Source organism: Rutidosis leptorrhynchoides, unplaced genomic scaffold (genome assembly GCF_046630445.1).
Source record: "Rutidosis leptorrhynchoides isolate AG116_Rl617_1_P2 unplaced genomic scaffold, CSIRO_AGI_Rlap_v1 contig140, whole genome shotgun sequence".
Lineage (NCBI taxonomy): Eukaryota > Viridiplantae > Streptophyta > Magnoliopsida > Asterales > Asteraceae > Rutidosis > Rutidosis leptorrhynchoides.
In genome coordinates this window covers 1,365-73,453 of record NW_027266393.1, presented here as the reverse complement: position 1 = coordinate 73,453, position 72,089 = coordinate 1,365, and the positions used below count along the sequence as shown (strand labels likewise).

Genomic DNA, 72,089 nt, shown 5'->3' with positions numbered 1-72,089 from the left:
TACCGCTCTATCTGAACCAAGTTTCGACCAAAATATTATTCAAGAATTAAAGAAAACAAACTTGAAACTGAAAAAAGAAGAAATGATTAAAGGTTACCGAAATGATGGGAGGTCTACCATGCTCTCCATAAGCAATTAAGCTTTAGTGGATTTATAAGCTTTCTCTTCTTGCTAAAATAAGCTCACAACAATCCTTTCTTAGTTTCTCCCATCCTCAAAGATAATTTTAACCATCCAAAACTTCACAATTAAGAAATCAAGGTAGCATGAGTCTTACTTTTAATTACTTTATCACTGCTTACTAAGCTCCAATTCCAATGGTTGGTCTCTTAAATCTGTCGAAAAATACTTCCATCTGTCCAGACCCTAATCTCTATACTTAAATGGCAAAATAACAAGTATAGAACCTACCAAGCAAACTATTCATTAAAAGCTTTCAAAACTATAATAGGCCGATGTCACGACGGTATGGAGGTGGTGATTAGTGGACAACTTCACAAGAATGGAGAAAGGATGAAGGGGGATGGAGAGCAGATGTTTATCGGATTTTCTACTCAATAAAGTGATAAGGATTGAAATATACGATTAGCAGAAAGAAAAATAATGTGAGTGATGTGAGAATTAGTAGAAAAAACGTTATTATAGGATATAGTAAGGGAACGTACCAACGATTGATCAATGATTATGAGTGCTAATTTGCTCATCTTCCTAAATGTGATATGATATCGTAATAAATTGAGATAAAGAGACATTGATCGAGAAGTAACAGAAGAAACTGACGTGACTTTTGAAGTACATATTAAAAGAATAACAACCCATATATATTTAATACTAAATATTATTCCCTCCGTATCGCAATACTTGCAGTTTTTTACTTGTTTTTTTGTATCAAAATCCATGACATTTCCTATATTTTCATATATTTTTTCCTATTTTGTCCTCATATCAAACCACAACATCAAATCTATTTTTTTAAAATCAAACCCATTTTTTTACATATACAACCACCAAACACACATCACCACAACCCACCATCACCAACCACCATTGACCACCACCGTCGGCCGTTGACCAGTCCCGACCACCGCCAGCAGCCACCACAAACCAGTCTTATGTGTTGTTAAATTATATTGTAATTGTTTATGTTTTAGTAGGGATTTTTTAGTAAAATATACATTTTTCTTATTTTTTGTAAAATTTCCCAAAACAACATGTATTATGATACGGCGGGAGTATTAAGTTATAGGGTGGACTAGATAATCATTAAATTAGCCTCATATAGAAACGTGAAAAGAATGATGATGTTGCACATTTAGAATCAACTCTAAAATCCGACGTGTCAAGCTTGGAATGATGTAGTTGGGTGACGTTAAAAGAGACGTTAACTTTTCTGGATTTAGGATTCAAGGTTGGGTTGGATTAGGTAATCCATGGATCCTAAATGGATTTGAGAAAAAAGAAAGCAAGTAAAATTATACGAACGATAATTCCTCCCCTAACAAAATATTATAATAGATCTAAAATGTTATCGTGATAAAGTAGTGCAGCCATGATCTTAGCCTTAACAAAATATCATAATAGATCTAAAATAATATAATTAGTATATATAAAGTATGGCCTTCACAAAATATAATATAATTACTATATATAAAATATGACCTTCACAAAATATAATATAATGGCCTTCACAAAATTCATCAGCATTTCAACTTGGCTACGACAACTTCAACTTAGCCATCATTGGTCAGCTGCCAAAACAATTGGAAATCAACTTAAATAAATGAAGAAATCAAGAAAATAACAAAACACCATCTATATAATTAATCGACATTGCAGTTTCTTATAAGCTAGATAAGGAAAAATAAGATTACTCAATGCGGAATAGGAATTGAAATCTATCAGCCAACAAAATACCACATCAAGACTACAAAACTTTTCATGCAACATAGGTTTAAAATGTCGTTTAGCTTTGGAAACAAAATAAAATCAGAAAAAGCACTGCGTGAATTTGTCCAATTTGTTCCTACTCATTGATGAAGCAACCCAAAAAAGACGCCAAACATAAGCTTGCAGCTGTTCAGATGTTTATGCATAGATCACAATACCATTAATCAGTAACAGATACATAACAAAACAACGATCAACGAACCTGACAATCAAGCTTCATCCTTATCAGTCATCAGGGTCTAGGCAGACTAATCCAAAAACTATAAAGTAAAGATTTAAAGAAGGTTAAATTAATTAAAAGATACAATGAACAAATAAGTTATATATATATTATATACCTGGTTCAACAAGCATCTAAACTTCATCAAGAGCTGATTGTATCACAACTTCTTCTTTCAATGGATTCCTCAACCAATTTTGGGTACAGATTAATGCTTCAACGGTCTCTGGATTCAAGGAACTACGATAGGCATCAAGCACTCGATCCCTTGAGCTAAATGCAGACTCAGATGATACAGTAGACACTGAAATAGCTAAAATGTCTCTAGCCATGGCAGAGAAAACATGATACTTTGATCTATTTACTTTCCACCACTATAATATATCAAAGTCTCTAACTTTCTGTTCAAGAGAATCGAGTTCCATGTACCTATCATACTCTGGCTTGTCATCCTCAATCTTCCTTTTCTTCACACATCTCCAAAATTCAGCATCTTCTTCTTCATCCTCAACATTATATGCATCCAGCTCTGAAAAATCATCTGAACTACCAACATCTATCTTGTAGCTTGTAAATAAATCAATGATAAGGTGTTTTAGTGTACATATAATACCTGTAAACTTCTCAGAATCATTGGCAAACACTTTCTTAATACCATACTCAACAAATTGAAGCTTATAACGAGGATCTAGAAACATTGCCACAAACAAGAGATAATCCACATCACCCTCCCAATACTTCTGAAATTTAACCTTCACGCTTATGGACATATTCTTTAACACTTCATCAGTACCACACGTCCATTTCTCAAGTTGCATCTGAATAGTTTTCCAGTTGTTGAAGAACTTGTTACACGTTACATATAAGGATCCAGAGAAAGATAAAGTAGCCTGATAAAATATCTTTAGAAAATGCACAATTACACGAGCACGAGTCCCATCACTAGCAATAGGTGGCTTCACTCCATCGCTCGTAAGTGATAACTTTTATGTATCATCATCGGCTAGTCTAGTAAATGCTTTTTATAATTTTTCATCAACCTTAACATCTTATACATCGAGTTCCATCAAGTACACATCGAGTATGACAATTGTTTGACTGGTGATGTTTGCTTCCTTTACACATTTCCTAAATGAATCTAGTCTAGCAAGAGATGATATGACATACTTACAAGCTGCCCTTATACTAAAAATGGAAGATTCGTACTCCTTTAACCCATCCTCAATAATCAGATTGAGGATATGAGCAGCACATCTCATGTGCATCCCATTGCCAGCCAAAAAAGTTGTACCATTCCAAAAACTCATGTTTTTAAGCAAGTATGCAATTGCAAGTTTATTGGCACTTGCATTATCAACAATAACACAGTAGAGTTTGGTAATTCCCCAGTCTTTCAAGCATTTCTCTAGAGCTTTTCTTATGGTATCACCTTTATGGTCACTTATCGAACTAAAACTCAGAATCGCCTTTCGTAATTCTCACCCATTATCAACATAATGAGTAGTTATAACCATATAAATTAAATTCTGAATTGAAGTCCATATATCAGTTGTTAATGAGACCATTTGATAATTTTTAGACAAGCAATTTTTCAACCTTTCCTTCTCAGCTCCAAACAACGACATACAATCTAGTTTAATCGAAAAACGAGAAGGAATCCTTCATTCTCAACAAACTTAAAAGGGAGCACATCTATAATAATCATCCTAGCAAGAGCTAACCTGGTATTTCCTTGATTGAAATCAGCAAGTTTGAAAGACACTGTATTATCACCCTCTGTTTGCTTGCCAAAAACAATAGTCTTTTGATTCTTGCTCAGGATTTGGATTCTTTGGACATTTAGGTATATGCTTTGTCAAGTTTGAGGTTCTAAGATTTTTTCCCGTTGGTCCAACATATTGAAATGATACCTTATATTGGTTGCACACAGCTTTGTCACCAACTCGTTTGAAGGTGAGCCAAGCTTCAGAGGTGAGTTTACCCAACCTTGCATCTACCGGAGCTCATCCAACATTAACCGGCTCTGGTTGTGGTTCTTGAACTGGGTCAGCGCCCAAATCCATTTGAAAGATCTAATAAAACATGAACAACAATTAAAAATGGTCAAAGTGCCATTAATATAGCAAATACGAAAACAAAATGGAACTAATAATAGATAATGGTGGATACAACAATATTTTAGATACATGTATGAGCCAAGCAATTATAAAACTGGTGACTCCACTAGCAATGACGGTGAAAAGATTGAGAGGGAGGTAGAAACAAGAAGACCACTGGGAATAAGAATAGAAGACTTTTGACTTTTGATAAAATATAATTATGTTGAATTATGCATTGATGTCTGATGAAACAAAATGAGAATGTGATTTGCTAATAAACTCGTTGAAGTTCAAGTCAAATACAAGTCAAATCGATTTAAACATAAAATTTGTGATTAATACTTAATTATAATAAAATAGTATAAGTAATAAACAATTGACCATAGTTGAAGACTTGAAGTGGAACTTACCAAGTAAAAATCGGTGGTCCCTAGTGAAGAAAGTGCTAAGAATTGGTGATGGAATGGTGGTGGACTCTTTACTGCTATCAATGCTATTTAATTCCAATAGCGGCGTAAAACTAAACTTTTCAAGACGACAAGTTGTTGTTTAAATAGTCGCTCCATTAGGGTTTGACCGTTTGTATGTTAAAACGACAACGTGAATTCCATTGGCCAGCTCCCATAGTGTGACGGGCGCTGTGTACAAGGCCCGGGAACGAATTCACCGCCGGTATGGCTGACCGGCGAGGAATTAAATTATTATTTATTTATTTTAATTTTATTTAACATATAAATTTGGAATTTTAACTTGCATACTATAATATAATATAAATAAATAAATAATAATTTAATTAATAATTACGTGGGTTGATGGGTTGGATTGGATATTTTTTGACAAATCCATTACCTGACCTAACAAAAAAAATGTGGGTTGGGTTGGGTTAGTTTTTTCTTTAAAAAAAATCCAACCCAACAACCCAAATAGTATTGGATTGGGTTGGATTGGTCGATTGAGTCAGACCCATACTCACCTCTAGTTCTCAAGTATATTAGTGTTGCAGCAGCATTATAAGATATTTGCCTATTTCTATTCTAAGCAATGCATGATGAGTCCTTTTTTTTTGAATTGAAGTCATTGAGCGATCATGGAGAGCTTTACTAACAATGAGTATAGCAAAATCTTTGGGAAGGACCATGAAGGAAATTTGCAAAATAGCAGTGTTGTTATTGTATAATGACTTTTTTATAGTGATTTGTTTTTGAAATTGCTATTGTTATTATGTATAGCGACATAGGAGCTATTATATACAAAATTGTTGAAGAAATATCAATGTTTGACCTTGGTACATATAGAAATTACAAATCGCAAGAAATGAAATATTTTAATCCAAGTGGTGAAATTGCAAATAATATGATTTAAGGGTAATTTCGTGTATGTATACCATTTTATCACTTTTCAACATTATCAAATAGGAGTTTTACCAAACATAAAATTCTCTAAAATTACCTTTTCTATAAATGTTACCAAACACTATAATGATTTTATCAATAAAAGTTACTTTTGAGTTTCTTTTCACCACAACCACTTTCGTCCAAAGAACCCAAAAGCAAAAGTAAATCCAAATTCACCCTAAGTGCATAAAATATTTTCCCTCATGAAAATCATCCCATATATTTGACTGACGCTTCATGATATTGCATCGAACATCACTAGTAAAACCATGTAAGAGAAAACCTAGTGAGAAGATGCGTATTACATCATACACAAATGGTTGCCTCGTTAAAATCTTGTCAAGGAAAACCAATTTGAAAGTTCTTTCATCACAAACATCGGGCCTCTTGTTGCGACTTTAGCAAGATGGTGCGCAACCCTATTAAGTTTTGACACTGCTCTTGATACGAGAAGATTTTTATGCTCCAACCCTTCGATTTTTGTTATTTCGTTCCATTTTAAATGAACCCTTTGGCCAAACTCACGGTACTCTGGTGAATCTATCCAATACTTTCCCTTTCATGTGACGTTGTACATGATGCTTTTCAAAGCAACATCATTGTCGATATAGAATACCAACTCTTTTGTTCCAAGAGATGTGTTAGCTTGTTGAGATGCCCGCTCCCGACCCTATTTGCGAGGATCGAGATTGGTGCCCCGTCGGTACCTGTACATGACGTGGACCTGGCATAATAAGGGGAAGCGAACCCTTACTTATGTCTCGTAGCCCGAGCTTATCCTGTTTGCCTAACCTGGAGAAAATATAAATATGTTTTTGGGAAACTGTAAGCTTTCGCTTAGTGAGAGTTATTATAAAAACATTATGTTTTCATACTGAATAAAATTTGGAATGAATTACTGAACTGATATCAGTAAAATCAAATTGATATCATGGAATTATGAAATGTTTATTCAAACATGTTTATGAATAAATCATAAAATAATTTATGATAATTAGTATTAATAGAATATATATTTTATAAATATATAATTTATGTGTTATATAATAATGCTGGAATATATATTTTATGAATATATATTTTACGTGCTGTGTAATCATGATGGAATATATATTTTATGAATATATATATTTTACGTGCTGTATAATCATGCCAGAATATATATTTTATGAATATATATTTTATGTGTTGTATAATCATGCTGGAATATATATATATATATTATGAATATATATTTTACGTGCTGTATAATAATTCTGATATTGAATGAATATATTTATGAACCATTATTTGTGAAAATCATGGAGAAACACTACTATAGTGGCCAGACTACTATAGTGTCTCCTGCCTACCATGTGGTACAAAGCACATACCGATAACCAATAATTAGACATGAAGCCAACATCTAATGATGGTGTACCATCTGTAAGGGTCACCTGGTTGGACCTGGTACTACTGAATATAAAACATGTATAACTGGGGGTTCTTATATAATTTATATATATAATTATTCTGTAATTATATATATAGTATATGGATAACTGAATATTAAACTATAAATCTTATCTGAAACTATAAATGTAATCGTTATTAAAATCTGAGTTTATTTTTGAAGGTCTCCAGGCCATCTACCATGGAAATCGTAAAATCATAAATCATGCATAAATGATATGTGTGACATAGTGGTCTAAAGCATTCATAAAAAAATATACGTGTAACATATTATAATGAAATTATAATAAAACTCTTAGTCGTGGAAGTCGTATATTCGTGTACGTCCTCCATAGAGTAGCTCGTGCGATGCTGTCTGAAATCGATACTAACATTAATAACTATCGATTCTACATGATAAAGTAATTTGTATACTTTATAAGGTTTGACGCTTGTTCGTTGTTGTATAGTACGTTATGTTTCGATTTGCATGAATTATCGATCTAATGACATCGATAATTTGATAACCGTAATTCTAAAGTAATGACGTCGAAATAAAATACTTAATATGATTCCGTACGTCCTACTTGTTAAATCTACTCGCATAATTAAGAAGATAATTATGAATTTTAAATTGATGATTTTTATCCTTTAACCTAGTTGATCACAAGTCGGTTAATTAATTAATCTCCATGAAAATATTTATTTTCAAAATAAATATTCTTAAAATTTTCTAAACATGAAATTTTATTTTAAACATAATTAATTTGATTTTAGTCTAATTCAATTGTACCTTGAATTAATTAAATAAATTCAATTACAAACATAGAATTATTATCTAATTGAACCTATTAGATGATTCATAAAATCCTGAAATCATTTTGACCAAAATTTTACATAATCAAGTTCATATTAATCAAATATAATTACTGTTAAAATTTTATAGGTTCGGAACAACTCTATAAGGCTATATAGGTTCGAAAGATTTAAAATCAAATTTAGGGTTTCCATTTAGGGGTTGGGAGACTGATTCTGCATTGAACCCAATTGATTTGGTTTGAACCGATGGTTAAAACATGAAATGGCAATTATATCCTTGAACTGTTTTCTGATGTGTTGGTAATTCTGTGATTACTTTAAAAACTGAGGGACAAAATAGTCATTTGACAACAAAACAGATTATGAATGGGATTAAGCCGGTTCTGTTCGATCATTCTTTCTTCCTCTTCTTCCTCGCGAGACTCTGTCTCTCTCTCGCCGAGCTCGAGCTTTTCTGGTGGCTTCTTCGGCCGATTGAAGATCAGGGTCGACTTCTCTCGTCACAGTGATCACGTATAAAAGGTTAGTTTATTCTTCGGCTTAGTTTTTCTTTAAAATCGAATTTAGGGTTCGGGTTCAAAAAATCAATTTAGGGGTTTCGGTTAATTCTTACATATGTTATTCTTAGATGAATCCTAAACATTCTAATGTAAATTTACTCTGTTTGGACATAAAATGAAGTCGGAATTTCACCTTGAAGTTTCGGTAACGGTGGCATCGACTTTTATCGGCTCCTTCGTCTCGTTGATGGTCGAGGATGGCTCAGTTCCTCTCCAATCTTACTTCGCGTCGGGTTTCGTCGTTTTCAAGCTTGCCGGTGTTCATCTTGACGGCGACAGAAGGTGTTTTTGATCGAGCGGCCGGAACTCGACCTTGGGAGTGGTGGAAGTGTTGGCAGTGGTTTTTTCCGACGAGATATACTAGTTGGTATGCTATTAATTTCTTGTATTGATTTTGATTTAGGTAGTACATTCTGGGTAACTTTGATCTGGACTTGTATGGTGAATTGGATTGAAACTATGTACTTTGTTTTGGTGATTGAAAACTGGTTATATCAGGCAGAGAAGATGTTTTTATTTTTAAATTGTGTTCTATTCGTGCTGCCACCATAGCTTGGTATTTATGTCGATTTTTGTATGTCTGAATTATTGGTGCATTTAAGAAAATGTAGGGGAAGGTTTCAACAACTTTCAGTGTAGGCTTTTGGACAATTTGGGATAGTGATCTATTGTTCTACTATAAAGTTTGAATTCTTGTTGTTTTGTCCAAGTAAATGTTTAATGAGATAGGATTTGTTAGCCGACAATGATTTGTTTTGATTTGAACTTATACAGCTCAAGTTGAAAATTGTCTATTGTACAAGTGATATGGAGGCATCTCATAGTAGTATTTTTGTAGGTGAAAATGCTGAATTTTATTATGGTATACTATTTTTTTGAATTGTGTAGACTGTATAGCTTTTGACATTTTAAATGCTGATATGAATTTCTTTCTGTTGGGAGTTATAAAAATGGTTTGATTTTCTTTGGCCATACATTAGATTTCTAGTTTGGAGAAGTGAATTGCCTGTAATTTTCACAATGAACTTTAATATTGATTGATATAATAGTTTGTCAAACCAATGGAAAAGAATTAATGAATTGTCGGTAGACATAATTGATCATATGGTTAAATAGAGTAACTTAATTAATCCATTTTAATTAATCACGTCTCAACCGTAGACGAATCGTAATACGAACAACATTCGATTATGCGTAGCTTTTTATATTGAGACAAATTAATTAGTTACTATAAATCGTGTGAAAATTTTCCTCTCAAAATTTCTACTCGAATTTAAGTATAGTGAGATACCGATGTTACACTTGAAAACATTCTTTGAACATTTTCAAAGAGTCATAGATGGCTATGAGCTGCCCTAATTAGTATCTTCCATTTCTAAATATATCCTATCCACATCATGATCATGTTCCTCGAAGTCGACTTTGTCTCTTACGACCTTTGAAAAGCCACAAATCCATGTCTTATCGAATGACCATCTTAGAGCGCCACCGGTGGATAACTCACCATTGTTTAGTTCTCGTATCAGAGGCCATAAATACATCTCCCTCATAATCAATATATTTCAAGTTATTATCCCAATGCTTTCCAAATAAGCTATTGTTATCTTTTCATAATCAACGAGCGGATACTTTTTGACGATCGTTCCATATGTTATCTTATCAATGAGAACCTTTTGCTGCATATACTTTGTGGTAGCCTCTAATTCAAGAGAGAAACAACCAAGTTCCATTAACTCAATTAGAAGATTTCTTCAGTCGTGGATGAGAGTTTTTGGCATGAGAGTTTCTGGTCCTATTTCTTTGGTTTACCTCTATATATATATAAAAGTTTAACTGAAGGATGAACTGAAGGATTGAGAGGAGTAGTACCTGAAGGATGAGGTGCAGTACCCCTGAGAAGAAAAATCATCAAAAGTACCACCATGATGGCGGCCGTTGGGGTAGGAGGGGAGCCAACCAAAAGTACTCTGATTGTTCGTATCTCCCAAATTTCCTTCACCTAATCATATTCGGTCACTACTATCGTCGAGCACTAAGATATGGTACTTGCAGACCAAGGAGTTCTTCATCATCCTCTTGGGGATAAAAATGGTCTTTCTTTATATCGAGCGATCGTACAACCATTGGGGTACTTAGTGGATGTGCCTTATCCAAATAGAATTGTTCTAAGACATTTGTTGGATAAGCAGATTGGTGAACAAAGATTCCATTAGGAAAATATTTGAACTGCATGCCGAGATAAAGCTTTGTTATTCCCAAATCTTTCATTTCAAATTCTTTCTGTAGAATATTTACTGCCTTTTGCAACTCTTCGGGAGTCCCAACAATATTCAATTCATCCACATATATAGTGATTATGAAAAATTCTGATTCGTCGCTTTTTATAAAAACACGAGGACAAATTGGATCATTTTTATAACCCTGTTTCAACTGGTATTTGCTTAGGCGACTGTACCACATACGCCTAGATTGCTTTAGTCCATACAAAGACTTTTACAATCTTATTGAATAATTTTCCTAAGAGTTTTACATGCTTTCAACATTTTAAATCCTTTAAGAATTTTCATGTAAAACTTCGTGTCAAGCGAGCCGTACAGGTTCGCTGTGACAACATCCCTAAGCCGCATACCAAGCTTCTCATGAACTATCAGACTGAGGGTAACTGCATCCACCACAAGAGAATATGTTTCCTCATAATCAATCCGGGTCTTAAGGAAAAACCTTGTGCATCAAGAGGTGCCTTATATCTCAAAATCTCGTTTTTCTCTTCTTCTTTTTTGCACAAGAACCAATTTGTACCCTACTGGTTTAACACTTTTAGGTGTTTCGACTATAGGTCCAAATACTTCAAAATTTGAAAGTGAAGTCAATTCATGTTGAATTGCATCTTTCCATTTTGGCCAGTCCTTTTTTTGTCTACATTCATCAATAGACTTAGGTTCAAGATCCTCATTTTCATTCACGATATCAACAACTGTATTATATGCAAAAAACTCGTCGATGATGGTATCGTTTCGATTCCATCATTTTCCATTATAGACATAATTTATTGAGATCTCTTCATTGACATAATTTATTGATATCTCTTAATTTTCTAGAAATGAAGGGATTCAAACCCCACTTTTGTCGGTGATGGTCTAACAATTAATTTTTCTTGAGAACAAGGACCATATGAAAATTCATTAGCTTGAAGAATATTCTTGTTCTTCAAATTATTCCTTTTGAATTTTCAATTATCTTACGCATCATAATTGACCCAGGATGACCTAGTCGATCATGCCAAATAGTAAAATTGTTAAACCTTGGATTTACTATATTGTTGTTCAAACCTCTAGTTCATAACAACATGTGCTTCAATTACACTAATGCTTGTGTAGTACAAGCCTGATGATAAAGTCGATAGCTTTTCTAAGACATATTTTTCACCATGTATATTTTTTAAAATATTTTGATATTCCCTTTCATTCTCATCAATTGTCTCAACATGATAACCATTCGACAGATATCTTTAAAACTTAACAAGTTTCTTTGAGACTTTGGGGAAAGCAAAGCATCATCGATGATAATCTTTGTTCCTTTAGATAATATTACGATAGCTCTTCCCGAGCCCTCAATAATTTTTCCATTTCCTAAAATTGTAACGACATTAGCATCACACTTTGTCACATGAGAAAAATACTTTACGTTCTTTAGAATCGTGTGCTTTGAAACACTATCAGCAAGACTGAAATCTGATAGCCCTAACTCTTTTCGACTAAGCCACCTAAGAGGCAACTTAACCAGTTACAACTAACACCTAATATGATAATCACTTATATATATCTTTGTTTTATTGAAGTGTTTAATCAGATATACAAAGGATCTACTTAAGAATAAACTCAACATAGATATGAAATCCTATTCCTAAGCTAGATACTAAATGACAACGGATAAACAATCAGTACTATTAAAATAGTTAAACTACTAGAGAAACAATCCAAGTATTATAACTGTAAAAACAATAGTACTACAAAACCTAACACATTTTATAACTAATAACCAATTTGCAAATCACATAACAATAAATAGTAAAAGATAAACAAGTACTTGGTCAATAACAATTGGACCAATACTTATAGATAGCTTACAACCTATTGATAAACTAAGTGATGTGGACAGTGTATAGTGAGTTAGTAGACACTGAGCTAGAACTTACAGTAGACTCCCAAACTCCTGCTGATGCACTTTAGTTGAGTAAGCTGATGACACCTAAGTCCTTCCACTGGATGACAATGATGATCGTGACGTAGCGTTCCTGAGTGTCGAACTAACTCTATCACACTGATTCTAAGTTAGTGCCCTTCAAGTGTAGAACCAACCCAGTCAATTAGAAATTGGATTAGTGCTTGTCTGATCTGATTTAGTTGATCTAAAAGCTTTAAGTGATGGATCTATAGATATGGTGATCTAAAGACCTGATGGATCGCTTGTTCTACGAACTATTTGGATTGAAAGTCTCTCTTAATGTGTTGTGCTTAGAGACTTTTAACCGAGTAGATCAGTCTTAACTATTAGAGTTAACTGACTTAAATAACTAACCTATAAAAGATAAGTGTCTCGAAGACTGATGTTGAGGTTTAGAGCCTTATAAATAAATCAAACAAATAATGCTTTAAGTGATATGCGCTGGTTTGATTTAAATGCAGTAACACCTCAAGGAGTAGGAACTCGACCAGTTATTACGATTGGCGTATACGTATACAATCCTGACACAAATAGAGACTCGTCCAGACTTATAAAACGTGATTAGATGGATAGAACAGTTCTCTCTTAGATTAGATCGACTTGTTAGAGCATATAAACGTTGTTAGGTTTTGGCACAAGATAGATTAAATAAAAACAAGAATAGTAGAGATTATACGCGAGAGATTCAATACGAAACAAATAACAACTTTGTTTAAATTTATTCAATAGTTGATATATCGCGGTTCGGCGTTAAATAGCCAACACCTACATCAAGACTATTATTCGTGATTCGATTATCTCCTATGTAAATTCTAGACCTAAGACCAACCTATTCTAGGACCCTACCAAATTGAGCCAAATGATCGGCTAGTACTCTCAATCTCTACACACCACTCTTTGAATTTCGATAACCTATGACAACAAACAAAGGGCAGAGTAGAATGGACGCCACTCTATCTTCCTCCTTATGTGTTGTTTGTGCAAAAAGTTCTTGCAGTGTGATCGTCTTCTATTTATAGCCTCCTATTCCTTGATCATCACTCACAGTCTTGATGGTGAATTTGGAATGATATGATTTGATTTGCCTTTTAATCTTTGTGATCCTCATATTTTTTTTCCATAGAAGAAGCTTGATCCCCAAGAAACCTAATCGATATTAATTGTTTCCTTTGTTATGTCTGATTTGGTTGCTTTTTTGATTATTTGAGTAACTAGTCAAATCTTAGTTGTTGAGTCTTCCATGTCATTGATCTTGCTTGATGAGGCCTTATCTTGATTAGATGTTTTATTACCTTCCTTAATGGTATCTCCAAGATCCTTAGCATCAAGATGGATTTCAGTATCAAGAATCCATGAGAAATAATTCTTCTCGGTGATATGGAGAGTTTCAAACTCAAGTTTCACCAAATTTGACATGCTGCTATAAATTTAAAAGATAATCAAAATTAGATTAAATCATGGCTATTTCATATTTAAATAAATATTATATTTATCAAAGACATTAAAACTTATGATTTAATTAAGGCATATGTGATCATATATATACCATGAAAGCTTAATATATATATATATTAGATCATTAACTTATACTACTTAAACATGTCATCATAGATAGAGAGAATTGAGACAAAATAAAATACTTCCTCCATCAAGTGATAAACGTGATGTAAAACAAAGAAATTGTAATGCTAGATGTAGATAGTATAAGAGATGATTATCTTATTCACTTGCTATTGTCATCAAAGTACATTGACTATTTATAGTACACGATATTCATAACATACATGTATAGGTTATAAATCAATAAATATAAGAGTTTGTAACTTTTCAATTATGCATGGAGAAACTCTACGATGTTATGCTAACTCTTATGTTATTGAGACATCCATTGATTATCTTCATATGTTTCATAACAGATAAGGATTAGAATTTGGATTGATAACGAGAAACTAAATTTGATCCTTTAATTTTATTTTTGGAGATCAATTATATGTGAGCTGCAATTCAATTAAAATCAATATTAGAAATTTGATCCTTTAATTTTATTTTTGGAGATCAAATTATATGCGAGCTGCAATTCAATTAAAATCAATATTAGAATAAAGCATGAAAATGAATAAAGCTATTATATATAAAAAAAAAAGGAATAAAGCATGAAAATCTATCAATTTATAATTATTTGCTTTGAAAATTATTCATATTTTCTTTTTGAATGATACTCATGTTAGTCAATGTTAAGTCGTTTTAGATTTATCAACATCAACGTGATCGTTGACTAACATTTAGAATTTGTTTTCATCCATACAAACTAAGATGACCATATCAATCTCAAATTATGTTTTGTCCATGACGTTTTGAATTGCTCATTCGATCATTTTTTCTTCCGAAGTTTCCTAAACCATATTATTTTATATAATTAATTAATCTCAAACAATATGGGATTTGATCATGGATATGTAATATACTAGAATTGACCGCATTGGTTTGGTGGAATTCGAGTTCTGAAAATGACATGGAATTTTAGGGTATAGATAACATCAATTGTAGGAATAGAATGAATTAAATTAAAAAGCAATCAAGTGACATAACTACATGCATCATGAAATGAATATATTTTAACATGCTTCATTACTCTCTTTTATAAACCACGTCTACCACTAAAACATTACATTTAAAATAAAATTGCAACGTCCTAACTAATATATAGATGAAAAGACTTATAGTACCATTAAACAACATATCCTACCTCTCACGATTACCCCTCACTCAAGACTACTAATTACAAATACATTATATCCTAATAAATCTAAGAAAAACAGCTATAAATGAATGAAAACACCACTATAAAGGTTACATCAATCAGGACAAAAATAAAATCGGAAACAAACAAGACAAAGAAGCTCAACAATCCAGGATAGATAGTGTGCTCTCTCCCAAATGAGAGGATAATGTAAATCATGAGACTCTTGGTGCTGCAAGATCCACAAAGTTTCGGCAACTTGAAGCAATAGTAACTAGAGTATTAGATCTGCATGCAAACTATTTATCAGTTGCAACAGTTCATGTAAATATATTTGATTTTGTACTACATTTTATTTAATTAATTTGGGAACATGTAGACATTTTTAGCTAAACTCTTGAACCTCCATATTGATTGTAGCTCAAAGAACTCTTCGCAATAGCAAACGACGCATATGGCATGAAGCACGTGGACGTGCATAGGTTGAACATCAAGCTCTCATTGATTGACAAGTACGGTCGGACTTTCTTCAAAGAATAAAGTCCGTTGGAATGAATGAGATTCGTCTACTCCTCGCCATAGATAAATTCTTCATGAGAGGCGAGCGAATACATGGAATCAAGGCCTTGATGAGAGAGAAGAAATATTCAACGGACCTAATAGCGCCATACAACCAGGCAATCATAATGGTGGCAATAAAAAATAAAAGGGTGCAGAGGATGTACAAGAAAATCCTACATCAACTGAACGGTAGGGAGACTCGTGAAGATGCCAGGAAAGAGCTCATGAAATGATCCCATGTTGCTCCATGCGTTTCATCGTCTAATAGCATGAATGGTGCAACTGTTAAAAATGTGCCCCTAGAACCAATGTGTTTGGCTAGAGATTTGTTAGTATCTGGTCATTTTTGTGATCTTATTTTGAATAGTAATGTAAATTAAATATTTGTATTTAATAAAAGCACATCTGATCAATTTACTTGTTATAGATATATGTGATATATTTAAGTAATTTGGATAAGGTCCTAAGATCAATGTGGCTCAGGAACATGGTTATGCATAGTGATGATAATCATGGAATATGTTCCTTATAAGCCATGATCTTAAATATACCTAGTCATAGAATCATTTGAGACGAGATATTAATGATTTGGATAGACTAACACATATGATGCATATTCAATTGGGAAGATATTTATTCCATGGATATCGGTGTGGAGACACTAATGTGCATATGCGGGTGCTAGTTAGAGAACTAGTTCGCTGTATTCACCCGATGAGAAATCCTATGTGAAACTATGAGTCAAAAAAAGGATTCTCACGTTACAATGGTGTGTCATTAATCCTTAGACTTGAGACACCACTGTAATCTTATATATAACAAGTTATGTTTGTAACCACTACCCTGATCATAGCATCACCAAAGGGTGTGACTTCATCATTATTTGTTATATATGAAGATTGGTGTGTGTGTCAACAAAGGATTCATCTATTATCGAAAGATAATGATGCCCTATGTTTTTAAGCTATGACTTAAAATCCTTGGCCAAGGTAATATGGAAATTAGAAAAGGAGTTTTCTAATGACCTAAAGTTATGTGCTTGAATAGATACATAGTAATTGAACTTATAGAGCTTCGACTAATCATTCACGATCTAAGTTCAATCAGAACATAGATTGACGAAAGGATCGTATCACATGGAAATTGTAAACGGAAAGGTTCACATTATATTCACCTATATCTAGGTCTTCATGGCTCGTTGATAGACGATAACCATGACTTATAGAATACGTTTTTATTACTAGCGTATTGGTGAACCTAAAGGGCCACACACTAAAAGAGAAACATATACCTTGGACATGATATTTAATTTAATTAGTCATAAATGTATTGAATTAAATTAAATCATTCTTAGTGTTGGAATCGAAATTGAAATTTTTCGATGATACGAAATAGATTCAATTTCATATTTCAAGAGTTGAAATTAATTTGTAATTCCATTTATGCTTTTAATATATTTTAGTTGTATTAATGTAGTATAACTAAAATATATTATGTCAAATATGGCTAATATATGTTATAACTAATTAGTGTGATTAATTAGTAACATATAATATATTATATTAATTAATGAGGTTAATTAGTTATGAAAGTTGATTAGTATAGGTGGTAGAAATTTTCTGCTTGAGCCTTTTAGTCAAACTTGTTTATCTCATTCTCTTTTCCTATTGGTTAATCATTTGACCAAAATTTCCGCAACGTATATATGTATATATTGATATGCATTATGGGAGAGAGATAAAGAGAAAAGAGGAGAACACATAAAATTTGAAAAGGTTTTGGAAGCTTAAGAGTTTAGAAGAAAAATTGGTGAATTTTTCCTTGCTCATCAAATTGGAAGTTTTAAGTGATCTTGTTGATAAAGGAGCATAAGGAGGAAGAAGAGAGTTGATTCCTAAGGACTTCAAGGGTAATCTCTAGTCTTTCTTTTTATTATTGAATGAAATGTTAAGTTGTTAGCATATGATAATTGGTCAACCGTTAAAAGGAGTTTTGACGATTATATGGAGTTCTATGAATTAGCGTCTCAAAAGGAGTTTTGAGATATCATGTTTGTGAAATTGTGTATATGTGATCTAGCATAGCATATATATGAGTATGAATAGTTTCTCTTATGTGGATATCGTTAGAGGAGTCACACATGAGGCTCTTGAACCTTTCTGTTTGAGAAAAGGAAGTTAAGGTTTGGAACCCTTATTTTGTAGGTTGGAGACTTGAAGGCAAGAAGACTTTATTTTTCATTTGGATGTAATTTTCAAAAGATGTAAATCAATATTGGATTGTATAATTCGGACATTGTATATTTATTCATGTGAATGGTCGTGTCATTTATATGCTTTATGTGATGATGTATTGGTTGCATGTGAAATGCTAGATTGAACTAGAGTAATTCAATTACATGCTTGATATGACAACTCATGGAATTTCCGCTATGTATTTATTGATCATGTAAGAGTTATGTGATAAAATTTCGATTTGAGAAGCAAAATTAAAACTCCACCAATTAACACATTGCCACGTGTTGGCTAAATTCGATGTCCATGTGAATGCGATCTCCAACAACAATAAAGCAGGACATGGATATTAGGACAAAGACTAGACAAATATCATCGGAGACAAAGACGCACATGTGACATGCGTAGATTGCTACATCGACATCGAGATGTTCAAGGTGAGGTCTGGCATTTGGTAGACAGAGACATAAGACACAAGAGTACCACCAACAAGACCAAAAAAAATAAGAAAAATGTAGCTTAACCAATAAGGTGTTGTACTCGATGGAAAAGATCAATGACATTCAAAAATCTATTTGTCCTAATGTTCTGATCAAAATGGAGCTCACTATGTAGTCCAAGATAAACACATGACTAGAATAGTTAAAAAAACACATGACATTAGTTAAATGTATTAAATATTACATATCTTTTTCCAAATAGTCTGGCTTTAGCTTGCCCCATGAAATTCTTCCATTAAGATAGTCATGATGATTTAATGCAACTATAGACCTCACACGACAAGTATAACAATTAACAATTACATTAATGAATTCAAAAGAAATGAAGAATGTCACGATCAATTCATATTTTTTTACTATGAAACAAATAATTGTGAATCAAACCCAATTGCTTTAAACACAGCCTACTATGGATTGGACATGTTCCTATTTTGAGCCTATTTGCTTTTAAATATGGAGAATTTGGATGTTCTTTAGTCCTTGCAAATCCATAGTTTTCTGTAATTATAGATAGAAGTTCAATTCTTTGTATGGCATTAAAGAAAATGAAATGTATTATCTATAAGTTTGAGGTTGAGACTTGGAGGACACATAAGTATTATATATGATACAAATTAAAAGATTTCTTACCCATCTGAGAGTTGGTCAATGCTCAGAAAATTGGAAAATTTTCGGGGAATGCTTTGCATCATGATCGGTTTGGCTTTCAAATGGATCTGGAAACATTTTATCCTCCATTGTGAACAATGATGGCTCAGTTTGCAAAATCATAACATTAATGAAGTTAATATATATAGACGATAAAAGAAGCAAGAAGAAAAACTCACAAGATTTTGTTGTTGGTACCTTATCATGAAATGCATTATTATAAATTTGTTTAGGTGTCTCTTTCAAATGTGTTCCCAATGTACATGCACCATCATGTATGGAATCCTGAAGCAACTGCTCTTTAATATTTATGGATTTTTCTACAAAGAATTAAAAAAATAAATTCCAATATATCTAACTCCAATCATGTCGAAACACATTATACTTCATCAAAGTAGGAAAGAGTGCTAATAAGGATCATACATCTGATACTCTTTCGAGAAACTTGACGATGGCGGTACCAAAGGATTCTTTTGTTTGGTTATCTACTATTTCAATAGTATCATCTCCCTGTCCCATCTTCCTATCACAACCCTTACCATGCTATCATCTACTTAGTGTAAACTTTGCTTAGGTTAACCAACAGCTCCCTTAACTTCACTTACTAACCACCAGATCCTTAAACTTGTATAAAACATAACCACTGAGTCCTTGACGTTAACTCTCCGTTAAAGTTGCTGACATGACAAATGACGTGGCAAAACTTCTACTTTCGATTGGGTCCTTTTTGTTCATGTAAGCATCTAGTCAATAAACACGAACCGATATGAACTAAATTAATTTGAAATGATCAATTGAACCCTTAAATCGGTTCAATCCTAAAATAAATCCATTCCCTTAAGCCTTGTCTTGTTCACAAAGTCCTCGACGGTGGAGATAAAAGTTCCGATTATTTTGACTGTATCTTTATCGGCGTCGACAGTGTCGAAGCTAATACTGTGCACGACATAGCCATGAGAGCTGGCTTGAGAACCTGAATTCCAATTTCAGAATCTATGAAGATTTTCTCGCGCAACCGTTCTTATGGGGCTCCAAATCCAGTTCGGATCGTTAGAAGGAACATGGGTATTTGGTTTGAGATTTCATGCACCCATTTGAAGAGAATGGGATTTCGTGCAAAAATGCTTCAGATTTTTCACATATTTGCAACGACAACTAGCAATTTCGATCTAAAACAAAACGATTGCGTTGGGTCAATGGCTTGATTTGCAAATGACTGTAGATGGGCGAAATTGTATGGGTCCATTTATAAGTGAAGCTCTTTTTTTGTTTGGCATGAGTTCAGGTTCAACACTCATATTTTAATAAAGTGATAAAATCAATATTAAAATATCAGAGAAGATGGTAAAGGAGAGATGGAGGAAGATGGGATTTCGTCGAGTCTTTTGAAGAAGACGAAGGGTTAAGGGGAATGGGTTTAACCGATTTATTTTAGGGTTCATCCGGTTTAATCAAGGTTTAATCGATTCACTTGTTGACTATACGCTCCCGTGGACAAAAGACCTCATAGTTGGTAGAAATTTTTCCATGTCAGTTGCCATGTCAGAAATCTTAACGGAGACTTAACGTCAAGATCCCGGTGGTTGTGTTTTACACAAGTTCAAGGATTCGGTGGTTAGTAAGTGAAGTTAAGAGAGCTGCTGGTTAACCTAAGCAAAGTTAGACACTTTTGGAGTATTTTCCCATAAAAAATACTATAGTTAAAAATAGAGAGAGATGATTAGAAAAGTTAAAAACACATGATACTTTAGTTAAATGTATTAGTTATTTCATACAGTACATTTTACCAACTACTAATGCCTCGCTTGGAACGCCAGATAAGAACTACGGATAAGATAAAATTATCCGTTAGAGGCCTTATCCATCATTTGGACTACAAATAGTGTTGAAGCTATCTGGCCTTCCATCGATTCGATGGATAACGCAATCACATGGGGGATCATCTTTATTTTATCTGTAGCTCGATGGATAGTGTAAAATACGTGTTTTTACCTCTTTGTTCTTATTTCATTAAAACGGATTACATAAAATACCCTTCAGGCTATTATAATATAAAAGCATTTCCTTCCTCTCTTTCATTTCACTGATACTCTATCTCTCTATTCTCGATTCTCTCTCGTCGGTGACTAGAACAAGGACTCCTCCCGACGAGATTTCCAGCACCAGCAAGCCCGAATCACAACAAACTCGATCACTTTCTCTTCAATTGGGTAAGATATATCTATTTCAAGTCTTCGTTCATCAAACTGCAACTATTGAAAAAAAATAAGATTTCTAAAAATTGGGGCTTTTGTGATTCTCTTGATTTTTCGGTATCTAAGATTATATTATGATGTTTAGTTGTTATTTTTGACATATAAACCTCTCAATTTTCGTTATCAAATTGGGTTTTGTAATTTATGATTGATCCTTTCATGGGTTGCTGTTAGAAATAATTTTCTACTTTCGTGAAGTTGATTTATGAAGAAATTTCGATAACAAACAAATGTCACTGTTGTAGAAAGTCTAATTAATGGCTTATTGAATCTGACTGAATTTTTCTTCAATTTGTACTAAAACTAGATTTATCTCGATCATTAGCTAATTAATTAGTCGGATAAGCATGAAAAGTACTTTGCTTTCCGGTTGATAGTGTTAACAAACCTTTTATTCTCCTTGAAGTTGTTCAAGTTCTCACGGATATGAACATATGGTACTCTTTTAAATTGTTTTGTGTCAAAGAGGGCCTTGTATTGTGCAGAAGATGATGAAAAATATTGGTTTTACTTTGAATTCTGTCAACTACAACAATTCATGTGTCTCTACTCAAAAATGGTAGCATGAGAAAATCCAAGACATGCTTGTAGCTTGTGAACATGTAATTTTCTTCGTAGATTGTATCAAATCATTGAATGCAAGTTTTATTGAAATGTATTATGAAATGTATTAATTGAAAAGTCATTTATAAATGTCCAAATGGGTAATTCTGTCACCTGTCCTCCTTATTCGTCAAGTTATACATGCATTCCAAGTGCAACTACGAATAAAATAACTTCATCCGTCGAACTAATCAGTGTCATCCAAATGCTAGATACGGATTGCTTTATAGTTTTCTGTATCTATGCGATAGCCTTATAGCAATTCGTCGATATTTATCCACCATTCCAAATGAGGCATAAGACTTTAGCTTACCCCATGGAAATCTTCCAATAACATAGTCGTGAAGATTTAAAGCAACTATAGCATGTAAGTAAAATAATTAATCTAAAAAAATAGGAAAAAATATCACGATCAATTTATTGTGAAAAGAATAATTGTGGATCAAAGTCAATTGCTTTAATAAACACAACTTGCTAGGAATTGGAACATGATCCCATTTTGAGCCTCTAGTTTTTAAACATGCATCCTTAGGATGATCTTCAGCACCTGTAAATCCAAAAATAATAATAATTATAGATAGAAAATCGATTTTTTCTACAATATTGAAGAAAATGAAATGTATAATCTATAATTCTGAGGATGAGACTTCAGACCTAAACCAGGATCACTCATGCAACGAGTGAGAAACTCACCCTCCTTTAAGCTAAAAATCAAAGTAAATCAGCTGTGAAAGAATGAAATATCAATTACAATCCATAACTACTAAGTACGAAATATGCATCCTTAAAAGAGAGTGCCTTCAAAAGATAATAAAACAACATAATTAAGTTATATTATTTAAGATCTTTTGAAATGGACAAATACACGTCTCACTTTAGAGGTCAAGCATAAAAAAAAACAACTCAAAGCACCAAACCAAATGAAAACAATAATCGAATGCAATCGATTTATGAATAAATAACAACCATGTGCCATGTATTGAATTACTCAAGATTGTAATGTTTAAAGATGGAAACAAACAAACAAGCAAACAAATATATACATATATATAAAAAAGGTCATAGAAGGAATTGTGATTAGATGAAGAACAAAGAGAAAAAAAATCACCATAAAATGCTTTCAGTTTCGTATTATCATTTTTATGTATCGTTATATATATCAAGTTAGGTGAGCCACGTAATAGTGCTACCTAATCTAGAAAGCTTTTACAAGAAATTTAAAGTTGCTTAAATCAATGTGAAATACTTTCACATCGATAAAAGGATTGCCATTTCAGTTTCGTAGGAAACCTTAAACATAATGTATGCACTATGCAAAAGAAGCAGGGAAGAAATATTTAAAATTGATTTTAGGAAATTTTAGATTAAGGCTCAAGAACAGTGTCGACTTTCTCATTTCAACATATTGAATATCACTAGAGAAAGAAAAGAATTCTCGGATATCCCTCCCAGAAACTCCTAATGATATATTGCTAACTTTGATTGTCCTTATCCTTTATAGAAGAAACTCAAAATTAAACACTCGATATTCATAGACACAAAAATTCCAAACATTTTAACTGCATATTGGAAGTATTTAAAAAATTATGAGTAGGCACAATGAAAATATAGTCTCGCCATCGATAAATTGCAAATGGGGTAGCTTTAATAAATATCTCAAGCAATATGTAGAAACCATCACACAGTGAGCCGAGTCACACAACAACTACCAAGTCAAAGCAACAAAATTAGAGAGATAATTGAAACTGGGGAGAGTAAAACTTCGAAGTTTTAAAGTTTGGCTTATAAATAGTTTAAAGCCTACACGGAACTATGTAAACTGAAAATATAGGATTTTAACAATTATAACATTGTCATTATATTAAAAAGATTGAGCCTAAAATTCCAAATGAAAATGGACCACTTACCAAGAAACAATAGCTTACACACCAAAACCCCACCACTATAACTCCTCTTCTCTTTATGGAACCCCAACTCTACAATTTCAAATGACCGAGCTTCATTGGCGGAAGTCGATTAACCGAATTTAGCTCCGGTTGCAGAGGAGGAGTTAAGGAGGGTAGAGGGAGTTTGTGGAGGAGAGAGAGTGAATAGAGCTTGGAGAAAAGGTAATTTGACTCGAAATTGGAATAGGATCCAATTTGGATGGGTTTGACAAATATGAATTCGGTATTGCTTGACGAGGGGGAGGAGGAAAGAGGATGCAAGGCCATTGGAGACGAGGGTGTTGCCGAGACCGCCATTGGACGACATATTTGGTAGCTTGTATGAGAAAGTGGGACTTGAAAATAGTTGTTAACGTTAGCGGTGATGGCTTGGTAATTCAGTTAGTTGATTGGTCGACAAAGTTGGTTTAGGGTGGCGATGGGAGTCGACGGTCAGTGGTGATTACGAATAGGGAACTCGTAAATCAATAATTGTCTCTTTAGTTCTTTTTTTAAGTTACGCATTATTGTATATAGAAAATCTGAATGAAATTTTTGAAATCTTGACTTCTCTGCCTTCTTTAGCCTTTTCAAATTAAATATCGCAATTAAGACAAATAATTGATAATTTTAAGGCCATAGATTTCAGTTTAAACTTCACCAAATCGTGATATCAATTGTTTTTTTCTTTTTTTGAAATGTGATATCAATTGTTGCAATTGGTAGTTCGTCATCTGTAGGTGTTTTGATGGCATAGTCATTGCAAAGTAATATGAAAGTTTAAAAGTTAAATTTAATTAATTTATAATAATGAAAATTTTAAAATTAAATTCAATAAATATATATAATTTATAAATTAATGAATTAATTAAAATTTATAACCTAAATCGGACCATTCAGTGTCGAACCAGTTTGGTTCGATTCTGAACCGGACTGATGCGGTTTCTTCCATGTCTGATGAGGCATTATAAGTGATTTGTGGTAATTTTTTCACGTCATAGTTCATATGTCATGTTTTGATTGGTCCAATATGTCATATAAAATATCTAACGTGCCATGTAAAATATTTAACGAAAATTGATATCATCTGAAAATTTTTAATGGTAGAAAAGTACGACCGTTTAACGTAATCGATTAAGAGAAATATATTCTTTTGATTCAAAAGATGAGGGATGTTTTCATTGCCATAATATTCTAAAAGGAACATAAAATGTAATTTTTCTGAGTTAAAAATATAAGAATGAATTTTTCCACGGCAACTTAACTAGACCGCTTAACATTTTTTGGAACATCAATTAACGATTTCTTAAAAAGGTATACAGGATTCCACTTTTTTAAAAATAACTCGCGTGTGTACGATAACACCAACAGTTATACTATGCGTGTTGTTCTCTCTCCTCAGGTGCAACTGATTTTGTTTATTCTTATTACTTCATGCCTGAAATTATTTTTTTATTTAACTTAATTCCCCCTTCAACAACACAAACAAAACGACTCCGTTTCATTTGATGCCTTCTCCTCTGAAATTCACGACATCAGAAACCTCTCTCCTTCGAATTCTATACACGATCTCCTCCCCACGACGAAGACTACACCATCCATACCTGCTCTCCTCTCCACGATCACCCCCCTATAAATATGGACGTTATTCGAAAAAATACAACTTTTATAAACCCTAAATTGAAGTTTCAAGGATCGAATCAAGGTAAGGCTTGCTGTTCATGATTGGGTTTTTCTTATTTTAACCTCAAAGTGTAATTTATCGTAGGATTGCTACAACGTTGAGGAGGTAGTATGTGGTGCAAGTAGTGGGCAGTGTTAGTGTTGGTGGAGTACGTGACAGTCATGGATAGTGTTGTAGTATATTGCAATTATTTTTGTGTTTGTTAAAACCCAACTATCCATAAACAACGACGCCGTTTTCGATTTGTTATCCATCTCCTTCGAATTTCTTCCTGACAAACCCACGACGATTTGGAACCTCAACCTGCTACTAACCTCTCATGTTCCCCACGATCTCACCCACGATCTAAACCTCCCGCAATTAACGATTATCGGACACTTCTATTTCTATCCAGAGATTTCAATTCTTAAACAAATTGCAAAACTAATGAACAAAAATTACCCCAATGCGTTTGTATGGAACCCTTGAGGCAGAAGTGATGAAGCATTGTCTTCCTCCTTTGCCTCTCAAATTTCATTGTAAGTCTGTATCACTTTCGATATTTGCATTTTGCATTACTGTTTGTTGATTTTTTGGGAATTTGTTAGGAAATAGGCGGTGTTGTTGGATTGCATAAATAAGGAGAATGCTGGAGGATCACGTGTTTGATAAATGCTTATGAGACAACATGGTCACTGGTAAGTTGGTTCTTTATCTATTTCTATTCATAGAATCTAGTTGATTTTGAGATGGGCAAGAATGAACCCTCTAACGCACCGTGAGTAGGAACTCTGTGCTAGAGTAGTGCCGGATAGAATTGATAGTCAAGTAGAGTATGGGGTTTTGTCAAAAGGAGATGGAATTAATGTGTCTCCTAACAATGAATCCATGCACTATTTAAGTGATGAAGTTTGATTGTATATCTTTGTGTATGGTTTTATTGTTTCATACAGATTTAGTTTGTTCCTCAAAGGCAATTTACATTTTTTTTTTAAAAAATTATTGGAATCCTTAAACTTAGTTAGCTCTCATTTTACTTCTGACAATGTATTGCAGAGAGACGGGTCCTGATGTTGTGAAACAGAGGGATACTTTCATGGGACCAATAGATGAAGATTTCATGGAAGCTTCTTATGGTTCTCACCAATGAAAGTCAGAAATACTTTTCCGAAGAAAAATGGTTCTCACCCAATGAAAGTCAGAAAACTGTATCAAATTTTTCCTCTGATTTGAAGGTATTGATCAGCTTCTTCGGCTACAATAGTAAATTGTATTTTAAGGAAAAAACCTAAATATACCAATTCTGTGTTGAATATTTGCAGGATGGGAAAGCATATGCTTACTTGCCTAATGTCCTCGCACCAGAGCACTGCAATCCAGCCACATTGGATATGAAAGATCCTACTGGAAGGGCTAAATTAATACTCATAAATGTAGCTGGAAATGATATGATGTAGTTTAAGGAAACAAGAATACAATATTTTCTTTAACCTTGCTTTCCTTAAAAATCTGTTTTATTACTTATTTTTCCAACTGTTAGAAAAACTTTTTTGATTGTATGGTGGTTTTCTTATGGAAGTTCATGAGGTATAACATTCTTCGAATGAGATCAAAGTCCCAAGGGAAGGAGATGACTGATGCAGACATCTTAAAATGGGCAAACTACAAAGTCAAAACTTCTGGAAGATCTTCTCACATGGAGATCTTCAAGGTTAGACTTTATGCTCATTTGGAATATACATTTATCGTTTAGATGTTGTTGACTAGGAATCGAGTAAGTTAGTCTGTCTTTAAGATAATTCTATAAAGTGTAATCCAAAATTTGCAGTTATCTAATAAGGTAAGCACCGTTTTACTTTAAGGCTGAGTTCACTTTCTCTAATTGAGCATCAAATGCTATTCTTTGCAATATACATGAATGGTGTCAGTTGCAAGAGGATGTAGCAGCTGGTCCAGTTTCTGGTTTTGGGAAGAAGCTGAGTTCAATGCTACATACTTGCCTATCAGAGAGAGTCTAATTTGTTCGGTGTTGATAATTAGCTGCCTTTTTTTATTGTCCATAAATCAACTAAGAGATGCATTCTTCATCAAATGCGACCTATATACACGTGCCCTATAGCTTAATAAATAACGTTTTTCAAATTTGACTTTTAACTTTGTTTCATAATTTTAAATATAGGTACCACTTAGAAGTCATATTTTTTTATGAAGGCGTCGGATCTGCAGAGCGGAAGCATCTCGAAGACAAGCTACTGCAAGTAATACTACAATCTGGCTAATTGTTTTCTAATAAGCTTTTAATAAGTGCTTTCCTAATCCATTTTTATAATCGTTCCTCATTGTTGTACCTTTCTGGATTCGTAGGTTGCCCATCCTGCATTCCGTCTTAGGGCATTTAAGGTCGGAAACCATAGATAAATTCAAGAAGGCATTTGACGAAGCTTTAAGGGAAGGGGAATCGTTTTCCTCTACTGCACTACCCATTTTATGGGTATATTTGATAAACAATCAACAGGTACGGTGAGACCTAAGCGAACCATTTCCATTAAAATACAGGAGGGCAATTCAAAATTCACAAAAAGAAATTGAAAAACTTCTGTTTTTTATTTTTGTTATGTGTCATTAAGATGAAGTTGTTTTACCTGACTTTTAATTACCCCTTTTTTATTTGTGGCAGATGCTGTTATCAAACAAGTTGACTGGGACACATCGAAAGTACGCTACAAGGTTCAGCGTGATATTAATCTACATGTTGCTTCTTTTCGTGCTGCTAAGCTGACAGAACTAACTACATCATCAGGTATGAAAAAACTAATAGTTCTATCATAGGATTTTCATTCGAAAAGTTTGGGTTGTAGTGGTAATTATTTTTCCTCTAGATAATTCTGTTGTGGCACTGTACCGTGAAAGGATTCACCTAGACGAACAGTCTAACATGTTAGAAATTCATATTAGTCTTCCTCACCGCTTATATAATTTTGAATTTATTACCACATAGGATATTACATCATTATATTATTGGGATCCTCCTTGGCTATATCGGCCTATTCTCCAGTTCTTGCAAATCATTGAAATTTTACCTCTGACCTTTTTGATAATGATGTTGATGTTGCAATCAAGGTTGAATGAAGCTTTATCAGGACCTGTTGAAGCTCTCTTAGATGGGGCCAATATTGAGAGTTAGCCCTCAATAAGAAAATTTCTTCGACGTGAGACTGAATCAGCCGTTTCTAGATTTATCATTAGATACTTTCCCCTCATTACATGTTGATGGTTATGACTAACCTAATTTCCTTTTCTCAAATATGAATTTACGATTTACTATAGTAGATGTTGGCAATTCGAAATATGGTTTGGCATGAGAAGATGTAAACAAACAATTTTATTTGTAAGTCTTTATATCTCATAATTCATTATTCAAAATCAACTTAATTTGGTCTTCCATGTTCAAAACTAAATTTTGATGTCCAGGCTAATCCGAGCCCACTGTAAAGACAAGGAATTACGGACTTATGTTATATTTGTTTGTTTTAGAACGAGTGTTTGCAAATAATGACTTATGATAACAAATATCGACTTTTCATATAAATCAAATTATTTTTTTTTTTTAAATATCCAAATTATTTTTTCATATCATAATTTTTGCATAAATGTAAGAAGAACCGCGTTACAATATTATGGCGGATTCAAGTGTCTTTATTGTAAATCCTTATAATAATAATGATACGAATTTAAGTCCTTTTAGGGTACTTTATACATTAAAAGATGATTTCTTGATTTGACCATCAAAGAGTACATTTTTGATAAACTAATCAGTTTTTTAGTAGTTGACATCCCATATGTATTACAGTTTTATACGTATTTGGCCGTCTAAGGATATACGAGACCACATAATATAATAAAATTTTTATTATATTTATATTTGTTGGATTTCGTGTATCGTACAGTACGTGTACTAGTTTTATATTGAAATGACAACCCCGACTTGAAAAAAAAATTGTTTAGGTTTGTAAAAAATTTTCCGATAAATAAATTGTGTATGTATAATTTCATGCACATAAGTAAAATAAGTAACTTTACAGATGGTTATAATTGCACTATCATCTTTCTTTATTTAATTTTTTTCCTCTCCAATTTAATTTCAATCACTCAATCCTTATTTAGACTCTCTTTCATTATTTAACTTTTTTATTTTTATTTTTCCCGCTCTCTAGTTTCAGGGAGAGTAATAATATTATATTAAATTATTTGATATATATCACTGATAAAGAATTTTATTATTTTGATATAAAAGGAATCCGGACGGCCTCATGAATTTTCAACATTTTACATATATAAAAATATTTTATTCATGGAAGAAATAATATATCCCGTCGTATCATAATATATGTAGTTTTGAGTTTGATTTGTTTGTATCAAAATACATGATATTTTTCATATATATTTTTTTTTAATTTGCCCCCATTTCAAGCACCAACACCAAACCCATTTTTTACATATTAAATTCATAAACATCAAACACACCACCCACCAACCAGCCAACATTGACCACTGCTGACCGACCGTTGTCCGTCGGCCGCCAGCCGCCAGCCTCCAGTAGCAGTTGCCCCACCACCATTGATTGTTTTACTTGTTGAAATATATCGTAAATTTTTATGTTTATTAGGTGTATTTTAGTAAAAAATACAAATTTTTATTTTTCATACAAAATTTTAAAAATGCATGTATTTTGATACGAAATGAGTATTTTATAGCATATGTAATATCATATTACATTATTTAAAAAATATATTAATTGAGTTCAATCGACTATTGCCTTCGACATCCCCAATATTTAAGTCTTGGCTCCGTCACTGGACACTGGGAAAAAAAATCTAGATCTAAAGTATTCCTATCTGGAGAATTTGCAGGTTATTATATCAAAGCGATCTTCTGAAGTTGGTCGACAAAAAATCTTCCATCTTTTCTCTAATTTCCAATGCTAATCAAGATGGGCCTCATCTCAATTAGGAAAGGCTCAACTGAGTGAAGAAAGCCCAAATGGACTGGTCGACTGGACCTCTAAGCATGAATAAAAGATTCCTGCTTCTTTTCTTGGAAAAAGATTGAAGATAATTTGGAGATGAAATGTCAGGGTAGCAACAAATTCAGGCCAAACATTAGAGATGATATAAAAGATAATAACCAAATAACAACAAAACAAATATTAATACAATTCTGTCTCTACCACTGTCCATAAAACATTATCTCTCTTCCTCATATCATCATCATATGGTAAAAATCCTTACAAAACCCTAATAATCCTTTCCTTTGAATAAAAACAAATTATTTTCTCTTCATCAAGTCTACCAGGTAGTCAATGTTTTTTACATCTAATTAAGGTAGCACTAAATATTTTCTGATCAATAATTTAATTTCTCTGATCTGATAGATCTTTCCAATCTATTTCATTTCACTGTTACATTCCGTATACATACATACATACATACCAAAAGAAGTAAAAAAGTGAAAAATAAGTAAAAAGCATAATAATATCTTACCAGAATGAGGGCAATTAACGGCATTTAAGGCTATCTTCATAACATCGAAAAGCATATATCTTCTCCACTCGACTCTTCTCCTCTCCTCTCCTGTGTGGTGCTATGCGGCTACGAGAGAGTCTCTATCATCACTGATATAATAATCCAATCTTTCTTCTTTACCTTATCTCAAATCTATACAACAACCACAAAACCCCAAAAACCCTAATATTTTCATTTCTCCCCCAATTATTGAAGAAGAAGAAGAATTCATCTTATCCATCCATGGATTCTAAGCCCACCCTCCCAGAGTTTTCGACCTCTACTCTTCCTTCTCTATCCTCTTCTATTGATAATTCAATGAATGATGCTCAATTCAAGATTAGTAAAACTAGTGCTGTTGGGGTCGAGAAAGACGAGTTCTCGACTGACGATGATGATGAGGAGGAGGAGGAGGAAGAGTTTGAATTGGCATCGGATAGTCCTGTCGTGGCTGACCTAGATGAGGGAAAAGCTTTCGTTAAGGATTTTCCTAAACCCCCTGTTGTGAATTCCTCGGGATTTTCACCTCCGATAGCTAAGCCATCGGCTGATGATGACGACGACGATAACTTCGATGATAGTGAGGTTGATGAGGTATTGAATGGAATTGGTGGTCCAGGATATGAGGATAAGGTTGGGATTAGAGAAGACGACGCTAGTGAAGGAAGTGAAATCTTGGACGAGAACGGTGTGCAGGAGATTGGGAATTCAGCTCAAGTTGTTACTGCTGAAAATGATTCGAAGAGTGAAGAGACTGAAAAGATAAATGAGGTTTTAGATGGTGAGCGAGCAGTCAAAGACGAGGAGAGTAAAATTCCAGCGGATGTCAACGAAGAAGTAGATGGTTTGACTGGCGATGCAGTTGTGGATACCATAAATCTTTATGTCACAAATTCAGGGGTCGCCATTGCTGGGGAAAATAAAGATATAGGCTCCGGTGACGTGGTGGCAGCCGAAGGAAGTGGTTTGAAATTTGACGATGCAGTTGAGGAGACCATGTTTTTTGATATGACAAAGCCGCCAGGGGTTGCTCCTGTTGTGGATGTCAACAAAGAAGTAGGTTCTGCTGACGTGGCAACTGAAGGAGATGGTTTGAAATTCGATGCATTTGTGGAGACCATAAATGTTGATGTCAATGTGGCAAAGCCAGGGGTTGCTGTTGTTGGGGAAAGGAAAGATTTAGGTGTTAACGGAGAGGAATTTTCTCGTGAGGGAAGCTTGAGGTCGGAGAGTCAGGTTTATAGTTCAGATGTGCAAGATGATTTAAAGACTGTCGTACAGGATGCTGAGTTGTCAAAACTTGTCGATTCCGTGGCTCGTGATTACGTTGCACATGCAGACGTGGAGCTAAGTGGAGCCAAACTTGTCGATTCAGGCAATGTTTCTGCGGGAGGTGTACTTGATAGTGAAGATAAAGCAGAGGATAATAATGAGCCAAAAGCTGTTTATGAAGCGAAAGAGAGTGAGAGCAAAATAGAAATGGCAGCTCATGCAGAAGAACTCATCTCTAATGACAAAGAAGATGAAAAGGAGAGAGGTATGGGTTTATTTTTTGAATAGCTTAGCTGAATCTGTTTAGAATCCAATGCTGAAAATTAGGCAAAACTTAATGTGCATGCTGGTTTCTTTGTTAATGCAGATGATGAAACACTGGGAAAATCAAATGCAGCTGACTCTGATCCACTGCAACTTATATCTAATAACAAAGATGATGAAAAGGAGAGATGTATGAGTCTAATTTTGAATAGTTTAGCTGAGTCTGTAGAATTTTATGCAGTAGTTGAGGCATAACCTTATGTGCATGCTAATTCTTTTGTGAATGCAGATGAGGACAAGAATAAGCCAAAAAAAATGGCAGCTGACGCAGTGGAACTTATAACCGATAACAAAGAAGATGTACAGGACAGAGGTATGAATGTATTTTTGAACATTTTAGCCGAGTCTGAAGAATCCAGTGCAGAAAATGAGGGGAAACCTTCTGAGCATGTTAATTCTTTTGTGTATGCAGATCAGGACAAAGTGGAGAAATCTAATGCCACTGACTCTGCCAACACAATTATGTTTCCAAATGAAAAACATGGTCTAGAAGCTGAAAATGAGAAAGAACGTCTTATGGACGAAGAAGGGGAGGAAGAAGAAGGGGATATGGAAGTAGAAGGCTCTGGTACAGATGAAGAGACTGATGGTATGATGTTTGAAAATTCCGAGGCTGCGAAACAGTTTCTAGAGGAGTTGGAGCAAGTTTCTGGCCGTGGTTCTCATTCTGGTGCAGAAAGTTCACAGAGAATTGATGGTCAGATTGTCACTGACTCAGAGGAGGAAGGAGACACTGATGAGGAAGGAGAGGGAAAAGAGCTATTTGATTCTGCTGCTTTGGCAGCTCTCTTGAAAGCAGCAACAGGGGGTGGCTCTGATGGTGACAGTATCACCATAACCTCTCAAGATGGGTCAAAGCTTTTCTCTGTGGAGCGTCCAGCTGGTTTAGGATCCACACTCCGTTCTGTAAGGCCTGCTGCGCGTGCTAACCGTCCTAATCTTTTCAGTCCGTCCAGTATGATAGCAGGGGGAGATGCTGAAACTAATCTAAGTGAAGAAGAGAAAAAGAAATTGGAGAAGTTACAGGATGTAAGAGTTAAATTCTTGAGGCTTGTTCAGAGGCTAGGTTGTTCTCCTGAAGAATCTGTTGCAGCTCAGGTTTTGTACCGGTTAGCTCTTGTTGCTGGAAGGAAAACAGGTCAACTATTCAACATTGATGCTGCCAAGAGGACTGCTTTACAACTTGAAGAGGAAGGTAAAGATGTCTTCGACTTCTCCTTGAATATTCTGGTTCTTGGCAAAAACGGTGTGGGAAAGAGTGCCACAATAAATTCCATATTTGGGGAGGAAGTAGTCCAGATAAATGCATTTCAATCATCCACCACAACCGTTAACGAAATTACAGGAACAGTTGATGGTGTCAAAATCAGGGTTATCGATACACCAGGTCTGAAATCTTCTGCTATTGACCAAGGTGCCAACAACAAGATCTTATCCTCTGTCAAGAAGATCATCAACAAATGTCCCCCAGACATTGTCCTATACGTTGACCGGCTCGATACGCAAACCAGGGATCTTAATGATATGCCACTGTTGAAAACTATTACTAGTTCTCTTGGCGCTTCAATCTGGAGAAACGCCATTGTTACTCTGACCCATTCTGCATCTGCCCCTCCAGATGGACCTTCTGGCTCTCCTTTGAGTTATGAAGTGTTTGTAGCACAACGTTCACATGTTGTTCAGCAGTCCATTGGGCAGGCCGTTGGTGATCTTCGTTTGATGAATCCTAGCTTGATGAATCCTGTTTCTCTCGTCGAGAATCATCCTGCTTGCCGAAAGAATAGAGATGGCCAAAAGGTTCTTCCAAACGGTCAAACTTGGAGGCCTCAGTTATTGCTTTTGTGCTATTCAATGAAGATCTTAGCGGAAGCGAGTTCAATTTCGAAACCTCAAGATCCGGTTGACCACCGCAAACTCTTCGGATTCCGAGTCCGTGCCCCTCCACTTCCATACTTGCTGTCTTGGTTACTGCAGTCTCGAGCACACCCAAAACTCTCTACTGACCAGGGTCTTGACAATGACTCTGATGTTGACTTGGGTGACATGTCTGATTCCGATGATGAAGAGGAAGATGAAGAATATGATCAGCTCCCACCATTCAAGCCTCTCAGGAAAGCTCAACTTGCTAAGCTTAGCAACGAACAAAAGAAGGCCTATTTTGAGGAGTATGATTATCGGGTGAAGCTCCTTCAAAAGAAACAGTGGAAGGAGGAGTTAAAGAGAATGAAGGAGATGAAGGAGATGAAGAAGAAAGGAAATGTTGTTGAAGATGAATTCGGTTATGGAGGAGAGGATGCTGATCAGGACAATGGAACTCCAGCTGCTGTACAAGTTCCACTGCCTGATATGGCTCTGCCACCTTCATTCGATAGCGACAATCCAGCTTACAGGTACAGGTTCTTGGAGCCAACGTCACAGTTTCTGGCGAGACCTGTATTGGACACCCATGGTTGGGACCATGATTGTGGTTATGATGGCGTCAACCTTGAACATAGCTTGGCCATTGTTAATCGCTTTCCAACATCAGTCGTTGTTCAAGTCACAAAGGACAAGAAGGAATTCAATATTCATTTGGATTCCTCGGTCGCTGCCAAGCATGGAGAGAACGGATCAAGCATGGCAGGTTTCGACATCCAAAACGTCGGGAAGCAACTTGCTTATATTGTTAGAGGGGAGACCAAATTCAAAAACTTCAAGAAGAATAAGACTACAGCTGGGTTTTCTTGTACCTTTTTAGGTGAAAATGTGATTACTGGACTGAAAGTGGAAGATCAGATTGCAATCGGCAAACGTCTGATGCTGGTTGGTAGCACCGGAACCGTCCGATCTCAGGGAGATGCAGCCTATGGTGCAAATCTGGAGGTTCGGCTGAGGGATGCAGATTTTCCTATTGGACAGGACCAGTCTTCACTGAGCTTGTCCTTAGTCAAGTGGAGAGGTGACCTGGCATTGGGGGCAAACCTTCAGTCTCAATTTTCTGTTGGGCGTGCTTCTAAGATAGCGGTTCGTGCAGGATTGAACAACAAGCTTAGCGGGCAAGTTTCTGTCCGAACCAGCACCTCGGATCAGCTTCAGATTGCACTTTTTGGTATTGTCCCAGTTGTCATGGCTATTTTCAAGACCATACGACCTCCTGGGGTTAGTGAAGGTTACTCGATGTACTAGAGAAAGAATACACACTTGCTGGAGATATGCAGAGTACGTTGAGAAGAGAAGACATCATAGGTCAGGGTTACTATTGTTTCTTTTGAGTATGATTATTTTTGTTTGTAGTTCCATTTTTGTTGAATAAGGTTGCATTTATCGATGTAGTACTTGCTTTTCTGTTATGAGATGGATTCTTGAGGAAGTTTAATAATTTCAATTCTATTTTTTTTGCGGTTTAGTTTCGTAATCGAGCCCTTTGTTTCATATTTTTCAGTAACAAATGCTGAGATGCTCCCTGAATCATTTTTGGTATCATGAGTAGTTTTGTTTTGAAAGGGGAATTATTCTCCCTTATCTGATCTCACAAGTCAAAAGCGAACACTTGTGTAGTTGAGGATTTCTGTGCTTTGACTGGTTGTCTTGTATGGGAATAGATGTCATCCTTGTTTCCACTGTAGGTTAGCAGAACGTGTAGTGGGGTACTGTATAAATGCTGCTTCTTTCTCAGTCTATTTGAGTCTCCATTTCTTCTCAAAGCGACTTTGTTCGCCATTTTAGATGTAACAATCCTTTGTTATGTTCTTAGAGATACTTTTGAAGATGACTATACATCAGACTACAGTATAGGGTCAGTTAGATTTTGGGTCTGTAAGTTATCGACAATAACATGCTTTCTGTTTCATAATTTTCAAATCCAACTTTATATTTTATTTGGACGCACAAACTAAAACCAGATTTTCGTCAAGGATGAGTCCCTTGAATGAAAAATTCTTGTATAATAGTATGTTATAGATATTCCAACAAAACTTATTTTCGGTATTCGAGTTTGCATTGCATTTTGAATTCAAGAATTGCACGTTCGATTAAATTCTGATTCTTTGGCTGACTACACACAAAATCTTACCAATAAAGTGGAACACATTGTTCTATCTATAGAGAGCAATTGTAAAACACACCAACCAGAATACCAAAATTAAATAAATATTACAAATACAAGAGTTGTCTCCCAGTCTCTGTTGTCCTCCATAATCTTAAGCCAAACCAAATCCAGACAGCAAGCAAGAATCAAACGCTGTCGTTTTTGATATTCACGATCATGAATATCCATTATAAGTCTCTCCATTAACTGACATCCCCATCTCACTCTGACCTTCATCAAACACTTTAGCAATCTTCTCCATCGGAATCAACGGCAGATATTCCGCCACCGTGTACCCACTCCCTCCTGCACTACAAACCGCCTGGTTGTACTTTTCTGACCAATGCGCCGCCGTCGGGACCAAAATCTCCGCCACCTGAGGGAAAATCGGCAGCCGATTCAAACCGCGCCATGCCATCACGGCGTATTGCTCAGCCACCGGCTCGTATCTACAATAGAGCTCCTTAGCAAATGGCTCGTAATTGTTGTATATACATTTGGTTATGCTCATCGTCCCATCCACCACGCCGGCTCGTTGAACCTCCATAGCCACGGCTCGAGCTTGGCTCGTTGCCTGCTTCACCAATGATGGCACGTGACGGTCCACCTCAGACAAACACTCGTCTACCTGACAAATCATGATTGAATTAGTAATTTCGGGAATCGAGTATGATTATACTGTGGATTTAAGCTGTTAATTACTAGAGGAGTACTTTGTGATCGACAAACTTGAGGAGCTGGAAGGGAACGTCGTGGAACTTGTCTAGGACCGGTCCGATGACGGTTTTGACGCTTCCTTCTACCGTTTGGACTCCCAATTTCAAGGGACCGGAGTTGTCCTTGGCGTATTCGTAGATGGTGGAGAAGCATATGACGAAGTAAATCGCCGCCACTTGGACGAAATCCAAGTACTTGAGAGCCTTGTGATCACTGCTTTCAGTCTTGGGAGAAACAAACAACAAATTAAAATATGAAATTATTAGGATGAATTAATGATAATGATTAACGTAAGTAATTAAGTACCGAGTCGGTTGGTAGTTGTTGCTGCCTGGGTTGAGATTCCGCCATTTCTGTGCAAAAGACAAACGCTTGCACGAAGCCTTTGAATGTGAGAAAGACGAATACAAATAACGGCGGGAGGCCTTTTATAGCGTGAAAGTAGTGGGTGACACGAATGGGTTGATGACGACACGTGGACTCTATCAATTGGCACTGTTTCCGATACGTGGCGAGTTGATGTCTCGTTGGAGCCGGCACATCTTACGAGGTGGCGGTTATGGCACGAGGTTCGAGGAGCTTAATCAAAGGTGCTTCCAAAAGGAAAATCTCTTTTTTTTTTTTTAATTATTGAAATATTGATTGATTGAGATGTTTTGCATAGACGATTAAAAATTCTGATAATACAAATCCTCGATCGGTGTCTTGCTAGCAAGTTCAGTCTATTTCTGTTCTATCTCATCTCATTGTTTTGTGCATGAATAAAGTGGGTTTTAGAGGGCTCTCAACCCATTTAATATGGGCCATACCCATATGTTTTGGCCCTCAACGCTGCGTTTTGTACCATATCGATTGTTTGTTCGTTAACATAACACCATGTTCTTTTCCATGTGCTATGCAGGATGGATTTGTGGATGCTTTTTAGAATTACAAGTTTTTTATTTGAGGGGAATTTCGACTACAATCTTTTTTTTATAATTCGTATTAAAATAAATCTACCCACCTAAAGTTCGTTTTCCCAATAATCGAACTCATGATTTTTTATAATAAGTAATATTTTAATTATTGGATCTGAGAGTCCGTTTTCTTAATAATCGAACTCATAACTTCTTGTAACAAGTAATATTTTAATTATTGGGTCAGTCGTCAACTCGCTGACAATTTTGATTTCTCTACTTCCGCCGACATTAATTCTGACATTCAGGGTAGTTAAATATACAGGAAATTACATATATATTTAAAAAAAAAATTAGGTGGACGTTTGACCGGAAAAAGGACAGGGGGTGAACATTTGTAGTCGGACCGGAAACGCCGTTTCCGGTCCCACTAATTAAGCACGGATAATTAAGGGTTAATTAAGACCGGATTTCGGGGTTTCCGGTCCAAAAGTTGACCGGCATTGCCGTTTCCGGTTTTTAAATTTTTTTTTCTGCCAAATGCCACGTGGCAGTGTGTGATTGGATAAAAAAAACCGGTCGTTTGACCGGTTTTCGGGAAGCCGGTCAACCGGTCTGACCGGTTACCCGAAAAATGGTCAAACGACCGGTTTTTTCATCCAATCACACACTGCCACGTGGCATTTGGCAGGAAAAAAAATTTAAAACCAAAACGGGAGGAACAGCACGATCGGAAACACAATTCACTCATCACAAAACTCTATAATTTCTCTCCGTCTCAACTTCCGTTCAATCTAAAAAAATTCGGAAAATTTTCAAAAAATTATATGACATAGAATAGGCAGTAAGGATCATCTTTCGTCAAAGGAGCATACCGATCGGACTTCGTTTTACCGGTGAGTCAAGCTCGAGTCAAGACTGAGTCGAGACCGAGTCAACCGAATTCCGGCGAGTTTGGCCGGAAATCGACATCCTAAAGCTTCCTCCAATAGCAACAATCACAAAGCAATCGAATTCGGTCCGAATTCTACAATCTCCGAAACTTTGAAGGTAAAATTAACCTCCAATTCATGTGTTTTTAAGCTTAATTTTTACATAGAAATGATCGTGAGACAACGTAGATTAACATATATGTGAATCGGACAAAACCCCCAAATTTTCCGACGAACCCTAATTTGATTTTTCAAAATTAAACGATAACGGAGCCGATTTAGGGAAATTAGAGGTTATATTCATGATCGTGAGGTCGAGAGGAGTGGATCGGTATCTGGATTGTGGCCGGAAACGGCCGGAATCGCCGGAACGGAGGTTGGACAGCGAGACGGACGGCGTCGGGGAGAGAGAAGGTCGGGAGGTTGAAGATGAAGCTTGGACCGGAAACCGGACAGCCGGTTTAATGTAAAACCGGAAACCGGAAAGCCGGTTTTAATTAAAACCGGTTTCGGCATTGCCGGTTTTAAATAAAACCGGCTTTCCGGTTTCCGGTTTTAGATTAAACCGGCTGTCCGGTTTCCGGTCCAAACTTCTGTACCGGTTTTTAAAAAACCGTTAGCCGGATTTCCGGTTTTTCTTAAAACCAGTCCGGTTTTAATTAATTCCGGACCGGTTTTAAATAATTCCGGACCGGTTTGAATTAAATCCGGACCGGTTTTAAGTGAATCCGGACCGGTTTTAAGTGAATCCGGACCGGTTTAAGTGAATCCGGATCGGTTTTAAGTGATTCCGGACCCGTTTTAAGTGATTCCGGACCGTTTTAAGTGAATCCGGACCGGTTTTAATTAAATCCGAAAATCCGGTTCCGGTTTTAAGTCAAACCGTGTCGTTTTTTGTGAAACCGACCGTTTTTTGGCCAGACAGTGAACCGGATTGCCGATTTTAATTAAGACCGTGTACCGAAAATCAGGTTTTAAGTCAAATCGTGTCGTTTTAGGTCAAACCGATCTGTCCGAAGCTATTTTAAAATTTTCCGAAATAATTTAGATAAAATGTTACGCACTTCCCAGTCATTTATTTATAAGATACGTGGATTAATTTTAGAGGACTAATTTCAATTTTCAATTTTTTTTCAGACTATGGCGGCCAGATCTTCCTGGATTACGCAGGGACCTAACGTGCCCGATGTACTGTGGTTTCAGCCGCAGCACAGATCACGTGACATTTATTCGTCACCGGAGGTCCACGACAGTCCGATGCTCGTGAAGAGATCGGATGCTTTCTTTTGGGAGTGCATGCGCGACGAAGCCTATCGCATACCAGAGGTCATGGCATATATAGATATGATGGGCTTCGGATTGGTCTCGAAGATAGGATTCATGCCGTATGACCATCATCTTCTCACCGCACTCGCCGAACGATGGAGGCCCGATACCCATACCTTCCACCTATCCATAGGAGAGGCCTCCATCACCCTGCAGGACGTGGAGGTGCTGCTAGGATTACGGGTCGACGGTGCGCCGGTCACCGGTACCGAGGCGTATCCGGCCGACATCGACGGGTATCTCCAGACATTGTTGGGCTTCGTGCCGGCGAAGACTTCCAAGACCGGCATCAAACTCTCTAGCATTAAGGCCCACCTGGAGCGCCATCGCGACCACGTAGTTATTACATTGCAGGAGGCGCTGCAGAGGGCGCGATGCCACCTGGCATTCTTGCTTGCTGGTTGCTTTTTCCCCGATCGTAGCCAGAACAAGATCGATCTGATGGTACTTCGCCTCCTAGAGGACCCAGCGACGTGCGGTTGTTTGAGCTGGGGCGGCGCCGTGCTCTCCTATACGTATCGCGCACTATGCGATTCGGCCCGCTCCGGTGCGCAATATTCTAAACATTTGCGGGCTACTCGTCCAGTCATGGGCATGGACGAGGATTACTAAGGTGCGGCCGAGGTTTCGTCGAGGACAGGAGCCGCCGGAAGACTCCCCACTTGCAGCACAGTAAGTTCGCGTCGATTTAAATTCATTAATTATTTTTTTCACGTGACCATACATTTTATGCCATAATTACTGACTTCTAACTCACGCAGGTGGACGAGGCCTCTGTCCAGGACGAACATTACAAGCCACTCCCTCGTGGCGTACAGAGATCAGTTGTCTCTGATGACTCCGTCCCAGGTATTTTTGAAACCTGTTCGAATGTTGGTTTTCAAATATAAATTTATTTCTAACAATTATTTTCGTCGTCGCGCCTCAGTTCATGTGGACTCCCTACGCCGAACATATGCTCGGTCTACCGGCCGGCTGCCGTCAAGGAGAGGACATTTGGATGTCGAGGACGTATCTCCACTATTTCTACGTAGTGGAGGGCCACTATCCCGACAGAGTCATGCGGCAGTTCGGTCGCATGCAACATGTGCCGGATGCCCCTCTCAATCAGGCGGGGACTGAGAGGCTGCACCAGATGAAGAGATCATGTCATGTCGTGGACTGGGAACGTGTTCATGAGTACCACGTCCATCATTGGCACGATCGGCCAACCATGTCGTTGAGGGTCCGCATACCACTAACCCAACCGTTGTGGATGTATACAGAGGGTGGTACGTTGACAGGACCGTACAATTCGTTCAACAGCCCGGTCGTGAACCAGGAAGAGGTGGTTACCACGGCCACACGGATTCGGTGAATGCCTTGGTAAGTAAGATTTATTACTGTTTATGTGTTATTTATTAAGAAATTGTCTTCGTAAATACTGCCCTATATTGATCCATTATTTGTAATGTATCTGTTTGCAGAGCCACGGGTTGAGCCGACTGATGTATCAGGTAAACGATTACCGTGACGAGTACGGGAGCAACGAATATCACCACGAGTGTTCCCAGCGATTCGGTCTAATATCGTCAGGGATACGGGATTTGATGGAGGCGACAGGTTTGCCTATGCATGAGGAGGCAGCGGTCGCGAGCCAGAGCGTCTCCCATGCCGATCCAACCCAGGGTTACGTTGCTCCGCAACGGAGATCACTGCTGCAGAGGCTCGGGAGTCGGGTATTGGGTAGCGGCAGACGACGCAGACAGCGGTCGCCTGAGGTACCTCCTCCTCCGGCTGCAGCCCCTCCGGCTCCGGCAGCAGCCGCCCGCCATTCCGTATCTGATTTCAGGGCTGGTACCTCTCGTCCCGCTGGATCCTCCCGTCGCAGTGGTTCTTCATCTAGACATTCTGCATCCTCTCATCATGGTAGCGGTCACGCGCGAGTGCCAGAGTCACAGACGTTGGACGTCGATGACACTGGTAATTCGTCCATGGCCTTCACGGATCTGCTCACCGCCGCGGAGTTAAGTACCTATGACCTGACTGATCACTCCTCTCCATTTGAACAGCTCCCAGTCTCCATGACGGATACAGGTCCGCTGCCGACTGCAGAACCTACGCAGTACGATTTCGTCACTGGTTTATTCAGTGGCCTCCAGCATCCGCAACAGACTCCTGACCAAGTGGGTGGAGATGTAGATATAAGCTTGGGCGTCGGAGGAGATGCCCCCACTGAGCGTGGGGAACCATCTTCAGGGGAGCCGCAGTTGCGGCGACAGGATCGCATCGGTCGCGGCGAGAGCAGGAAAAGGAGCAGTTGGTTATATTATGGTGGTAGAGGAGATTGAATTGTAGTAGACTAATCTTGTCTAATTATTTTATTTATGATGTAGACATCAACGTGCGAACGTAGTGTTTTTTTAAGAGCTCTAATATTTACTGTTTATATGTATCCTAATCCTACTGTTCATCTTGTACATCGTCATCATCTTCATCGTTGTCGTCCTCCTCATTGTCGTCGTCGTCCTCATCCTCGTCGTCCTCATCCTCGTCGTCCTCGTCCTCCTCTTCGTCGTCGTCCTCCTCGTCGTTGTCGCCGTCATTGTAGTCGAGATCATCACTATCGTCATCGTAGTGCGCATCACCGACAGGGTCGTTTCCGTGAAGCCCGTAGGGGTCGTACAACATGTTCAACGGCAGTCTATCCGCCGGTGTATGAGTGAACCGGCATTTCCTTCTGTCGTGGTCTCTGCCGTTGCAATTACTACACCCTCGGGGTCTTCTACCGGTCATGTTCAGGTAGTCCCTCGAGCCACGCTGTCGTCTATTTATTCTTCTACGTCCACGACCGGTATGATGTACCATGCGAGTGTCGTCTGGCAGGAGTAAGAAATCGGATTCGGGCCAATGATTTGCCAGAGGTGCGAAAACACCGCTGAACTGTAATCTCCAACCATCCCTGGTGTAGCAACGGTGGACCAGGTCGAGGGGGCGGACGCGGAGTACCTTGGCAACTGCCATCGCATGAGAGCAAGGTATCCTGTACGTGTTCCAACGTAAGCATGTGCACGAACCCATATCAAATTGAACCGCATGCTCTTCGCCTGCAATCCCGTAACGCAATGGCGGAGATGTCACTCTGAACGTGCGGCCGGGAGCATTTGGATATAACGACACGACGTACCGTCTGCAATGAAGTCTGTCTGCGTCGAACTTCTCCATAGGCTTTGGTGCAAGAGCATATCTGTATCTCCCGATTTTCGATAGTTCGTTCGCAAAAATCGCCATGGCTTTCGCATGCGTCGCTTGAACGAACGCCCTGATGGGCAAGAAGCGGTCGCCTCTGAGAACGTTATTATAACTCTCGACGTCGTTCGATGTGGTTGTCCCCCATCAATGGAATCCGTCCAGGATCAATGTCCACTTCTCTAAGGGAATACGTTGTAGGTACGTTGCTGCAGCCTGACTCGATTCTGTGAGTTCTGCCCATGCTTGCGCATACTTTGCCTCATCCAACTCGGTACCAATTTTCCAAGATAAGGCGTACAATCCTTTCTTCTTCGGTACGCTTGACAGCAAATTTGCACGGATGTGCTCCAAACAGTACCTGTCCGGAGTCGAGAATTAATTAACGGATTAATTTGAACTTGGAACTACAATTAAAGTGTTGTCAACAGAACCTGTGAACTCCCCAGTTTGGAAATTTGGTATCGAGCTTGGCAATAGCCGACAGGATGCCCGAATTACGATCAGAGATGATGCATGTGAAAGTGTCTTGTAGAACGTAAACTTTCAGGTACTTTAAGAACCAATACCAGCTGTGGGCCGACTCCTCGTCTATGATCGCATATGCGACCAGAACGACTCTGTCGTTGGCCGTCTTCACGACCGCTACAATCGCCTTACCCTTGTACGACCCACGAAGATGCGTTGCGTCGACGGTAACTACAGGGTGGCTGTGTTGAAAAGTGGTTCTCGTGGCACCGAAATGCCAAAATACGTACCTGGATGAATAACAGTAATCAGTATAATGATGTAACGCAAATACTTTTTTTTTTTTTTTGGTACCTGAAAATCTTCCGGCCGCTGTGCACAATCTCGTCCTCCTTCTTGAACTTCCATTGCACCGCGGTCCCATCTCGACAGTTTTGAAGTGCTCTCATGTAACCGGGAAGTTGGCGGAAATTTGTCTCCCAGTCTCCATACACATGGTTCATTGCCACTCGCTTACCGTCCCAAGCTTTTTTCCTCCCAATTTTACATCCGAATGCTGCTTCGCAGTCCTCGACTATTGACTTGATTGGGTAATTTGGACGGTCGCGAATCTTTCCCATTATGACGTGGGCACGTGAGCTTGCGAAATATTCCTGTCTTCACGTTCGTTCTCCGCTCCTTCACAATTGTGTCCGTCGCACCATATAGTAATTTGCCACGTGCGATATTCGCTCTTGAACGAAGCCCGGATCTTCCAGTTGCATATAATACCGTCATGCGGCTCGTTAGAACGTGTGTTTGGACGATTGACGCATTCTGCAACCCATGTTGTCCGGTCTGACCTCGTCGTGCGAAATTCTCTTCCCCGCCTGGTAGACCAGATCGCTACCGCACCTTGAAGCTCGTCCTTGTTAGAAAAATGTGTTCCCAGCTTTATATTATTAGGGTCCCCATTGTATAATTCGGCAGCACTAGGAATGCGGCGGTTTGTTATCTCATTAGGCCCATCCATGTTGCTGAACACATGATAGCCTCCTGCTGGTGGGACGAAGTAATCATCGTACGATGAGGCATTTCCCCGTATTCCGCGAGGTCTGCTACTACCCTGTCCCCCGCGAAGGGGTCCGGCCGGACGAGAGGGTCCAGCCCTAAAATCCGATACGGAATGACGAGCGGCTGCTGCCGGAGGAGGAGGTACAACAGGCGGAGGTTCATCGGATGATCGCTCTCTGCGTCGTCTAACGCTACCGAACACTCGACTCCCGAGCCTCTGCAGCAGTGATCTCCGCAGGGGCGCAACGAATCCGTGAGTGGGATCGGATGTCCGGTCCGAAGACATATTTATAAAATAAATAAATTAATATTATAAATAAATTAAAAAAAAAATCTCGTTTACTGATGAGAGAAGAAGAAAAAATTTAATGCGGGAGAATTACGAATGAGAGAAGAAGTTGATATTGATATTATGCGGAAGAATTAAGGCGGTGGAGGTTTTTATATAGAAATTTAAACGGGAACCGGATCGCCGGTCTTGATTAAAACCGGAAACCGGATTGCCGGTTTTAATTAAAACCGGTTACCGGATTGCCGGTCTTAATTAAAACCGGTTACCGGATAGCCGGTCTTAATTAAAACCGGAAACGGGACTGCCGGTCTTAATTAAAACCGGTTACCGGATAGCCGGTCTTAATTAAAACCGGAAACGGGACTGCCGGTTTTAATTAAAACCGGCGATCGGGTTTCCGGTTTTAATTAAGACCGGCTATGCGGTTTCCGGTTTTAACTAAAACCGGCACTCCGGTAACCGGTTATAACTAATTAATCATCTCCCTAATCCGCGATTAGTTGGACCGGAAACGGCATTTCCGGTCCGGCTATTTATGTTCACCTCCGTTACAAAAAGGACACAAAAGTACTGTACCCGTTAAATATACTGGCCGACTAGTCATCAGAGCATAAGCTAATCAAAACCTATATGCCATGTATTTGTACACGGTATATAACATTACAATTCAAATTATTTCAGTGACATAATCTCGTTCCATTTCAAAAATTATCTCATTATTTTAATGGCACGAAATTAATACTCTTTTCGTCCCAAATTAGATGTTAATTTAGAGGATTTTATATAAATTAATAAAACATATTTTTAGTTCATTTTTCAACATAATTGTGATTGCATAGACTAAAAAACCTTCATGAACGATATATGGATAAAGATGGTAAAGTTGGTGAGGGAAAGTACATGGAGGACATGAGGGTGGAAATGGTGAAGGTGGTGAGAGTATAATGAAAAAACATAATTAATGTTCCTTAAATTTGTCAAAATTTGCATTTAATTTGGGACAAAAAATTATGTTTATATTAGCATATAATTTGGGACGGAGAAAATACGTACAAAATTTAAATGTTTTTCTTTAGGCATAAAATATGTTGGTCTTTCTAAAAAAATTACAAGTGAAAAAAATAATCCAGGGAGCATTTAACATAAAAATAACATCAGTTAAGTTTTATAAACTTCCGTTTAACTAAAAACCTCTTCGTTAAACTATCAAAATATGAAAAGAGCTTCACCGAATCACCTTCTTCTCGCTCCCCTTTCTCTTCTCCGACGATGGTAATATACTGTCTCCGACGCTTCCTTCCGTTCTCCGCCTTGCTGAATACCTGACCGATGGTTCCAACTCTTGTTATGTAATTTAAGGTTTTATTCGCAACCCTATAATTTTGCTCGCCAAGGATCTAAAATTCCAATTTTGGTTTTGCTATTGAAGGTTTTACACGAAAATTGAGTCGGTATTTTGATAAGAGTAACAACATTTATAATTTAAGGTTTATAAAGTTTGTTTCTCTTTTTGTTCATGTACAGTTTACTGTAAATTTGAGTTTTTGGGTGTTCGAGGAGAGGAGCGGAGGAATAGGAGGTAAACCAACCACAGAGGTTATGAAAAAAAAGTCATTGTCAAGTACATTTGAGCTTCCTCTTCAATTGGAATCCATTGAAATAATACTAGAATCTCTATTGTTAATGTCTAAATTATGGTTTTCGACTTCTTCTTCCATGTGCAGGAACAACACGAAAATTGAGTTGACTATTAGAGTACTAATTGACACAATGTTACAAGTCAGTATTGGATTTAAAACTTCCATTCACTATATAAAAATTCAATAGGTAAGTTTCATGTTGGAAAGAAAGTTGTATGTGATTGAACCTGATTGATTTTACCTATTCGGTTTCATCAGCTTAGATTATTGTTGCATTTGATCATTTTTTGCCCTGGAAAGTATATCGGTTATTAAGGATTGTGCAATGTTCACACATGGTGGAACTTCTCAAGTAGGTAAAGAAACAATATTTTGTTGTATGAAGTTTCTTGTTTTAAACCATCGATTTATGTTCGTCTCTTTGGTTTGATGATGTTTGTATGGTATTTGGATTTGCTTCAATCAGTAAAGATGCATGAATTAACATAAAACGCAACACATGGTGGTTTGTTGCTTTGAGATAGAATTAAGCTGTATTAATTTACTGGTAATCCTCGGTGACCAGCTTAATTCTCTGAATTGAATATCTGCTAATGAGACTGTTTTTGTAGGCAAATGCTTTGAATTGGGGCTGAAATTATGCTTTTGTTTAAAAATTCAGAGTATGTGCCTTGTCTCCACTATACAGTTGTTGCTCCAGATGTTGCTTCTTTTAGACACACTTTAAATCAAAAGAAAAATGGCAGGTTAGATAGAATAGAACTACACCAAAAATTCTAGGTGGTATTGCATACTGATTCAATCATTATAGCTACTTATTATTGTCCCAGGGAAACAATAAACTTTACTGTTGGACTTTAAGTGTACTCTTTATTGCAGAAAGTGTGTTCTATTTTCATGGGAGAAGAAAGCTTTAAGAGTCTAGTCTTTGTAATATAATATGATGAACATATTTTTTTCTCACCAAATGTTGTATAAGTCCTCCATATTTTTTCTCACCAAAGTCCTCCTTATATTTCATTTGTAATCATATATGTAACAATAACTTTTTTGTATTAATAAAAATTGCTCTTCCTAAATAATTATGCATTGACATGTATTGACTCTGTAAAGTAAAGTAAATTTGTTTGTCATTGCAAATTAGCAAAAGAAAAAAGATCGAATCATGCAAATGCAAAGTAAAAAAGAGATTTGAACTAGAAATTCTAATAGTTTATGCATGTGAGATTCTTCTTCTCTCGAGTCTTCATGGGAAGCCTTTCAAAAAAATCATGTCACTGTAAAAAAAAAAAAAGAAATTAGAGAATGACTTAATTTATATCAGGTTAAACTTATATTACATGATTTTAATTTACATATTTTTGAAATTTTTTTCTTCTTTTCTAAGCAGCTCTTATTTCGTGCACCTTTTCCTCATTTTACACCGAGTTTTTTTTAATTCCCTTTACAATAGCACCATCCATCATTTCAACAGAATCTTCTGTTGTCATCCTCTCATTTGCCTCTATATCTAGTATTGCAGCAACTTCAAGACGCATTTGAGCCATTAATTTAGTAACATATGTTGTAGCAGCTTCCGACTCAGAAGCCATATGTGAAATTGCTAAGGATTTCCCCCGACAAATATTTAAAATGATCTGAAATTGCAATTTGGGGTTCTCGCTTACCGCTATTCCACTGCTATCAATAACACTTCCACTTTTAGCATCCTTGGTCCACCGTTCTAGAATGTAACTCTCGAGGATACTTAATACATTCCAAAGACTAAGAATTCGAATAGCATGACTACACAAGATGCCAAAAAACTCAAAATTTCTACAGCTACAAACAATAGTACCTACTTTCGAATTCAAGGTCACAACATGTTTTTTCGTGGCCTCAACTCTAAAAACATTATACTCGAACATTGGTGGGTTTTGATGATTAACCTCTATGATCATACTTCTCATATTCTACTTGTACTTTAGAGAAAATATTTGTTGTGTAGACCTCTCTAACTGCCTTCAACAAAGGGACATCCATTTTTAATGATGGCATCTTCTGATTCATATCAAAATTAGTATTACCATCACTATAACGCAAGTCAGACACTAACCTGTCAAAGTTGTTAAAAAACTCAAGAATATTTTACGTGGGCTTCATGTAAAGTCTACACCGGCTATTGAAGCTTTCGTTTAATTGAGTAGTGGTAGCACCGGCCGAAAATGCATGTCTCCCATAAACCAAAGCCCATTTCTCGTTCTTGCTAAACAAATCTTGTATCCATTTATTTTCTCTAAGTTCGTGTTTATCAAGCATTGACTCCCAAACATCAAAAAAATCATCATAAGCATAAATGCATCTTTTCAAGTCTTCGCCAAAAGAATCCGATTTCTTGAAGGCATGATTTAGGTTCTTGATGGCATTTTGATACAAATGCCACAAACATAGTCGATGACACAATTCAGGAAAAACACTTCTAATCGCTTTTGCCATAGCTGCATCTTCATCGGTAAATATTGTCCTTGGTTTCATCTCACCCATAGCCTTGACAAAAGTCTTGAAAATCCATTCAAAGGACTCGGCAGTTTCATCATACATTAGAGCCGCACAAAAAATAACAGTTTCTTTATGGTTGTTAAAACCAACAAAAGGTGCAAATGGGTGACCATTCTTATTGGTGCGATAAGTAGTGTCAAAACAAATGACATCTCCAAAATATGAGTAATCTGCAATCATGGGTGCCTCGGCCCAAAAAATATTTGTGATGAAATCATCAACATCAAGTTGAATATCATAAAAGAATCACGACTTTTCAATTTTCCTTGACTGCAGGTAATTTAGCAAGGTGTAAGCCTCACCTCCTTCCATTTCTTTCATTCTCTTGAAACTTAGATGATTGCTTATATCTTTGTAAGTGCATCCTACATTCTCTCTTCCACCAGCTAGATTACTTAGAAACTCAAAATTTAGCTTTACCTTATGCTAGATTGACTAGTCAATTCAATTTGACTAGCTAAAGTAATAGAAATTTTTCTTTGTGATGGCAATTTATATTTACTTCGAGGGGTGGCAAGGATATGGTTATGTTCCTTTTCAAAAGCTATCACGATAAATTTGCCATCGTCTCCCCGGGAAATGAACATATGAGCTGTACACGCATAACGGATTTCCTTTCTTGCCCTTTTCCCTTCACTGCTATTTTGATTTTTGAACCCCTCTTTAAAACATATAAATTTTTGAGATATAACTTCATTATCAACCTTACTCTTAGTCACCAAGCTTTTTCGAACACTGAAACCAATATCGCCTGCATATTTATTGTAATGGTCATAAGCTTCTTCCTCAATAACAAATATTAAACTAATATATGGAGCTAAGTTTCCATCCGTCATACCATGTTTTGAAGGAAGATTAGACTATTGTGAATTTCTTGATTCTTGTTGTTGGAAAAGATGTATCAATTTATAACACTTATGTAAAGTACAGCGACAATGACATTATCTAATATACAAAAAAAAGAACATGCCATCTAGTCTAGTCTAGTTTATCGAGTTCTTCTCCAATAATATGATTCTCATGATAGTTATGTACAAACTCTAATCAAAGATGAATTAATATTGATAAGATTATAGATTATTACATGTGATAATAAAAAAACAATAACAACCAAAAGAAATGAGCATCGTGATAAAGGAGTTGAAACTCATTGTTAAACAAAGAAAACCATAATGGTGGTGAAGGATTCAAAAGCTATTGTTAACAAGAAAAAAAGAAAAAAAAATTTGGCGGTTCCAACTGTACAAAATTATTGACAAAATAACCTTACCTCAAATTGAAGTTGAACAAACTCTTGGCTGCGAATTATGATGAGAGAAAAAACAAAATAGAAATCCTATTGAACATATGGATTATGCCAGAGAAGATGGGAAAAGTCGGAATTTCTAAAAGAAAAAACCTATTCACGTGAGTTTGACAGACATTTAAGAGTTAACGGATGTTTGAAAAGTTAACGATGTTATCAAATTGTTAAATACTGACTGTATTATTTTTTCCATTTATAATTTTCTTAAAAGACCAACATGCTTTACACCAAAAGACAAACATCTAAAATGAAAATTTAATTTTAAAGGTAATTTTTTTATGAGAATAAAAATAATATTTTTGTTTTCAATAATTTTAATTTTAATATTCCAAACAACAAAGAATTTATCGACCAATATTATTTACGTATTAAAATTTAGAATTATATGTCTATCAACTAATTTAACATTAAGTTTATAGTTCAATAAAATAATTTATTGAACTTCTTTCAATAATTAAATTTAACTTATAATAAAAAGTTATAATCATAATTATTATGCAATTGTAATTTTGAAAAATATCAAAAAAAAATTCTTAATTTCATCGTGTGAGATCTATTATATAAATCCTCAACTTTTAAATTATAAGAATTATTTGTAATTCAATATAATATTCTAATTATTATTTAATTATAATTGTTTTATAATTAATCATACTATTTGGAGAAAAATATTATAATTATTTCCTCTTATTATGAGGATTAAATAATACTTTTATATAGTTAACGGACAGTAGAATGGATAATTATAAAAAATAGTAAACGGAAGGAGTAATCATAAATTATTTAATAAAAATAGTCGGTGAAATTAATTATAGAATTTAAAGGGAGTGGTTCTATATTAAGCTAATTTAAGAAGTTAAAAGTAACAGTAATCGAGACGTTTTCTTGGTTTTTCTAAACATAATAGATATCATATTTTGTAGATTTAAAATTCGACGATTTTTTCCATCATGAACAATCATAAAATTGATAATATGACAATAAAATAAAAAATAATGAAGAAAGAAAGGTAATTTTATACTTTTTAATTTTTTAATAATTATAACAGTTGATTTTTCTTCACGTCATGGTTAATTTAATCGTAAAAAAAAAAAATTAATTGTGATTAAAGTTGAAATTAAGAAGAAGAAGAAGAAAATTCAAAATACGAAGAAAAAAATATTTTTTAAAGATTAGATTGATTTATTTTCTTTTTGTTGCATGAATGATGAAACAACACATTTATTCATAAAAAAAGAGAACCAGCACATCCGTAATAATTTAATGAAATTATTATATATTAAATAATTTAGAAAAAAAATCTATTATTAGTAAATAATCCAAAATCCAAAATTAATATTAAAAAAAATATTTTCATTTAAATTTGTGAGAAGCTCCACAATCCTCTAATTTTGGAAACCTTGTGTTAAAGAGTTTTATTACTGATTTTACCTTAGTTTCAAATTTGGTGCAATGTCATCTAAGTGAAAACGGTGTCGGATTGTCGGTGGTAATACATGATGGTAGAGCAGTTTGATCCGTGTAAGGACCAAATGAAGCAGAAAGATCGAGAAGCTATTCATTCAAAAACAAAGGCTACTAAGGAATGAAAAGGCGTAAATGTGAAAACTTACAATTAGCAAATTATGACTTATACTTGTGCTACTAGTAATAATCATCGTCAACTTTCTTCGATTATAGTATAATAACATATATCATCATTATAGCAAGGTGATGCTGACTTTTTATTTATGAAAAAAACAGTCAAACACGTACAATATTATACTGCAATTAAATTATGTTGAAATTCCATCCGAAATATTTATACGTAAATATTTAATTTATTCCAATTCAAGCTTTACCTCAAGAATTTTTTTTCCCTTTTTCAAAACCTTGTGTTTGGTCTCTCTTTTCAAAATATCATATTTTATCTTTATTTTTGTTATTTCATTAGATTATTTTGTCAGTGTCCATTAAAAATTATCTATTTATCATCATTAATTAATCGTAACTCAACATATATATAATATGTGTCAAAATAATACATCTCATCTTATCTGAGTCCAGTTATAACCGAATAGAAACGAAAATCGATTCGAATCGACCAAAAATTAAACCGAGCCGATCTAAACTTATGGAAATAAAATAAAACTAAACTAACACAACTTAATTAATTTTTGCGTCATCACCAAATCCTAACCTCTTTACTCCTCTCCCTTTATCACCACCCAACGACGCCTTCTTCTCTTACTCTCGACCTCCACCGTTCCTCATCCCAAACACCCACCGCCACCAAAGCCTAAACACTCAGCTCTCAAACCACCCACCGGAACTCCCGCTACTTCCGCCTTCCGGCCCGTTAAACCGGGAGAAGTTATCTCCGATGACCCAAATCAATCAAATAAACAAACAAACAGTTGGGTTTTGTTCGCAATAAGTAACATTAATGAAACGTGCTTGGAAATTGGGGTTGAGAGAAAGAGCAGATGGGAGCTTTGGGTTTTGTTCGACTCTATTCTGATCAAAAATCTTAAATTTAAAATCGCCAATTCTGCTCCCTTCCTCTCTAGTATGGCAATCCCTGATGATGAAGCCACCCTTTCTCATCTTCTTCTTCTTCTTCTTCTTCCTCGAGCTGATTTCTCTCTCTCCTTCATACGCAATCGATTTTCTTTTCAATTTCTTCAATGCGACAACCGATTTCATCCTCATCAACGATGCCCGAGTCGACTCACCAATGATTCGAATCAGTTCTGGTTCGAATCATAATAGATGATATGGATCAAAAACTATCAAACGGAACGTTTTGCCTTTTTCTTTTATTTTATTTATGGTTCACTTGAGGAATTTAATTTTATTCTACAGTAATTCTAAAATGACATTACCGACAAAAATGACGCGGGCCCCCAACGAAGCACACATGTCCGAAATATAAAAATCCAAATCATTTGTTTTCCAAAGGTTTTTTAAACTTGATCTCCGTCATCATGTTTTACTAAAGCTGGAATGGGGATAACAAAAACCGCGTCTGCTTCAAAATTCACACCTTTTATCCTTTCATTCATTCATTCATTCAAACCAAATCAATTCTCTTCTCCTCAAATGATCTGATTGATTAAATTAAGCGCACTGGGTTGGTTTTTGCTGACTGTAGATCATCCATTTCTATTAAAATCAGGAAAATTACGTACTGAGTAGTAGTATAGAAGGAGGAGAAGATGATAGAGAGATATTTGGGAGCTCAAAGATCTAGAAAGATCCATCGAGCTCTCCGTCACGGGAAGGTCACATTCCTCTGCCTTGTCTTGACCGTAGTCGTCCTACGTGGCATAATCGGCTCCGGAAAGTTCGGTACGCCCGAGCAGGACTTCAACGAGCTACGCGACCGGCTTCACTTCTCCAGGAAGCGCGCCGAGCCCCATCGCGTCCTCGAAGAGTTCCAGACGACGGCGACGTCAGACAACAACGATCCGAATAATTACAACGCCTTTGATATCAACAAGATATTGGTCGACGAAGGTGAGGACGACAAACCTGACCCCAATAAGCCATACACTCTCGGTCCCAGGATCTCCGATTGGGATGAGCAGAGAGCGAAATGGCTAAAGGAAAACCCTAATTTCATCGCTCCGAACAAGCCTAGGGTTCTCTTAGTCACGGGTTCTTCGCCCAAACCGTGTGAGAACCCGGTCGGAGATCATTACCTGTTGAAATCGATTAAGAACAAGATTGATTACTGTAGGTTACATGGGATTGAGGTTTTTTTGGAATATGGCATTGTTGGATGCTGAAATGGCTGGATTTTGGGCTAAGCTTCCGCTGATTCGGAAACTTTTGCTTTCTCATCCTGAAATTGAGTTCCTGTGGTGGATGGACAGTGATGCAATATTTACAGATATGGCATTTGAATTGCCATGGGAGAGGTATAAGGATTCTAATTTCGTGATGCACGGATGGAACGAAATGGTTTATGATCAAAAGAACTGGTTTGGGTTAAACACTGGCAGCTTTTTGTTAAGGAATTGTCAATGGTCTCTCAATTTGCTCGATACTTGGTCTCCAATGGGTCCGAAAGGCAAGATCAGAGAGGAGGCTGGAAAAGTGTTGACTGCATACTTGAAGGATCGTCCTGTTTTCGAAGCAGATGATCAGTCTGCAATGGTTTACATATTGGCCACACAGCGTGACAAATGGGGCGAGAAGGTTTATCTCGAGAGCACATACTATTTGCACGGTTATTTGGGGATTCTGGTAGATAGGTATGCGGAAATGATCGAGAACTACCATCCAGGATTCGGAGATCACAGATGGCCATTGGTTACTCACTTTTGTGGGTTGTAAGCCTTGTGGCAAATTAGGGGATTATCCAGTTGAAAGGTGCTTGAAGCAGATGGATAGAGCATTTAATTTCGGCGATAATCAGATTTTGCAGATTTATGGCTTCACGCACAAGTCATTGGCTAGTAGGAGAGTTAAGCGAGTTCGGAACGAGACGAGCAATCCACTCGAGGTTAAAGACGAACTTGGATTGCTTCATCCAGAATTCAGAGCAGTAAGGGTGTAGTCTTCTGCTCTCTTGGTTTATCTGTAAGCTTGTCAGTGTATCTTAATTTGTGTTTCTACTTTTGTGTCCTCTGTTAGATCTAGAGATAGTAATTCTTTTGTTCCTTACAAGTTTGTTTAAATTATAAAATTGTCATCGTCTTTTCAGCAGAATAGAGAGCAATAGTTTGTTTCAGTGTTGTAACTTTATGTTACATTTCAAGCCTTAAAAAAGAGAGAATAAATAAATTATACGCATTAGTACATTTCTAGTAAGCTTTCACGCACTTCATTTTCTACAGCAAACTGTCCATTTCAGTATATTACAAATTTCTTCTTCAAAGAAAAAAGATATATGCTATATTAGTAGCTAGAGGGCTTGCTTGCGCTTATTGAAGGTGCCTGTGTGTTAGGTGAAAACGAGCAACATGTAGCAAGTAGGTTACTTCTAAAACAAGCAAACAGCACATACAAAAGCTCAGTGCCATATTAAGCTGGTTCCAAAATGAAACCAACACCATCAGAAAAGTGCAGTTCGAAGATATTGGAACTAAAAATATGATATGATACTAAGACTTGTCGTTTATGAGTAATTTCTCATCTTCTTTATGGCAGATTGAGATTATTGAAGATTGAAGATTGAAGAAGCATCTTCTATTTAGTCTAAAATTTCAGGGCACCATAATTAAATTGCTACTCAGGGGCTGGATATTCAATCGTTGAAGTGAGAATCACAAGTTGACAAAGTTTAATGATCAGATGATTGTCTTGTGTTTCCAAAAGCAGACAGTAAAAGCAATTATCCATGTATTACTCCCAGATCACAACCTTTTTTTCTTTTCTTTTTTACAAAACCATCGACTCTGTAATTAAAAAACAACAACAGTATACTAAACAGACGAAAAAAACTATTCATACATAAGTGATAAGTGTAAGTAGAGCAAATATTTTTAAAGGAAAACTAACTTAAGATTTACAACTGCCAAGAAAGCAGCCCAAGCCAAACACATCTTAACCAAATCAGCAGCGATCGGGTTTACCCGTCTAAACACCCGAGAACACCCAGCAAGTGCCCCGAACATCCCCAGACACAAAACAACCCGACCCATCTAGCACCGATCCACAACGTGATCGGATCCCAAGCCAAGCTCAAACCCAATTGACCCAGATACAGAGACAGAGCCGTCGGGTTGCTGTGCAACCCACCTTCCGCCCACACGAGCCAAGCCGAAAGACCCATCAAGAGGTTCGAGACCGTACACATGATGTGGATTATCCATAAAGGAGGGAACCAAAACGGTTTCGCCAACGTGGCATACCTCTTACCCGACCCAAATAGGTAGATGTTGATTAAGGTTAGAGAGAGAGGCAGAGCAACGGCTATGGCTAGTGATCGAAGCCCACGTTTCGCCATAGCCATTCTTCTGGTGTCGGGTTTCGACCCATTAACCCTGTCGGGACGCCTGTGTGACATCCGGTTCGTCGAGTTTGGTCCCGTTGTCGTAGGTTGTCCGTCGTAGCCATTGTGTAAAAAGCAATTTTTCAGATGAAAAAGAAAAAACAGAGGAGATAGAGAAAGAGAGAGTGAGTATTGAGAGGAATTTTAGGATTTATAGAGTGGAGCGTGTAATTCGCGGTAATCTGGGAGTGACATGTGGAAGCAGAGGGTGGTGGACAGGAATGTACGAGATGTGTCAGCTATGCATGAGTCAGTTCCTTTCTTTTATTAAAAAAAATGTAGGAAGTGAGCAGGGGGATATATTATGTACACGTGGAAAAATGAAAGGGTATATCGGAGTCTCAAAAACATTGTGAACTTATCATGAAACTTGACTATTGTGGAGTCGGCGACGATGGATTGGATAAATGCAATTTATGCGGTGAGGTGTGAATGTGATCTGTAGTTTTGTTTTGGGTATTGCAAGGTGTTACGTGTTGAGATTATATGAGAGCATGGACTAGACGAATATAAACCTCTTTAAATTAATATTGTCGAAAAATTTATTATTTAAACGAAATATTAATTTATCCACGTATAAAATTTTTAAAAATTTTAAATTGAGATAAATTTTTTTTCTTTAACAAAATTATTATTTTATTTAATATTATTTTATCAAGATTATAATGTATTTATAATAAGACCATATCCATATACATTTAGATCGAGATGATTGGATATTTGGATTGTTTTTCACCTAGTAATGTAGTGGAACTTCGATCATAAAATTGTACTAGTAGTGTAGTGGTGACTTTGAAAAAGTGGACCATCTTAAGAAAATAAGATTTCTGTTAATTTTCTTCTGACAAAATGTTAGAATTGTAGTTCTTCCAAAATGATATCTCACTGATATCTCAGGTACTCCGGAAGAAGGCATTCTTCGCCTTTCGGAATGGGAGATTTGTGTTAATTGGTATACTAAGATTGAAGGTAAAAATTTAGGTATCATTTTTTATGTTAAAATTTAGGTATTTTTACAAATCTTTACTTCTATAAAATGATTATATTTTTTAAATTTTAATTTAATAATTTAAAAAATATAATTAAATGTATAATCATTTAATACGAAAAAAATATGTAAGATACTGTATCGATGAGAAATTACGCGAGTCAAATCCAAGATCGACCATCTCCCAAACTAAAGCTCTTCTAAAGAACATAGTACTAAAATTTTCGAACTAAGAATGCTCCAGGAGACAAAGAAAAAAAAAAAACTTTCGAACTAAAAATGACGTAGAAACACGTGAGCGTGTCAGAGTGGTAACTTATCGGGCATGACTAAAAATAATGTGAGGTTCGAATCCTGCCGCTCACGTCTTTATTTCACACTTTCTACCCATTTAATCCTATTTTATTCTCCTTGATAATAGTTTTAACAAGCTTTAATACCATCTCAAGGGCCACGGCCACAACAAACTAGGGGAAAAGCCCATATCGCTGTAACAAAAACAATACTCCACTATAGGATATTTACACGTGTGTAATAAAGAGTAAATTGGAAATAAAAAGTGAAATTAATTCGGGCAAAATTGGACAGAATTAGTTTTTGAGGGAATAACTACACCATTTAATGAACTTTAAGGGGCAAGAGGGAAAAAGAAGAAAGCTCAAAACACATTTTTAAAATTGAAAATTTGAATCGAATAGCGCCAAGGTTGATAAGTAAAATGTAATTAACAACGGAAATATCCACTCAGTTGATAGAAATACATAGATACTACTAGTTCCCTTCCTTGTTAGTTGTGAATTGATCACCTTATCCTCAAATCTTTCCAATTAACTTGAAGAAACGAACCTGTCAAGTGATTGCATAGAAGAGTCCCTTTAGGAAGAAATATGGTAAGCTTAGTTCACTACTACTTCAAATCCAATGAATCAAAACAGAGGTTTTGGTCCGAAATTTGATACTCAATTAATTTGTTTTTCGTTTCAATTTTGGATCAGAACGATCACGATACTTCTGACGATTCCAAGCAAAGCACTGTTGATATGTCGGCTTTTGTAAGTTCCTTCAATTACAATGTCCTTGTTTTCAAGCTTTCTTTGTTGTTTGTTTGATTATTACATGTACATATTCATGAATTTGTATCGAGCTTTTGACATCATATGGCCTTCTTTTCGATGTTGATCATATTGTCATTGTGTGTTTGTTTGATCAAACTGTTTGCTTCGTTTTTTGGCAGGTGACCGATCTTCTTCAGCAGATGGTAATTTCAGTTTAGGTTTAGATTCGGCATAATTTAACTTCACCAACTGATATTTTCTTCTCTCTTTGTTTACAGCAAAGTAGGTTTCAAGTAATGTCCGACTCAATTGTCAAAAAGAATATCCTTTCCTTTTCAATTTATCGAATTCAATCTAGTTTTCATAGTATTTTGGGTTGTTGAAATTTCTAGATATAAATTAGCCTAAAATTTGTTATAGATTAGTACAATATACATGTGGTGCTATGTTCTTGATATTCTTGACACGAATGAACTAGATGACAGGGAAGTCGCATAAACGAGTTGGAGCAAAGCATAAACAACCTAAGAAACCGAAATGGGAGTTGAAGGTTCTCCTTCACCTTTGACCCCATCCAAGTCAAAGCTGGTGAAGCCAAGGAAGAGGAAGATTCTGCAAAGGATTAATAACTATAATGACATATGTATCTACCATGGCTGTCAAGTTTGTGTTTTGTTTTGGTTATAGACTTATAGTTTAACTAGTACAATGTTGAGTGCTAGTCTGCTAGTAGTTCAATATTTCCATGCTCACTCTTTTTGTTTAACGATAATGCCGTGTAGGTAGGGAACTCTTGATTCCCTGATCCCAGTTTATGTATCTTCTGAACCAGCCTTGTTGGTTGCTTGTTAGTTTGATTTATGAGCATTTTAATTGGCAAAGAAACAGTTGCTTCTTTCTGGTTATTTATGCAAAAAAACAATGACCCTTTAAGATGAAATCCACAATGATCCAGTTTTTTTTCTTATTCCAAAACTATATAACTACAAATAAATAATCAAAGAGTATTACGTGTCAAGTACGTTTAGCTCCGGCAACGAGTAATGGCACTACAGCCACGGCTGTAAGGATTAGCCTCTGCACCAGTCTGACAGTTGTAATAGGACGCACCCTTTCCTAGAACACGGCGTTGTGTCACGCTTCAGTGCATCGTAGCTTATGTAACTTGTCGTGGCTAATATGCGCCTGTTGATCTCCGAGTCCATTTCGAATTCCATTTCATCTATCATGCACTCTGCCATAGAGCCTTTGCACTCTGCCTTTTTAGGTATCATTTTTATCTGGTGATCACTGCTTGTAGACGCTTCTAAAGCCGATAAGACGAGAAATGCAGTGAGGCAGATGTATAAGGATAGCTGGAGACTAGAAGAAGAAGAAGAGGTTGCCATTGTTAGTTTCTTGCTAGGTGAACCTCACCATGTGCAAATTATATATATTATGAATATGGATGGGTGCGCAACTTAAAATAATATTAAGTTGTATGAAAATGGTATCAGTTTATTTTTATTGTATTACAATTGGATTTTTGGTTTTGACCGATTCGTTGGTTGGTTGGTTTTGGTTACCCTTTTTGTCTCTTTTAGGATATAGTATTAGAGGGTAATGTAATGGTTATGGTTGTTGCAGGCCCTGCACCATTGACTAAACTCTATAAGAAATGTCATTTAAAGCAAGTCTTAATCAAATACCCATATCTAAACTCTTAGAATATGATGATAGAACTAGAAGCAAATATGAAATATAATAATCCACAGTTAGATGCATAAACATGAATGTTTCTTCAACATCTAATAAGGCATTAATCCGACAAGTATATATAATAGGCTAAAACTTTGAAAAAGCTTGGCTGTCTTCATCTAAGTAGTAGTTAAATTAACACAAGAAACTGAAATTTTCACCCACTCAATTGCTTCATGAGTTAACTTAATAACTTTACTTGACCTCTTAACAACCTACCCACAAGAAAATGATACTACTATTATTTAAAGACATAAAAAAGAAATTGGATGACTTAGTTTAAAATCATACTAATAATCTTAAAAAATGAAGTAGAAACATATCCAAAGCAATTGAACTGCCGAAATCAGAATGGTGCGATAAAGGGACAGAGAAAAAAAATGTCTAAGGTCATGCAATTTTTTTATTTTTATTTTATTATGTAAAGAAAGAAAGAAATAAAATAATTGAAGTAAAAAATGTGGATTCTATTTCTAGAAGTAAGTGAAAGTTGCCTCAAGATCTCTTCCACATTTCCATCTAGGCTCCTTCAATTCACACACATTTCCAGAACAGGACAGGAGGCTAGTTATCATTTTAATATTGGGTCAAGTTCACCAAATGATATCTTTATCAACTGTATCTGTACACGTTGGGATTATTCATCAGCTTATTACATTGAATGTCATGATTTTAAAACACATACTACCAATTACATAATATATACAACACCAAGAATCCAAGAAAATTATTCTAAACAGCACATATAATTTCCAGGCAAGAAAATTACAAAGTCAAACGGAGAACATAGATTTCCAGACAGAAGACAACTTTCATTTCATTTCCTTTTTTTTTTCCTAATAACAGAGTCAATTTACAAAGCCAAGCAATCGTATCTTCTCCATCAAACCGTATAAAATTAACAAAGCCCAATGGTGCTATTTGTATTGTACAAAATACATATATTTTAATAATACAGGGAAGACAATGCTGGTAATACTATATACCTGGCCTTCAAAATTCTGTCACGGAAGAATTCGGAAACTTCTATCTTTCAAGTTTGCTTAGCAATGCGTCGATTGCGGGAAGCTCCTTCGCAATTTGTTCCCAGTCAGGCATACCCTATTTTTTTTTTAAAATTCCGAGTCAGCAAGACGATCAAGCAATATTAAGTATACTGTGCAAAAATCCAAGCAGAAGTTCTGTTATGCAAGAACTTACTTTCCCTGATCTTCGAACTCTCCCATCTAGGCGCAATATTAATGTAGACATCCTCACCAGGAGTTACTCCTTCAAATTTCTGCTGATCTCTTATCCACCTACATAAAAGAAATATTCATGCTTAGCCAGAAAAATTCCTAAACATTTCCACAATCACTGACCATTAATTGGAAGTTAAATTTTTCAAACCAATGGAAAAAACTGAAAGCAAATTTCCATACTGTAGACTAGAATCTAGTATGTACATTGAGTAAGTTCATAAATAGAATCCCGTAGTGTCATATAACATAGATAATCCTGAAGTTTGTTGAGATCAGAATAGTCTAAACATGGAATGGTACGGATGTACAGAATACTTGGATGATGGTAAAAGAAGCATAAAATGCAGATAGAGTAGAAGATCACCTTTCCCATTCTGCAGGTGATACTACTTCTGCCTTAAATCGAATTTCTGCTTTCAACTTTGATTGTCCAACAATGTACTGAGCTCGCTTATCGAAATCCTCCTATCACAGAGCAAATGTGGTGGGTTATGGAGGAACAAACATCTAAAAGCCAGGACCATGGAACAAATGTGATTAAACTCCCAATAAATTTCAGAATTTTAAATGTATGGTTAGAAAACATTATTAAACTCAAGTCTTAAGTAAAAGGCATTCAAGTGGCAAACTAAAATATGCTGAGAAACAGAAGGGCCAATCTTCCATCTTGATTTGCATTATGTTCAAAGATGGAACCTTTCAACTCACCCCAATAGAAGGAAGAGCGGCAGCTGCTTTCGGAGTCGACCCAAAGCCTTTTCTTCTCCATCTTTTGTTCCTTTCTTTCACCCCAGATGACTGGAATCAAAAGAACACCTCGCCTGAGAAGATCAGGTCGGAACTTTTCTGCATTCTGCATAGCCCTCGAAATTGTTTCTTTTGTCCCAGCTAAGATAACCTAAGTCCAAGGCTCCATTAAAAATAAGACAAATCTAGGTGACATAACAAACATGAAGCTAGCAATCTATTGCAGACAGAAGCATATCTGATTTCTGATGTGCAAGGTACTGACTCACCTTGTATCATACGGAAATATAGATCACACAAAAGTCACCATACGTAAAAATATTAAAAACTCTTCCCCCACAAAAGATTTTTAAAAAGCTATATTACAGTTCTTGTAGATAGTAGCTCAATACTCAAGAGCACATTAAACAGTTCATGCAAATTCGAATTCTAAATTATTATAGCAGAAAACTCTTCTAATAATGTGGAACAGAAAAGGAAAAAAAGGTGGTTAGAATGAGACTAACCGGCCGAACAGTGTCCCGTAGTTGTACCAATTCAACAACCCGATTAGTGGAAAGGCGCAGAGCAATCTTGAAAGAGTTTCATCTCGGGTAATCTGTGCAAGTTGTTCTTCCTCCTTTTTGTTTTCCCACAAGAACAATGCCACAAAAACAATGATCCCTAGAATGCAGATATGAAAGTTTAGTTACTTTAAAAGATGATCATAAACATTCTACTCCAATTTCTGAGCAAAACAGAACCCAAATATGTATCAGTTCAACGATAATTTATGTCCACTGTATTTGATCTCTGGTATACCTCCAATGTTAATTGCTACATTTCCAGCAGTTTCCAAAAGATCAGGAGCGCCATTGCCACCATTAATTGCACTGATCAGCCTGGGTATGGTGAAGAAGGTTGAAATTCCAGCAGCTGCAGTAAATGCCACATAGAAAAATCTCCTGACACCACGGAATGGTGCTTGGACTTCGCTGATTAGCTTGAGATCTCTTCGAAAGCCATATCCTATATCCTCCCCTCCCACCTAGCCTGTCAACATAAGGAAAAACTATAACAACTAATTATCCCCTGTAACATCTTACTCAAAGAAACCACTGATTGGTTTAGACAAATGCTTTGATATTCTTGAAGTAAGTTGACTAACCTCTTCTTGCAACTCCTTGAATTCAGTTAAGGTTCTAAAAGAGGCCAGATCCGGATCATTCAGTATGGTTCCAAACTTGAGACCATAGTCCCTCAAAGCAGAACGGAGGCAGTCAGCAGCTTTTTTTCCTTCGCCTCTTCCTCCATCAGATTAATTAAGGATTAATTTAGACACCGGAAATATAACTTAGAAAACAGAAAAGAAAAAGCATATAACCCTACCGATAAGCATGGCAGCAAGCTTTGTTATAGAGAGCAGCTTGAGCCTCCACAGGGTTGGGGTCTAAACTAAGAGCTGTCTCAAACTGAATTAAAGCATCTTTAACCTGAAAGTGAATTAAGAATTCGATAAGGCATTAGACATTTACAGGAAAAATTCAGACCGAATTAACACATCCAATCAAAATGTGATTCTTGCACATACAATGCATGTAAGACCTCGATTTCTAACAAGTAACTGAAATTCCTTATCCCCATTGAAAAATTCTCAACCAAACAATGCCCCTATTGAAATAGCATACATATAAAATTCAGGTGGAATGTTGAATCAAGCAAGAGCTAGGACCAGGATGAGTGATGACCAATATTCCTAAAGACTCGGAATCAAAATCTAAAGTTGAATAAACCCATTGAAAGATGAAACTGGATTTCAAAAGAATACCCGTCCTCTGGAGAACAAGGAGAGGCCTAAATTGACACAGGATTCAGCAGTCTGTAAGGCGTCAGCTTCCTGAGATGTGGAAGAGGAAGACGAGACAGTTGAGAAACGGCCATTCTTCTTCTGGGGTGTCAAAATCGTTGTTGCTTTGTGGTAGTTGAAAAGATATGGCTTGCTTTCCAAGAAGCAGAGAGAGTTCCGGAATCAGTGCAATACCAGCCACACCGACAGCCATAGCCATTAAAAAGGATTTTACATGTACTACTTGAAGTGGATAATCGATGCTGTTTAGTATGAAATACAAACGATGTCGTTTGCCAGGTTGGTTCTTTTTTTTTTTTTTAAAGGAAAAACGTAGATTAGAAAAATAAATTAATGTAAGGATTTTTTAAGTATTAGAATAAGTATCGGTTTATATTTTAAAAAATAATTATAATTATTAATTTAAGGTTTTATGAGAATGGAAAAAATACACTTTCTATAAAATATACTCCATAAATGAATGCCAATCAATCCATCAATAAATATATATATATATATATATAATACTGAATCCTTGGAAGCTGACGTGGCCCTTCAGAATTTTAGCTTTCCTGCTTTTAAACGTAAAACTTCTATCTTCGACCTAATTATACACATTTATTACGAATTTACCATCATTAAATGTATTCTGCCCGTTAAAATCCTTAAGCTTCAATTGATTAAGATATTTGGCCCCTGTACTTTTATTCATGCATCATGTGGTCTCACTCGACAATAAAAACCTGAAAACGACGTCGTTTAATAATTACAATTTGTTTATACAAATTATAAAATTGTCTAGGAAATCTAAAGAGACTAATCAAATTCTACGTTTCTAACTTCAAAATAAAATAAAATTCTACGCTTCTTCTTCGTCTCCTTCTCTTTCTCTTCCCCCTCAGAGCGTTCCATTCTCCATAAATTCTACCATTTTCTATTGCCCTCCTTCCTTTTCTAGGCTATTGAAGGAATTTTGTAACTAGCAGTGTGTAATTAAATCGGGTTGTCAACGAGTCTCCGTAGGTTTTCGTTTTCCATCCATCTAATTGTGTCTAATTGAATCGGGTTGTCAAGAAGTTCATCGTGAGGTTTTCATTTTTCAACTAGGTTTTGAACTGGTCGGCTCCTCCAACTCGTGGTTCGTCCCATAATTGGTGAACTTCTTCTCAGAGATGAGGGAAAGGTGATGTTCATGATGTGCTTCCGCGAGCTGGTTCCAACCTTATGTGAGTTTGCTTTCCTAATTTTATCTAATCTGGCAATCAATAATCATTTGTGATTGATTATATATGTTAAAAACATGACTTTTTCTATTTTGATTGACGATAGAGAAGAATCCGGATGATTACACAAAGCATATAATTAACAAACGGATCATTTAAAGGTATCGTCAAATGGTTAGCAGTAACATATATGCCATTAGCCCTTGGTCGATTTAGTTGGTAAAGACACCATTCCGGAAATTATTTCGCATGGAAAATCTTCGATTTGCATTCCATTTTAGGGTTCTTCATTCGCCTTGGGTTCTATGATTCTACAACTTACTTCAGTCTTATTGTTTACACGTTTTGTTTCTTACAAAGGATCATCTATTCTTTTGGGACCTGGAATTTCGTTTCTTACAAAGGATTCTCTGATTTTCAGTTTCAGTTGTGACTGGTGAGTCCGAATATCTTCTGATTTATGATTACAAGATTCCTTTGGTGTCAAGTCCAATGGTTACAAGATTTTATACTATTACTATCATCATGAATATCTCTCTAATGGATACTAATGGGGAAAACATATTTAAGTAAAATTTTACTGGTGATCATGAAGTGGAAATGTTAATGCTTAAAGTGGACATCTGGTAGTGGTAAGTGTGGTTTACTTCATGATGTATTTTGATACATCGATAAGTACTAAAATTGTATGCAGTTCTTTAATAAATATAAAATATTTAAGCAGTTAGGTATTGATATTTATTTTCTTTTGTAAACATTTTACATATGCCAGTTCACTTTCTGTACCCTTATCTATCATTTGATATATGCTCCATTTAACGGCTTGGTAGGAAAAATTATTCTCTTGGTTGCTACGAGAAAACTTGAAGCTTGCTTTCTATATTAAACAATCCATGTTATTAGGGCGTGGGGAAATTGCAAGTGTACAGAGGACCATAGTCTAATCTGTTGTGCTATTTTGAAACGTTCCACTTGCACCTAATGTGTGTAAGTAGCTATTTCATATATTGATGTTTACGTTTCATGCATGGTCGTATTTTATACCGCATTCAAATGAAATTTTTATGAGGGAAATTCTCATTACAGGTTCAAGCAATTGGTCTTCAGGTATTTTAAAAGCATGTTGCAGAGAGAAGGCACTTTCAAAAAATGAAGAGAATATATTGCAAATCAGGGCATGAAGTCATGTACATATCATTTACTTTAAAGTTATAAGATACTTTATGGAGACTACATACTCTTACAATTTCTTCATTATGACATTTAGCATCGGAAGCCATGGGAAGGACAATTCAACTGGGGTTGTAAAAAATGTGGTTTTGGATACAACTTTTCTCAAGGAGACTGCCATGGCCTCATGATTTAAGATGTCAACTTGGAGAGCAAGCATGTTCCATACAAACTTACTGCAATTTTGCTCAGGGCTTCAATTATGGTATCGTTGTATCCTTCTATTGATTGCTTGAGTAAACAGAATCATACAATTAAGAAATAATGCATAATCTTGTAGTATTAAGAATAACATTAATATTGATCATATGGAGCTGTGAATTAATCGTCTCACCAATTTAGATGAGTAAAACAAGGTTTATTTATTCTAAATTAGGATTGTACTACTACAGGAATTCTTGGAGGGGGGTTTGATTGATTGGAAGTTTAAGGATGTCACGATGTAGTTATAGTACACAAGTGTTAACTAATTACTCAAGTCATGCCAAAGAGAAAAGGAAATTAACAAATGTATAATTTTAATTTATATTCAATACAATAGAACATCAAGATGTGCTGATGGCAGTAGCAGGTCCACCTGATTGAATGATGGCAGTAGCAGGTCAGGCAGATTGAATGGAGAAGATGTGCCGCATGCTGAAGCTTCGGTTGCAATTAAGGCGATTAATTTGGCTAAACGACTTGGATTACAGGAAATCATGATAGAATGAGATTGTTGCACGCTGAATCTGAAATTGCAGAAATCGGGTACAAGTTTGACAAGTTGTGGTTTGATCATCGATTCCAATAAAAGTCGGGCAAAGGATTCTCACGTTTGCGCTTTTAGTTTTGTTTGAAGAGATTCTAATAAAGTGTGGCTGATATGTTAGCCATTCATGTTAATGTTCCTACTTTTCATTATGTTGAACACTATTGCTGCAAAATACTAACATTAAGATGTTACCATTTTTTTAACAACAATTGACTCGTACATGTAGCTCGATTGACATATTTGTAGAATCAATTAAAGGCAAGAATGCATAGAAAATAACAAGAAGAATGAAAAGTCTATTTGTGAGATGGATGACTAACCGAAAATGCAAAAACTTTCAATATATAGATTTATGCATTAGGAAAGTTAAAAACATCAGGTAGCTCTACTCAAATACTATTACAAGAATGAAAGCAACACGAAACCTTTAAAAAGGAAAAATAGTGACTAGGTACATGAGGATTATTCGGAGACGAATCAAGATTATGGCTTAAACAATAAGACTCTTCAGTTCAGTCGTGGATAAAACAACTCAAAAACACTCAAAATTATTGATATATGCCCCTCACTTTATACATATATATAAATAGATATATGCATATATCCAGAATATATTAAATTCATGCCCCTCTTTTTCCTCAAATTTTCGTAATTATATATAGATATTGGTTATATATATACACACATATAATATACTATGGCCTAAACATTTCAATTTAAATGAAAATCGAACAAATTTTAAAGACCTCTAGGCCAAACATAAAATATACAGGGACTAATATGTCATAATTTTGGAGTACTGGGCGACGGGAGACCCCATTTTAAACACCAACGCTTCTTAATGGGCCATTATGTATGAGAAGGAAAGCATACAGGCTTTTCTAAAGGAAGTTAATTTTCTGGAGGACCAATACGAATTTATTCATATTTGTGAGGAACCATGCAGCAACATGTGCAAAAATTGCACCTTAAAAACGAGATTTCCTCCTCCCTTCTCTACACTCCGCTTTCTTCTTTCCCAAACAACACATTAACACACTCTTTCACTTTCCTTCATCGCTCTTTACGATTTTAAGCAAGAAAGTTTTTGGGTAAGTGTTGTTCTTGTTCTATTGTCTTGAATCTTCAATTTATAAATGTATCTCACCTTACTTCACTTACTTTTCTGTATCTCTTTTTCTAGGGCTTCTACCAATTCCATCATTGTTGCTCTCCTCAAGTTTTCCTACCTTGATTTTCAGGTTCACTTTCGAAGAGGTAAGAGATTTGATACTCTTATGAGCTTCGGGTCTTGATTAGCTTCAAAAATAGCATGAGACATTCTTTTTGTGTCTTTTTGTTTCTTCCCAATTTATTTGTTGAGAACTTGACTTCGTTGTGATTCAATGAGTTCAATTTTGATCCCATGTTGGTCATGGCCGTACTTGTTTTGTTCTTGCTTCGACTCCCAGTTGAAATTTTGTCAGAGTTTTTTTAGTGTCTTTTTGAAAGCCTTGCATCTTGGTTAGGTTTGAAGATTGCCACGTGACTTCTCTTTTCTTTGTGTTCTTTTGTTTCTTCCCATTTATTTGCTGAGAACTTGAATTTTTGTGATGTACTGGGCTAAACATTGGTCCAACGCAGTTTACAATCCGACTTTTTAAAATAATCTCGATTTTGTCTTCATCAGGTCTGATTTTTGGCAGTCTTAGCATTTTCGGGTTCTCTTCTGCTTAAACACTATGTATTAGGTCACATAGTCTAAATGAAAATGTCTAGGTCATAACCCAAAGTTGAAATTAGGTCATATACCTCTATATGATCATTTAGTTCTAAGTTAACTGAGCAAGTTACTCATTGTATGATGTTGTTTTTATGGCATTACGCCTAGTTTCTATTAACTTACCCTAACTTTGGAAAAGCTAACCTGATGATATCTTCGTTTGATGATATTACTTTTAATGCCTTCATTGTATGACTTGTTTCATCATCTGCCTTTGTAAGCTAATTTCTTCATCTTGTATATGTGTATTTAGATGGCTCAGACCGGACGCCCTTGGGCAAAGGAGAGAATGTGTCACCAAACATGATGACATGATGACACATCGACACCTTTTGTGGAGAAAGCTTTACCTGACCTACCTCTTCAAGATTGGGCGACTATCTCTTTTGGACAGATGCAAGGCAGCTGGACCGAAGAACAGATGTTGGCTGCACTTACTAATGTCGATGTGAATCCTTCAATCTTTGTCCCTCGCCTTCCTGCTATTGGGGAGAGGATTTATGAGAATCGTTGTCGGGGAGAGTGTGCGTTTTACTCCTAGATGTTCAAGATTGAGCTACCACTTCCCCTTCCACACTTCTACACGGATTTGTTTGCTGCTCTTGAGAAAGTCCCAACTCAAATACCCAAACACGCCTGGTACATAATCCAAGGTTTCTTTCTCATGAGCCTGGAAGAAGGGATTGGGCCTAGCTTGAAGAATTATGCAAAGATGTTTTATGCATCCGAGCATCTGGTGAGGGTCTTACCCAATTCACCACCAAACCCCCAAAATTATTTCTCAGTAAGGACCTGGATAGGGATGATGAAAGCTTGAATCAATTTTTTTTCATTCGAAATAATAGGGATGGGGGAAACTTCCTCTAACATGGTCTCATGGACAATCTAAAAAATTGTCTGAAACAGTGACAAATTGCAAGGTTGATGAATACTCCGAAAGAATCAGCTTGTGGAAGGATCATTATTTCGTCATGGATCCTTTTGCCTATGTTGACGCCAAGGCTAACGTAATCACCTTAAATACCACGGAAAGTTCGTTGAAGTCAGGAACCTGAGTAAGATTCTCCTATTCTCTTTTTTAATATTCAGGTCTTCATTTACTAGTTAAGTTTACATTGACCATCTCTTCTTTTTTTTATACATTTATATATATATGTATAGAAGTTGTTCTGTACCCGAAGGTAACCCAAGAGGAGGCTGAAGCAAAAGATTGGGCCTCTCAGGCTAGTCCAGTCAAGGCGTTGAGTGGTCCTACGAAGAAAGGGGCATTTAAGAGTGGTACGTTGATTTTCATATATATTTTGTTCAAATGTATATATATACATTTAAATCTCCTGATACTTGCTTATTTTTATTCAGCTAATAAGGCCAGTGCATCTCATGACGTTGTTGGTTTACCTCCTCCACCAAAGGTTCTAAAACCAACCACATTCCTCAAAAGGTACCAGACTTGAATTTTAATTTTAACCCGTGTACGCCTTTACATACCCCATGTTAAACTTTTTTTTTTTTTGCAATTACAGGTGTAAGAAGTAGAAGCGCACAAGTGTCTCTCCCGGAGCAATCAGCTAGGAAGGCACTTTTCGAGGTGTCTGTCAAGCCTTTTGTCGTTCATGATGCAAAAACTCGAAGCTTCAAAGCCGACTCTCTCGCCAAAGGTCCTCAACTCTCGATGTCTAACATTGTTGAGCAACGTGTAAGCAGTACTGTGATTGTGACAAGAAAGGAAACATCATCGTTTGCAGCTCCAATTGATTATGGTGTCAAATCCTTCGGTCAGACTGCGTTTAATGATGACACAAATCTCCTTTTCCTTGAGGGCCTTGGTTCGAAGTCCAAGAAGGTAAATTCCTTATTTATTTATATATATATTCTCTTATTTTCATTCTTAGCCATCCCTCCCGCACATTATATATATATTTTTCATTATTATTATTACTTTTTTACACGTGGAGCAGCATTTGCGCCTTTTGTCTCAGAACTTTAATTCAGGAAGCGTAATAAGCTTAGCTTAGCTTCCAAGCAATCGTCTAGGATCATCTCTACCTCATCATCGGGAAAAGGGTAGATCTTTTTCTGCCTTTCTTCAAGCGAAGTGAAGGCCTTCT

The 72,089-nt window shown here is 36.2% G+C and overlaps 6 protein-coding genes and 2 pseudogenes across 6 annotated transcripts; 3 read left to right on the top strand and 5 right to left on the bottom strand.

Annotated features, from left to right (window-relative positions):
- The first annotated feature begins 31,627 nt into the window (after window positions 1–31,627).
- On the top strand, window positions 31,628–36,145 carry LOC139881309 (translocase of chloroplast 159, chloroplastic-like). Its single transcript, XM_071865808.1, has 3 exons — window positions 31,628–32,921; window positions 33,024–33,110; window positions 33,210–36,145. The coding sequence occupies exons 1-3, from the start codon at window positions 31,628–31,630 to the stop codon at window positions 36,143–36,145; spliced, it is 4,317 nt and encodes a 1,438-aa protein (XP_071721909.1).
- A 1,076-nt stretch (window positions 36,146–37,221) lies between these two features.
- LOC139881308 (stress-related protein-like) lies at window positions 37,222–38,114 on the bottom strand. Its single transcript, XM_071865807.1, has 3 exons — window positions 38,088–38,114; window positions 37,760–37,993; window positions 37,222–37,674 (listed from the first exon to the last, which is right to left on the bottom strand). The coding sequence occupies exons 1-3, from the start codon at window positions 38,112–38,114 to the stop codon at window positions 37,222–37,224; spliced, it is 714 nt and encodes a 237-aa protein (XP_071721908.1).
- Window positions 38,115–44,292: 6,178 nt separating this feature from the next.
- Window positions 44,293–45,233, bottom strand: LOC139881307 (uncharacterized). Its single transcript, XM_071865806.1, has 3 exons — window positions 44,968–45,233; window positions 44,580–44,903; window positions 44,293–44,506 (listed from the first exon to the last, which is right to left on the bottom strand). Exons 1-3 carry the CDS (start codon window positions 45,231–45,233, stop codon window positions 44,293–44,295), a joined length of 804 nt encoding a protein of 267 aa, XP_071721907.1.
- Window positions 45,234–49,016: 3,783 nt separating this feature from the next.
- LOC139881305 (protein FAR1-RELATED SEQUENCE 5-like) lies at window positions 49,017–50,972 on the bottom strand (annotated as a pseudogene).
- Window positions 50,973–54,639: 3,667 nt separating this feature from the next.
- On the top strand, window positions 54,640–55,985 carry LOC139881301 (xyloglucan 6-xylosyltransferase 2-like). Its single transcript, XM_071865803.1, is given in 3 exon segments — window positions 54,640–55,182; window positions 55,184–55,747; window positions 55,749–55,985. Coding segments are annotated over 3 exon segments (1,344 nt in total).
- Window positions 55,986–56,913: 928 nt separating this feature from the next.
- Window positions 56,914–57,437, bottom strand: LOC139881304 (translocator protein homolog). The gene is given in 2 exon segments (XM_071865805.1): window positions 56,914–57,053; window positions 57,056–57,437. Coding segments are annotated over 2 exon segments (522 nt in total).
- Window positions 57,438–57,785: 348 nt separating this feature from the next.
- Window positions 57,786–60,091, top strand: LOC139881303 (heat shock factor-binding protein-like; annotated as a pseudogene).
- Window positions 60,092–62,228: 2,137 nt separating this feature from the next.
- On the bottom strand, window positions 62,229–65,235 carry LOC139881302 (protein LOW PSII ACCUMULATION 1, chloroplastic-like). Its single transcript, XM_071865804.1, is given in 13 exon segments — window positions 62,229–62,303; window positions 62,403–62,441; window positions 62,443–62,500; window positions 62,808–62,908; window positions 63,152–63,202; window positions 63,204–63,341; window positions 63,697–63,758; window positions 63,761–63,853; window positions 63,992–64,222; window positions 64,334–64,473; window positions 64,559–64,662; window positions 64,998–65,140; window positions 65,211–65,235. Coding segments are annotated over 13 exon segments (1,260 nt in total).
- Between the last annotated feature and the right edge of the window lie 6,854 nt (window positions 65,236–72,089).

Coding starts and splice junctions, on each gene's coding strand:
- LOC139881309 (XM_071865808.1), top strand. CDS start 31,628: ATGGATTCTAAGCCCACCCTCCCAGAGTTTTCGACCTCTACTCTTCCT. Junction 32,922..33,023: donor AGAAGATGAAAAGGAGAGAG/GTATGGGTTTAT, acceptor TTGTTAATGCAG/ATGATGAAACACTGGGAAAA. Junction 33,111..33,209: donor AGATGATGAAAAGGAGAGAT/GTATGAGTCTAA, acceptor TTGTGAATGCAG/ATGAGGACAAGAATAAGCCA.
- LOC139881308 (XM_071865807.1), bottom strand. CDS start 38,114: ATGGCGGAATCTCAACCCAGGCAGCAA. Junction 37,994..38,087: donor AATCTCAACCCAGGCAGCAA/CAACTACCAACC, acceptor TTGTTTGTTTCT/CCCAAGACTGAAAGCAGTGA. Junction 37,675..37,759: donor TCAAGTTTGTCGATCACAAA/GTACTCCTCTAG, acceptor ATGATTTGTCAG/GTAGACGAGTGTTTGTCTGA.
- LOC139881307 (XM_071865806.1), bottom strand. CDS start 45,233: ATGGGAAAGATTCGCGACCGTCCAAATTACCCAATCAAGTCAATAGTC. Junction 44,904..44,967: donor AGCGGCCGGAAGATTTTCAG/GTACCAAAAAAA, acceptor TTATTCATCCAG/GTACGTATTTTGGCATTTCG. Junction 44,507..44,579: donor CCAAACTGGGGAGTTCACAG/GTTCTGTTGACA, acceptor GACTCCGGACAG/GTACTGTTTGGAGCACATCC.